The following is a 72,089-nucleotide window of genomic DNA, read 5'->3' on the forward strand; positions in this document are numbered from 1 at the left end:
TGCCTGTTGGGAGACACTCCATCTCGCACCCACCTTATAGAACACGATATGCTAAACCGGTACGACAGCGTTTTTACCGCATGTCTCCGGACAAACGAGAGCATTTAGAGGCAGAGGTTAGGTATATGCTGGAGAATAACATCGCTGAGCCGTGTGCTTCTAGCTGGTCTTCTCCTTGTTTGCTGGTTACGAAACCAGATGGTACATTTAGACCATGTACTGATCTCCGCAAGGTGAATTTAGTGACCGAACCTGACTCGCTTCCACTCCCTCGCATGGAGGACTGTGTGGACCAAGTCGGTTCTGCTAAGTTTGTCAGTAAATTTGACCTGCTAAAGGGTTACTGGCAGGTCCCGTTAACGGTAAGCGCTAGGGAGATCGCCTCATCCATCACGTCCAGTGGGTTGTACTCATACACCGTAATGCCATGTGGGTTACGAGATGCCCCGGCCGCGTTTCAGCGCCTGATGAACCGGGTGGTGTCAGGTCTTGCTGGCTGTGCTGTGTATCTGGATGATGTTGTGGTATACAGTGACACTTGGGAGGAACATCTCCAACACATTAATGCGCTGTTTGAACGTCTTGCCTGGGCGTGTCTGACCGTTAACTTGGCGAAGTGTGAGGTTGCTAAGGCAACGGGCACCTACCTGGGTAAAGTAGTTGGCCAAGGACAGGTTAAGCCAGGTTAAACTATTGGATCATTGAAAAGGAGGCACTGGCACTCATCTGGGCGTTACACATGTTGAGGTGTATGTTGGGCCCCTGGTGGTCTATACAGATCATAGCCCCCTAACCTTTCTGCACTCGCTGCAGAATCCAAATCAACGCCTTATGCGCTGGTGTCTCTTCCTCCAGCCGTCTCATCTGGACATCAGGCATGTCAAGCTGTGGATAGTACAGTGGCTGATGCTCCTCGGTTAACTAGTGTTTTCTCCCTGCAGGAGTGTCTTTCTGTTTGCCCTCTCTTAAAATGCTTCTTAGGTACCAACGTTGCTGAGGGGTTGAGCAAGAGGCTACAGATGTGCTTGCAGGTTGTACGAACATTTCAAAGTTAACTTTGGTTGTGTCTGTGATTTTGTGCCTCAGGTTGGAGGATCCTAGTGGGTCCTCCATTTTAAGGGAGGGGGTGTGACGACCCCTCCCCCCTTCTGCCTGGCTGTGCTCCCTGCCTTGCTGTCCTCTGGCAGGTGCTGGGAGTGTCGTCCTGTTTGTGCCCGCCCATCTAGAGGCGGAGCCACAAGAAGGTATAAAGGTTTCCCAGCTGCAAGGATCACGCTCTGATTCGGATCCTGGCATGCTGCAGCAACCTCAGCCTCCAGCCTGTGCTCGGTTTGATGCACCCTCCAACATGCTACAACCCTTCCACACACCCACACACTGCTCACGCTGCTGACCGTCTGACTCTTCCATACACTATTCCTCAGAGGTGTTCTTCTATAACCTGGTAAATAAACAGATATTTGGCATTGCACTCTGTGTGGCCCCCGATGTGTTCCAGCCTCAGGTCAGGTTGTAACACTACACACAAGTATTTCACTGAAGTTACACAACAGCCAATTGCATTTCTTTAATTTAAATGAGCTGAATAACTATGAATTATTATTATACTGTTTGTGTTATCTTGCTTATGGACAGCTCTAGTTTGTGTTTTGTTATTATGTATAGAAAGCCATCGTAGACACAGGAACAAATAAAATACTCTTTCTTTGCCATCAAAAGTATAAATTAGGCTTCCCAATAAGACGACTCAGATCTGAAGCTACGCAGGAATCTGCTGCCAACGTGCAATAAAAGAGACAACATTAATAGAATCAAACCCCATTCTTGCTCCTGTAGAAAATAGCGGTATAATGTTACTGGTGTTCCCTACTGTATTTCTAAAACGAAGGCTCCCCCTTGTGGCATACAAACAGTAGTTCTCTTGTGTTTACATTTTACATCCTCTGAACATGTCAACCCATTAACACCGACCCTCGATCAGCTTCTCGTCGTCAGGGCAGTACGAGCTGGTTACAAGCCGTGGTCGGCAGTCATCGTAGATCTGCAGATCTTCATGTGAGAGAAGGCAGACTCACACAAATAGGTGGACCCAAACAGTGCTGTCAAGTTCAAGGCACATCTTCTGAGGTTGGGATGCTTTTGTTCCAGAACTGTCCACTGGTGTTGTGCTGGATTTGATCTCATATCATGTGTGTATATAGTATCTCATTCTCAACAGCAGAGCTATCCAGGTCGAACAGTGAATTTACTTTGGAGACGATCTCATCCACACTTCCACCAAATGGAAAACACAGATAAGGCAATGATGAACAGCCAGTAAAACGCCTCTCACATTCTGTCAAGATGCTCTGAACTTGCTCTTCATCCCGTGTACCGTCAAGCTGCTTGACGTCTTTGCTCTGACGTTGGAGTTCTGCCTGCATGTGAGGAGAGTTGCGCCGGTCACAGCGCTGCAGCCGCAGCAGTGTTAGCTTGCTTTTAAATGTATTCACTGAACTGATCATCTGTATCCTTACCCTGCAGCTCTGAATTAAGCTCATTGAGCAGGCCAGTGATTTCTGTAAGGAACGATGCGAAATCGACCGACGGGTTCCAGAGAAATGGAAAATGCACCCAAATGACCCAGAGGTGGAGTTGTTTGTGCTAAATCTCTCTAAAAAGGTCAAAGGTCACTTGTTTTGCATCGATCTTGATACAGGGTGCTTAGTATATGGTGTACTTTGGATTCCTAAAGCGTGTAGTCTACCATCCCATCGTCCAAGGGTGGTTTCACTCTCAGTAATGTTTTTCTTTTGGACGGACACAATAATTTACATTTTTCCACCATGTTCAATCTGAAGTTACTTTAAAATAAAAACATCTATATTGATTCTGACTCTTCTGCATCCAACTCACAGGTTAGTCAATACTTTGAGAAACAAGATTATTAATGTTCCCCTTTTAGAAGATATGGTCCTTTGTTCTGGGAATGTCCTTTTGGAGCCTGAAACACAGGCTCGGGGCTGTAATTGTAGTCGTGTACCGAAAACACTATTTAATTTGTTCTCATTTCTACGGAATGAAGCAACGTAAAGAAATACTAGTTTTTAAGAACACATCAAGGGCCACAAAGCCCCAGGACATAGCTTCAAAAGCCCTGGGCTATTTGAGAAGTTGGATGCCTGTGTGTCTGCAGTGGCATTAATCAAAGCTTCCACAGACTGACAGATGCTGCATTACAGCTGTGCAGACGCTGTAAATCAGCTCTCTGGAGCTGATGCTACTCTCACTCCTCCTACAGAGTGCAATATGTATTTTATAGCACGTGTGTACTCGAGGACGCGCACATCCAGCTCAGTGAAGCGAGATGGAACACAAGACAGAGCGAAGAGGAGGATATTGCCCTCTTATAAATCCTCATTTCAAAGAACGAGAGCATATCAAAATGCCACATCACCCGTCTGTGTGTGGTGTGTGTGTGTGTGGTGTGTGTGTGTGGTGTGTGTGTGTGTGTGTGTGTGTGTTGTGTGTGTGTGTGTGTGTGTGTGTGTGTGTGTGTGTGTGTGTGTGTGTGTGTGTGTGTGTGTGTGTGTGTGTGTGTGTCTGACCTAGCCTCTAATCTTTTATTTCCTTACTTTTTTGTTCAACTCAAGTATTCATAAGTGAAATGTGAAGCTGTTGAGTGAAAGCACATAACAGGTTTAATTCACTTCGACAGAAATCATTTGAACAAGGTTCTTTGCATAACTAGTTGTGGTACTGTTCAGGCGGTCTGTATTTATGGTCAGACATATTTGTCCCGTCTTAAAGACACAAAGACAGGCCTTGGAAGCACCTCATGTGAGAAAGTGTTCACATCTCACATCTACAGCGTTTATTTTTCAATGTACTGACCATGTGAATTTAAGTCCAATAAAGAATATCTTATCCTGACCTAATTTAGGAAACATATCAATGGATAAGAAAGGGTCTGCTCCACCTATGTTAAGAAAGTCATTGCACAATGTAACAGATATAAAATTGACACCATGGAGGCTTAAAGCTATATGGAGAGCAGTTATGGGGTCGAAGAACCAAGCGAGATCCAACGCCTAAGTCAAGAGCATGTTGGCAGTGGAAGGGAAATGGCACCTGTCAAAGTAACTTGGTCCGTTTGGGGAGAGTATCTGTGTCCTTAACGCTGTGAGCAAGGTTCCAACCTGCGCGGGGAGACCCCGTTGGATTTCAAGTCCAACGCCTTAACCACCCAACAATGGGGCAATGAGACTGCTCGGGTGGGGCAACATAAGGGGGGAAAGGAGGGGCAAGAAATAAACAAGGAGACGTTATAGTACTCTAAGGCCAATAACATTTCATTTCATTAACTTTTAGCATAGGAAAACAAAAACACAAGTAAACGTATGCTTTCCCATATTATTTATTATTATTTCTGGAATGCCATGAAAACGATAAAGATCTTATACAACACTTATGAACACAAGATTATGAAAAGTTATTATATACATAGATAAAAGGGGTCAATTATATACAGTAATAAGCGTTATATTGCCTATATACATATTCAATACACTGTTATACAATTAGCCTTATAAAATAATATGAGTTATATATTCTATAGAATAATCAGTTATATATATAGATAATCCAATCATTTAGAGTTATTCAAATAACTTATATACTTAACTCTATAGAAAACAATACATGCTGCATTCTTTATAATATTAAGTATTGTTAAAGCACACAGAACAAACGTATTTACAGATGCAAAAGGGAAAGCAAATATCCAGTGGTACCGAAATGCTTATGTCTTCCAAAACCTACAAACCACCAAACTTCTTAAAAACTGAAACATTCACAATCAAAATGATTGCAGCTTGTCTAGAGAGCCTTTCCATTCTGCTATGGTCTGTCCAGATGCTAGACAGTACCATTTACCGTAAGCTGGGTATGGCCAGTGTTCTTTCTTTTAGACTGACCACAGCTTTTGCACTGGTAGTGGTAGTCCTCTTTTATTGGTGGCTCCCCTCTTGCCGCAAGCACCTGGTCCTCTATTGCTGACTTTTCATGCCGCCATTTCCTGCCACGAGGCAGGAGTTAGTGCTGGAGGCTTGGGGTACTGCCACGAGGCAGGAGTTAGTGCTGGAGGCTTGGGGTACTGCCACGAGGCAGGAGTTAGTGCTGGAGGCTTGGGGTACTGCCACGAGGCAGGAGTTAGTGCTGGAGGCATGGGGTACTGCCACGAGGCAGGAGTTAGTGTGACCCTCCAGGTGGGCTCTTCAGGTGGGCTCTTCAGGTGGGCTCTGCAGGTGGGCTCTGCAGGTGGGCTCTGCAGGTGGGCTCTTCAGGTGGGCTCTTCAGGTGGGCTCTCCAGGTGGGCTCTGCAGGTGGGCTCTGCAGGTGGGCTCTCCAGGTGGGCTCTTCAGGTGGGCTCTCCAGGTGGGCTCTGCAGGTGGGCTCTCCAGGTGGGCTCTGCAGGTGGGCTCTGCAGGTGGGCTCTGCAGGTGGGCTCTGCAGGTGGGCTCTGCAGGTGGGCTCTTCAGGTGGCTCTCCAGGTGGGCTCTGCAGGTGGGCTCTGCAGGTGGGCTCTTCAGGTGGCTCTCCAGGTGGGCTCTGCAGGTGGGCTCTGCAGGTGGGCTCTCCAGGTGGGCTCTTCAGGTGGGCTCTCCAGGTGGGCTCTCCAGGTGGGCTCTCCAGGTGGGCTCTGCAGGTGGGCCATGAGAGACAAACAGTTGAGTAAAAATATCCTTGAAATTGATATTTCCATAAAAATGCATGCAACACAAAAACTCAGATGTAGCCTATACGATAAAAACATAATTCAAAGCATGTATGTTCTTCTAGAATTCATATGCAATAAAACAGTAATCAGATGACCTGAGATGATGTGTGAGGTGATGCACCGCGGGGCGCTGACTGAGGATCTGCACTGCATCACTACTTGTGATGTCAAGGCACTCCTCCTCCGCCTCTTCAACCTGGCGGTCTGGAACAATGGTGCCACGTTCCCTGTCCTGTTGTGGACCCAGCAGATGTCAGACTGAGCCAGCAAATACTCCACAGCTATTCGCTCACCTGCCATAACATAAGTGATGAAAAAGAAATGTTTACATTTGGAGAAAAAGACAAGTTGCTACTAGCAAGAACAAGAACAGAAAGGCCTAGTTGCAGTGAACATGGGGCGTCCTGAAGTGGCTTCCCAGTGGGTTTCCCGGGGGGATGAATTCCGGTAGTAGCGCACAAACAAGAACTCGCTGGCTGAGGGCATTTCAATCAGTCTTCAGTCGGACATCGTAGATCCTGGTTTGTGAAGCACCGCTCACATGTACAGCTGCATGTTCCCTTCAAGCATGTGCGTGTGCGTCGCATTAGATCTCCAGCCTTAGAAAAACATTTTAAATATAATTAGCATTTATGAAACGATGATACACTTTCCCCCATGTGTGCAATGCATCATACACTTGAGACTGTGTTTCAAGCAGAATTTTGTATATATATTATTTGTACCCGGGATGAAGGTGTTCTGATGGAAGCTCTCCACAGAACCTCTGCCACATCGTAGGACATCCAGAACCGTACTGCCCTTGTGTAGACCTGATCCCACTTGTGTGTACAGTTCCACACCAGGGGGATCCTGAATGCATGGCAAATGTTTTTGTTGGACCTCCCACACACGTGCCATGCTCTCAGGATTGATAAGCCGCACACCTGATGTGTCAGTGAGCTCCCACGTGAGGGCACGGCTTTCCTCTATCCCACGAGTTCTCCTCCTGCCGTGTTTGGCCTGTTCGCTGGAGCTGATGTTGGCCAGACCTTGCGCTTCTGAAGGAGCCTGACCAGCATGTGTTTTCTTGAGCTCTGAAGTCTTTGCTTCTTTCAGATGGCTGTCCCACTCAAAAAGCAGCTCGACATTTTGGAACAGAAAGTGCCATACAGGGGATGGTGTTCTGTAGTCAGACCAGTTGTGAATCGCCTCATGAAGTGGAACATATCCAAACTTGAACCTGTGCAATGTTATTAAAATACAAATGTAAACGTGACTGATGAGGGAAGACCAGGTAAGTAAATGAATGAGCAGAATGTCAGCTGTAAAAGCGGGAGAGCATCTGGTGGAAAGGCAATTGATGGTTTAGAACAGGGGTACTCAAATACAAATCTTAAAGGTCCACAAAGAAAATGTTCAATAAGACAAAGGTCCGTTTAATACGGTCATTCAAGCTTTCAAACAATTGCAACAAGATTCTTAACATGAGGTTGCAAAAACAAGTGTTGAATTGAATCAAACCAGCTCAAGAATCAAAGCCGAAATAAGTCCAGAACTATTGGCTTAATGAGAGAAGTGGCCCCTTTGGTCTGTTGCCAAGACTCTGAACGTTGGCCCAAAAGGCGTGATGGCCAGGCGGACACACTGGTGTTCATTGGTGAGTCGGCTGCGGTACTTGTTCTTCACCATGTTCGTAAGACGGCACTTCACATTCTGTGCCATCTTACGCAGGAGAGGGAAATTAGCTGCAGTGACCATCTTTGTCCAGAAGGTGGCAGTGTCACAGTCGGCCTCTTTCAGTGCAAGGTTTTCCTGGAGGTCAATCAACTCACTTTGAAAGAAGCAGCGCTGGCCCATGGGAACATGTGTTGTGCTTCTGCAGAGAACTCTCGGACATGGTTTTCAATGCACAGGAGGACTTGTTTTCCTAATCTGAAGTCAATCAGCTTCTCCAGGAATTCAACATGATTCTGAGGACGATTTCCTCCTTTGGTCTGTTCCAAAGTCTGGGGAAGTGGAGCAGTTCCTCCTGGAAAGCACGCACTGCTGACATCAGCTCACACACTGTGTTGTTGTTGCCCTGTAGCTTGAGATGCAGGTCATTGAGATGTTATATCAGCCAACAATGCAACAGCTTCCATCTTCTCCTCCTTTTGCATGAATTCCATGAAGTGTTTTGTTTCGCACTCTTTTGCTCCGACAGAAACACTTGCAGCTCTTTCCTAATGGCTCCAGGACCTGCCTTTGCTCAGCCGTCTGATGTTGTGCGGGAGCAAATCCTCTGTCAGGAATGTGCGATGCTGCTCTCAAAGGACAGACTGGTGGAGTATGCAGTGGTGTGAGGTCAGGGATCTTTCAGGCGCTGAACCAGTCCTCTCTCCCCATCATGGCTGGAGCTCCATCAGTAGCAATGGACACCACTTTCTTTAGATCTATGCCTCTTTCATTCAGCATTCCCTTTAGTGCTTTACGTGTGTGTCCACTGAGGTTCGTCAGGCCCAACACATCGTCAGTAAACTCCTCCTTTGCCTCTTCATAAACACATCAGCAACTGAGCAGTGGACTCATACACAGCGCATGTTGTATTCCATCACGAAGTTGATGAATCAAATCACCAGCCAGTCTGTATGTTCTTCTGGTTGCTGTGGAATCTGAGAGGGGATTTGCTTGATTTGACCTGTTTGTTTGCCTTCAAACAAGGTCTCCATCACTTCAGTCAAGCATTCTTTAATTATTCCTGCATCAGAATGGCTTCTTGTGTTCAGCCAACACCCATGCCACTCTGAGTGAGGACTCGGTTGCCTTTTCTCGTTGTGATGTAACAAGGGTCCTGCTTGCAGCTTGACATGAGGATTTCATCCCATTTCCTTTTGTGGTTCTTACCGCTGAATTCTGAGGGAAGGTCGCTTCAAATTGCCACTCTTCACAAGAGCTACCGTTTCTTGGCACATTGGTTTGGTGCTCACTGGAGGGAGGATGAACGCATATTTTTCAGTCCATTCATCTTTGAATTGCCGGTTTTCACTGTCGACTTTTCTTTTACTGGTCATCTTTGAACATGCCATTTTTTAGCTACAATAGGTTACAGCTGAAACTACTAGCGACAATAGGCTACAGCTGAAACTACTTGCTACTATAGGCTACAGCTGAAACTACTAGCTACAATAGGCTACAGCTGAAACTACTTGCTACTATAGGCTACAGCTGAAACTACTAGCTACTATAGGCTACAGCTGAAACTACTAGCGACAATAGGCTACAGCTGAAACTACTAGCTACAATAGGCTACAGCTGAAACTACTAGCTACAATAGGCTACAGCTGAAACTACTAGCTACTATAGGCTACAGCTGAAACTACTAGCTACAATAGGCTACAGCTGAAACAACTAGCTCTACTAGCTACTATAGGCTACAGCTGAAACTACTAGCTACTATAGGCTACAGCTGAAACTACTAGCTACAATAGGCTACAGCTGAAACTACTAGCTAATATAGGCTACAGCTGAAACTACTAGCTCCAATAGGCTACAGCTAAAACTACTAGCTACTATAGGCTACAGCTGAAACTACTAGCTCCAATAGGCTACAGCTGAAACTACTAGCTCCAATAGGCTACAGCTGAAACTACTAGCTACAATAGGCTACAGCTGAAACTACTAGCTCCAATAGGCTACAGCTGAAACTACTAGCTACTATAGGCTACAGCTGAAACTACTAGCTACTATAGGCTACAGCTGAAACTACTAGCGACAATAGGCTACAGCTGAAACTACTAGCTACAATAGGATACAGCTGAAACTACTAGCTCCAATAGGCTACAGCTGAAACTACTAGCTACAATAGGCTACAGCTGGAACTACTAGCTACAATAGGCTACAGCTGAAACTACTAGCTACAATAGGCTACAGCTGAAACTACTAGCTCCAATAGGCTACAGCTGAAACTACTAGCTACAATAGGCTACAGCTGAAACTACTAGCTCCTATAGGCTACAGCTGAAACTACTAGCTCCTATAGGCTACAGCTGAAACTACTAGCTACTATAGGCTACAGCTGAAACTACTAGCGACATGCGCTGTCAACTCTCGCTCTGACTCAGGTTGAGAGAGACGAGACAAGCATTTTCCCCACCAGCATTCCGCGAAGACCCGCCCTCCCGTGCCTCTGATTCGCAGACGGGATGCTGAATGTGATTGGACCAAAGCGTTGACAGACACACAGTGGAACAGTCAGACATGCAGAGTGCTGTTTGCAGTGGACATAGTGGAGAATTTTGCGTTGTGGCGATGTCTCGCAGATAACACAGATGAACAGTATAATTTGCTCAGAGTCCAGAGACAGTGGTGGTCCGGACTTTGAGGATGCCTGGTTTAGAAGTGGGAATGTCATCATGGAAAGACCCTTCTTATTTGTGCCTCCTCGTCTCATCCAGGACACACACACCTTAATATATGTGTGTGTCCTAGGGCTGTGCAATTAATCGTATTTTAATCGCGATTATGGCTTCCGACGATTATGAAAACAGCATAATTGACAAAATACGATTATTTTGATGGGTGTGCTTTCGCCCCTTCCTAAAAGCCCACTCGGCCACGTGGGAGTGACATGTGTTGTGAGTGTTCAGCACGAGTGAAGATGTCAGAACAAGAGCAGCAACTCGTTAAAAAGAAGGGTAAAACTATTTCCACTATTTGCAAGTACTTTGCCATTACATTTCACATCGCTAAAGATATGTGCCCAGTTAGCACTGTTAGCAACCAGGGCTTTAAGCAACTTGTCTACGCGATGCCGTCTCGGTATTATTTCAGCAGGTCTGCGCTGCCTGCACTATATGACAAATGCCGTGGGGAAGTTGAGAGAGATGTGGCTTCAGCTGACTACTTTGCGACCACAACAGACCTATGGTCTAGCCCAGGGGTGCCCAACCAGTCGATCGCGAGATGTGTCTAAAAATAGAACACTATCATTAATGTCCTGTAACGTAATCTTCCTGTGCCAGAATAATGCACTTGAACGCATCACAGCTTTGTGATTGGCCGGCGTCACCCCATGTGTCGGGGCGTGGCTGAGGGTCTTCAGTCCAGGTGGCTTGTCACCTGCCTGCGCTCATCTCTGAAACCAGACCATGTCAACAGGCTGGTGCTTCTTGCAACAAATCTTTAAGAGACGACATGAGCAGCCCTACCAGCATTTGCCATGGTGGCCTAAACATTTTTATTTGGTCTTAAATCGTAGTTCAACATTTATTTCCTGTTACTTCTGGACCATGACGGTTGGCCAGCCTTCAACGTTTGACTGAGTGGAATATGTTTTACAAAAATGTTGGCTATATGTTAAGGAGTTTTCAGTAGGTTGTGACAGTGCACTGCATCATATTTGATTTAATTTATTTATCATATTAATAATATATGTTTAGTATGGTTTTGGAAGTGCGCTCCAACATATTTGTTGATCTTGTTTATTGGTAAAATATTATTTGTTTTAAAGTTCAATAAATGGTCAATGAATAATCGTGATATCAATTATTGACCCAAATAATCGTGATTATGATTTTTGCCATAATCGCACAGCCCTAGTGTGTCCTGTGTAAAATAACAATATATACAAATGTTGGTAATATGTAATTGTCACCTTATGCCACGTTGCAGTTGGAATACAAAGTAAACATATGATGCTGCTTCAAACATAATCAAGTCTAACTCATAACAATCAATTAAAACAGAACATTAACAAATCTTTTTCTGCACCTTCTTTGTGGAGTCCAGATTTAAGATCCTGCCATATGTGGATGTGATTATACCCTTCATCTCCTCCAGGATCTCATTGGCACGGACCGTCTCAAACCACTGTGCTAGAGGTCGGGGCTGAAGCGCGGTGGACTCCTAGAGACTGCATCAGATGAGTCATTGTGCTCACAGTCAGCCAACTACTCTACTGTGTGCCTTGCCCACTCCTCGCTGTAGGTAGCTGGAGCTGTTCCCTACAGTCCGAGGTTTAAGCATGGGCACAGGCTTCCTGTCCAGAGCCAGCTGTGCGGTGATAACTGCAGGAAACCTGTTCCTGTGAGCAGGACCTAACTGAACCAATACATCCGCACTCCAAGGACACACAGGGATCATGCACTTACTGCACCGAGGATAGTCACCGCGACTTCCCGTACCTTGGTGTATATCTGTTGTGTCTCGGCAGATTTGTTAATATTATTTCTCTGTTTAGTTTAAGTCTGTGTATGCTACCCTTTTTGTTGTCAGCCATTTCCGGTTTTACTTTATCATTTCCTTTGTCATGTTCAGGTAGTTCGACCCCCAACTTGTCACGATTCTCAGGGACCTGATTACCTGCCCCGCCCTTATCGTTTGCACCTGTAGAGTCCCTTGTTTCTGTGTGTTCCCTGTGCCTAATCATTTTTAATAAATGTAATTAATTCAAATTGCGGAAGAATAATTCATAAATAAATATGTTCAATAATAAATTAAACACATCTAAAATGTTGCTTGATAAAGAATAGGGGAACCAGGACAAAGCAGGGACGTGCACAGACATTTGGAGGGGCTATAGCTCTAAACTGGAGAAAGGCCTCCCCCCCCGGAAAAAAGACCTTTTGAACATTTTAACTTGTTTTTAATGTAAAAGAAACCAAATGATTATTGAACAGTAATTCACATCTCATAACAAAATAAGCTAAGGCGACTACTTGCATTCGGTGACTTGATTTTAAAAATGAAAACCAGGGAAATTCTTTGTTTTGCGTCCATATCCCATTAAAATATCCAACGTTAGTAACTATTAAAGACAACATGGGGACAATCCTGTTCTAATGTAGTTTGACCTTTGTAACTATTGTGCAGACATACTGATCAAATAGGGCAGGGGTGGCCGAGCCGCATGCGGCTCTTCAATTCATATCGAATTTTATATGTGTGAGTGTGGGGGAGAGACACTGACTCCTGACAGTTAAACCTGATATTTAGTAGGTCTGTTAAGTATTGAATGCTGATAATTCTGACGTAATTTGGCCGGTCAAAGTTGTTTGGGCTCGGATAAAATCGCTCCGTTACTTTCGTCCCGGCTCTCCCTACGTGTGTGGTGTCAGGTGTCAGGTGTCAGGATGCGAAGGCGTCAGGCGAAGCGGAGGGGTCTAGATCTGCATGAAGGGTGTTATTTTCCCATTATCCCGCTTATTACATGGCCACATTCTCAACAAAGTAACGATATGACTCCCAATATTAATTGAAATGCTTTTATAGATTTAGAAAATGTTTTTATTGATTAAAAAAAATAGTACGCTATTATTTATTTAAAATGACATGCATCCGCTAAGAGAAATAGTCCGTTGTTACTGTTTGAACGTAGCAACGGCAGGAACTGCTTGACAGCGGTCTGTGTGTTCTGAATTGACCAATCAGAATCGAGTGTTAAACACTATCTGACCATGAATTGAGTTTGATCCTAAAATGGCAGGGAAGAAATGCACAGCTAAGCGAAAATATGAAGACGAACATAGGACGTTTTTAGTACAGTGGGAGAGTTCATATTTTTTTATCGAACGCAATTGCAAGCCATTTTGCCTTATATGCCAGACAGCATTAACCCATTTCAAGGCTTCAAATCTTCAGCGCCATTTCACATCACTCCATGCTAACATCGACCATGACTTCCCAAAAGGTACGGAACTTCGCAAGCAGAAGATAAACACCTTGAAAAGTCAGGCAGAAAAGCAGACACAGTTTTTCAAAAAAATAACGAAGCACTCGCATCTTATCAAGTTGCTTGGAACATAGCACGAGCTAAAAAGCCGTACAATGAAGGGGAGTTTGTTCAAAAATGCCTGAGTGACATGGTTGAAATCTTGTCTCCAGAAAAACAAAAAACTGAAACAAGCGGTATCAGACGTCCAACTGTCCCGCCACACTGTTGAACGCAGAATATCGGACATTAACACCGCCATTGAAGCGCAGTTACACTCTGATCTTCAAACATGTGAGTTTTTCAGTGTGAAATTGTTCATGGAACAGAAAGACAAGGATTATCCGGAGCTCTCAGACCCCAAGTGGATTATGGATCTGGCCTTTTTGGTCGACATGCTGTGTCGTCTTGACAGACTGAGCCTGGATCTGCAGGGAAAGTTAAAAATGCTGCCTGACTTAGTGCAAAGTGTATTTGCGTTTGTTAACAAACTGAAACTGTTTAAGACACATTAGCGCATTTCCCCTCTCTGCTAAAAGCAAGCGCACAAGCCACCGGAAAAAGCAAACAGCCCGTTATGCAATATTGTCTGAAACACGTGAAATCTAAGCATCGATCTGTTCTGACTGACACACATGTGAGAGAATTGCTTCGAGTGGCCACCACGGAATACAAGCCAGATTTGAGGAGGATTGTTCAAAGCAAGGAATGTCAGAAGTCTCACTAATTTAAAGTAAGATAAAAAACCTTTTCAATTTTGTTTACTGAGAGTTTGTGTGTGACTGCACACAATGTTCATTGTTATGTTAACTGGCCTCTGAATACTGGTAGGAGAGGTTTAATTCAATTTCTGTCAATATTATGGTGTGTGCCATTTACAATAAATCTGCCTGAGCAGAGCTGTGTGTGTGTAGTTTTATATTTTCATTTTATCTATGAGAGAGAGAAGGGAGGAAGAAAGTGAAGGAGCACAGAGAAAGGCTGAGAACAAGAGAGAATGAGGGAGGGGGGGTGCACGTGCATCTGTGACTGTGTGTTTGATGTGGCTCTTTGCAGTAACATAGTCAACATGTTGGCTCTTAACCTCTGACTGGTTGGCCACCCCTGAAATAGACTCACTAATTAATGAAACAAGTTCAATACGCATTATTCTTATCATTCTTTATGAGCGCAGTAACGAAAGGTATCCAATGACTTATTTATGTAGTATTCCATAACTTAATAACAGAGATGGTCAAACTGAAGTGGTAAAAAAGTCAATCTGCATTAATGCACGCATGAGCTGACGTCCAGGGAACCGCCGCAGCCGGTTGTCCAGCAGCGGAAAGCCTCATCTCCAACCAACACATGGGGCAGAAGGCCGAGCCGCTCTGCCCCTGGGTGACGTGTCAGGTGGTGCTGCAGACTGCCATCTCTGAGGCTCTCTCCAAAAGCTCCGTTGAAGCACGCGGTGCCGCCGCGTGGACGTACAGTAAATCACAAAGCCATGCATTTAAAGATTGAAGCCATTGTTCAAACTGTCATGGATAAGAAGCACAGGGGCCGGTGTGATTCAGCTCAGCAGTGATTGATGGGGTTCATAAGGCGTGTGAGCGGCACATGGGAATGTAAAGATAAATCAATAATGCTAATCAGATGTAAACAATGTGGCTGCATCGATACACAACCACAGACCTGCTGTTAGACAACATATCCTGACCTTTACTATTAAAGTTCCACATAACAAGGGTTAGCATCTAAGACACACCGTTCCCCAGGTTACATCCCCAGTTTCTATCCCACCTGTCGAAACAACTGTACTGTCCAGTGGAGTGACCTTGGTTCTTATTGAAGTAGCTTTTATATTGACACGAGTAGTTAGCTGCGGAAAACGGAAAGGGTGTCCGTCAAACATACCACCGTTTGGAAAAGACAGACGGGAGAAACCACATTACACTTTTATCTGCAAACATAAGAACAGGCGGAACAAACTTGTTACGAATGACCGCTCGGTCCATTAAGGGTCGCCGTTATACCAGTCAGCCAGACGAAGGTAAGGACCATGTTTTCTAACACTTCCCAATAGTCCCAACTTCTCCTGGTCACTGAAGTCAAAACTTTTCTCAGTGCACAACCTAACCGGAAAAGACTAGCACTTACACAAAGTATACTTCTAATATATCGATGTATGTTTGTAAAGGATGCAAGTGAATTGCTTCTTGGTTAATAGAACTTTGAAAGGATATATCGCAAACATAACCTCGATGTTGTGAAGCACAGGTTCAACTTGCAGTGTGTTTCTTTAAGGGGTGCAACACTTTATGGACCCTGCAGTATTTAGCATCGACTTTGAAGCACGCATCAGGCTATCCTCCCCCCCCCTCTTTGTTCCTTCTGTCCTTCCCCTGAAGCTCAGAGGTACGCTTTAGAAACAAATATCCCGGGGGCGAAAGGCTTTTCTCCAAAGAGAACCTCCGACTGCAGCGGCTCTAAGTTCAGCGTCTTTTCTCAGTTTGGATCGTATCACTTTCCACCATCCCTCTCTACCTCAATCCTTCCATCCTCTCTCTCTCCCCTCAAGTGTTGAAGTGATGCCTTTGAAAACACACATCCCAGAGCCCCACTTAGTTCTCCCCTTCTGAAGGAACCCCCTTCAGTAACGGCGTCAGATCGTCTGCTGTCTGGGGAGCCGAGAGAGAGTGATGAAAAGACGGAGTTGATTGTGAGAGCAAGAAAGCGAGAGAGAGGAAGGCAGGGAGACGTAGAACTAGAGAGAAACTTTCTGAGGCTTCTAAACCATCTGTTTTTATGAATGTGCTTACTTTCTTCCCCTCGAGGAGTTGCGCACACTAGACAGCCGTGTGTGTATCCTCTGTCTCTTCATTTGGGGGGGTGAGGAGCTCGGCGCTCGTGGGGCGGGGGAGCGGTGTGTGGACCTGTCAGCTGTTAGAAGGTTCACATGGGTACTTAAATGGCGCGGTGATAGAACGAGCAAAAGGTGAAGAAGAGGCAACAGCCGGTGTTGTCTTAGTATGGCGCCTCCTTCCTCTCCCGTGCTGTGAAGAAGGGGGGCCCCGCCTCAGTCTTCAATGTCCGACATCGCGTCGAACAGAGGATTTCAACATTATACATTCATTGCTTACATCCACACACCTATTCTCCTTCATAACTTTTTATTTAATACTTTATAACGGCTTCAATAGCCACTTTAATAATACTGGACGGAAGCCCCGGAAGTCGTCATGAAGGATTTTCAGAATAAAAGCTTGGCATTAAGATTGTGCGAAAACTTACAATTTTTTCAGAATAAAACAGCTTTAAGCTGACGGTGCGTCCAAACCGAGTCATGCAACATTGATTTTAATTTCTAACAGCGCAACTTACATGATGCCGAATTTCACAAACACATTTAAATAATTGGTTTGAACGGCATAATAATAAGGACCATCGTCCGTTCTGTGATTCTCCAGAGCACACATGTTATGATATTAGGGTCATGCAGAGTGAGATGAGATCTGTCCCTTTAAGAGTGTGTGGTGTGTGTGTGTGTGTGTGTGTGTGTGTGTGTGTGTGTGTGGTGTGTGTGTGAGGTGTGTGGTGTGTGTGTGTTTCTGGAAGTGAAACGAGGAGCAGAGAAACAGAGGTCTGTATTTTGTGAAACAGAAGAACAGCTAAATAAATGCAACGGCCTCCAAGAAGAGCTCGCCTCTCTGCAGCCATTGAAGCTAAAGTGGGTATTGAACCTGAAGCTTGTTGCTTCTGCCCTCCTCGACTACGGCCTGGGAGCCGACAGGAAGGTTCAACACACAGACGGCCAGTCCGCCCCTTTGGAGCATGTTATTTCGATGAGCAGATCGCCACCGGGCTGTCAAAGACACAGCCACGCACAAACTGCAGCATGTGTCCAGCTCCTTGTGGGTGCTGCAGTTAGTGAGGTGCTTTCCTCCGTGGAGAGACGATCAGCACCACGGAGGAAAGCGGCAGAAAGTCACCTGGAGATAAAGAGAGCGAGGCTGCGCTGCGTGCACGGCTTCCTTCTGCAGGTAACGGGGAGACGCGCTCTGGGGGCGGTCTCGTTCAGGATCCGAAAATACAATTTAAATATTTTGCACACTTATTCCACTTGTTCCTAGCCTGCCACTGGTTACGGTGCCGCGTGCCACGGGTCGGCAACCCCTGATATAGATAGATGCATCTTCCGATTTTACAGATTAATATTGGGGATATTAATAATAATATAACAGAAGATGACATAATATACATATGTGAGCTGCTCCATCGAAATCAGTCGCATTGACCCGAAGACACATCTTGAGCTGTATCCACTGCTGGAAAGAGGAGAGTCCTAGCTTTCTGATGATATCAGGATTGTTGTTGTTCTCCTAATATTAAGCGAAATATGTCACATTATATAATGACTGTTACGAGTCATCACTTTGAGAGAAAGGCCTTCAAAGTGTCCTCTCTCTGGAATCCATCCATCTGATTGGTTATCAGCAAATGATCAAAATACTACGGAGGGAAATGTGACGGAGCGGATCACATGAGTGACTGACTCCGCCACTGACAGCCGACACACACCAAACATTTCCTGCTCTCTTCCTAAAAAGAAACCAGGCAATGTATTATTTATTGTGTATTTGTTAAATGATTATGTGAAGAGGTGGTTAACCTGTTTATGTTTGGGTCGGATTGTTATATTGAAATGTGGTTTGGAGTGTAATTGTTGTCACCTGTTGACGGTAAGCCGTGTGGGAGGGGCTACGGGGTAATAAGGGACGGGGTTGGCCCTGGAAGGGGGACTCGGGGAATGTTGCAGAGAAGGCAACAGCTGAACACGTTTACTCTCCGGGAATGATGGACGTCTGATTTGGACGTTTATTTTTGTTTAAGTTGTGCTGGTTCGTTATTTTATGTTTTGCTGATCTAAATAAAGTTTTGGAGCTTACCCAACCGACTAGGCCAGTGTTTTCGGGCGGACAATTAGAACCCCGTCACAGGAAGATATTTTCTTTTGGTTTACTGGTCTGGGGGAAGCTCGCAAGTGTGTGTGTGTATTGTGTTTGTTTCCCGGGGAACCCTGCTGTGACGTCACGTTACTCCGTCTCCGCTTTGTAATCATGCCGAAGCTTCAAAGCTGTATTTATCTTCTGAATTTACAGAAACAAGTTTAATATTCTGAAAGCCAAGACTTTGTTTAATTGAAATCAGATGAAAACAAAATGTAACGGACCCTGCCGTGTTATCTATGATTACTATACTCTTACGTTCATAATGTCAGCGGAGGGAGGGGGGGCGGCGTGAGGAACAGCAGAGTGAGAGCTGTCTTCTTCCCTTTACGAGCTTCAAACATTTTATTTATCGTGTGATTTTAGAAATAAAGACTGTTTGTTTAAAATCAAACAAAACACCCGAACGCCGAAAAAATAGTTTTTTACGCAAATCCACGTTATTTTTGAAATGAGCCGTCGAGACTTCCGACTGACTTCGATAGAGCGGGGCACATATTGTTAAATATATTTCCTAAATGTCTATATGTATGATATGCAACCTGGGGCTGGACAATTTATCAACATCATGATATGAGACTAGATATCAGCTGAGATCTTGAATGCCCTCCATGCATCCTTCCCTCGTTCTAAAGGCAGCATCACAATAGAGTGATGTCCATTTCTGAATTACTTGACTGACTTACCTTCGGGTGATATGTCGTTACCAATAGCAACCGTTGCATGACCGATCAGTGTGCTGCTATCTCAGGGGCAAACGGATGTAACGGGCCTTCGCTCTAATGGCTTTCCAAGTTTATTTCCCCTTAAATGGCTTCAAGTCAAGTAAGCCATGTAATCGCCTCCCTGTCATGCTCGTGTTTTTGGATCTGACAATTCAGACGCTTCAGTTGCGTCTTGGCATGTTTACACTGAGAGATACAAACCTGAGGCGGTGTTCTTCAGAGCCAGATTGAGATGCTTTTAATACTTTATAATATACATATTGGTCTCAGCTGCCATGACATGTTTGATATGATTTAAACCCGCCAGGAATATTTTAATTAGTGTAGATGTGTGCAACACATGGCTCCGCAATCTGTTGAAGCTGTTACGGCTGTAAACACTGAATAAGTTAAAATGTAAAAGAACATCTAATGCAACTTGATGTTCTTCCTTTCCCCTGGAAGATACTGCCAGTGTGCGTTTGAATGACATCGGGAAAAGGAAGGAACAGTGGCATTGTAGCTTAGACGGGTAAAGCGCCTGTCTCGTAAACAGGAGATCCTGGGTGCAGTGCCCGGTACAGTATATCAGGTATTCTTTCCATGATACCTTCAACTTGTATTGATTTCACATTATACCTCCAATTAATATTTACATATACGTTCGTCTTTCACATTTTCAACCAAAGCAATATGTCTATACTGGAGGAAAATCTACAATTGGTACTGTAGTTTTTTTTAGCCCTGAGCCCCGGGTTAGCTGGAAAGAGTCCACGAAGCTTATTCAAAAGTTAGTGTTTAATTAAACAAGGATACAATGCAATTGCAAAATGGCGGCTCTCCCCATGGTTGCTGCTTCGTTAGCGTGGGTCAGCTGGGAAAGGAGATACATTTCCAGCTGGCTTCTCATTTTATCTCCTATTGGCTTAGCATCGACAAGGGCGGGTCCAAGGCACATCCTGTCGTTTTACAATATTCTAATATCTGTCGGTCATTTAAACATTCCCCAATAACAGTATTGCAGCGTCAATACATGAGGGTTAAAGACGGTGTGTTTAGTGTGCAACACCACGGGTCATTTCTCCTTAAATTCACGTACACAAAACACAATATAGCTACATGCTAATGCTAACCGGAAAACTCAGGAAAACCGGAAGTCGAGTGTGAACATTCGGTTTCCAGAATAAAGCAGCCTTAAATTAGAACAGTGTATTCATTTTAAATTACGCCATATACTATTGATTTTATTCCTTGCAGTACCAACTGCAGTCCAACTTTACAGATCAAATTCAGAAAAGTATTTAAGTTACGACCATACTTGAAAGAGCGCGCTGAAGACACTGCGGCCCCCACACACGTCTTCTGAAGTGACCTCACCCAGCACGTCTTTCCCACCTACACATTTGGATAGCAACGTCTAGAAGTAAAGCCAGTGACAGCTCTCGCACAATCTCACATGTGAGTCCTAAAAATTAAATAAATAAATGTTGTTCACTTATCAAACTTCCAATGATAACCCGGTGTGGGCGACAGAGTTCCCGTTAGCCGGTAAAATATGCGGCAAATCTAAATCTCTCCGGTCAACACGTCCGGTACAAATATGTTGCCCTTAGCGCAATATAAAGTGTATTCAAATAAACAATAAATAGATTTTTTTTTTGTTTTTTAAATTAAATTATCTTTTGTGTTAATAGGCAAGCGCATTGTAGGCCACGGCATAATGTGGAACGAACCCGTTACATTTGTTTCATTCAGTAAGATAAAGTGGGCGCACAACAACAGGATGAGAAAAATCGGACATGGCAAAACACGCTAAGCTTAAAAATTATTTCTTTAAACCAAGCAGGTCTAATGATAATATGCGCGTTTCAGTTACGCCCATACTTGCCAAACCTCCCGATTTTCGCGGGAGACTCCCGATTTCATTGCCCTCTCCCGGTCATATTTCTCCCGATTTCTGACAAAATCAGATTTACTCAGGACTGTTTCCACTCGGACTTTAATACAGCTACACCATTGTTTGGTTTCCATGGTAGCCGTTGCAAGCTTCAAAGTTGTATTTATCGTCTGAATTTACTGTACTGGCACTTGTGACCTTGTATGAAATTCACAAGTGGACCTTTAATAAAAAGTTTGAGTACCCCTGCTATACGCCTTACATTCATACTTTCAGTGAGGGGGAGCTGCACTGCAGAAGAGCAGAGTGGAGTGAGAGCTGTCTTCGTCCCTTTACAAGCTTCAAAAATGTATTATCGTGTAATTTTGGAAATAAAAGTTTCATATTCTGAAAGCCAAGACTTTGTTTACTTTTTCAAAATAGTCAATGATCTCGTTTCCCACCTTTTTTAGAATGTCAGAGCTCGGGTCTACGGGAGTGCAAAGTCCACAGTCACTGTCGACAGTTACGCCTTCTGATTCGACAGTCATTTCCATCCGATTGGAAGTCCACGGTCGTACTGTCCAATGGAGTTAGAGGCGGGACTCTGACTGTAGACTTTTGGCAGTCTACAGTCACTGTACTCGCATGTGATTGGAAGTCTACAGTGGATAAAGTGTTTTGAGTGGGCGGGTTCCCCACGTGATATGATATTCTATAACACATAGGTGTGAGCAAGCTCTCTGATTGGTCAATAGGCGTGTTTGATTCCACGATCAAACAACGGTCAAATAGAACGTGCCTTTTCACAACAACTCAGTATCCCTCCGCGTCTGAGAAAAACGGTATATACGTTGGGCCTAAAACTGGAACAAGAAAGCAAATGCCCGAATCAGAAAAGGCTTTCTACCACCATCCACGGAAGTTGGTGAAGCCTGGGGGGATGTGTGGTATAGCATGGAGCCCTTGGGGGTGAACAGCCTGGGGTCCATGATGACCCGCATTAGTGAAGAGGCTGGCACTGCTACACGTTACACAAACCATTGCGTCAGAAGCACCTGCAGACAGCGGCTGGCGGAGGCAGGGTTGGAGGCCAGAGAAATCATGTCCGTTAGCGGGCATAACACCGAGTCATCGCTTCGCAGCTACTGGGCTCCATCTCTAGACAACAGAAAGATGTGGAGCAACGCGCTTTTTGCCGCCATGAAACGGCCACTAGAGGAAAGCTCTTCCGATAACCTACCCGTGAACACCACGGCACCACCTGCTAACAAGTCTGGCATGGAGTTCATGGAGAGCTGTTTCAAGAATTTCACTTTTAATGGCAGCATGAACATCCACCTTCATTCTGAAGCCAAAATGTTAAATATGTAAATAAATAAATAGCCTAATTCAAGAATTGTTGTCAATAAATTTAATAATAATTATTTACTATAATTATATCAATAACTGTAAGCGGGAAGCAGGAGTGTTCGATTGATCGGCTAGCGTTACCAAGGGAACTAATTTATTGGAACTACTTTCTGACGGAGATTAACTCAAGCAGAAAGCGTAGTTTTGGGAGCAAATTAGCCCACATTATAGTTGGTCCAGTACAGGCGTACGGACCTCGGCGCAAGCGCCTCGGTCCTGCCGCGCAGTACTGTTGTACCAATAATGACGTTCAAGAACGGCCTCTCGTGTATGATTGCTTAATTCAAATCCCGAGTTACGAGAAAGTTTAACCAGCGATCGATCTCAAAATTGTATATATATATATATTTAGTGTCTAGACACTGAGTTTTCACGTCCCACCCACTTTGCTCGTTTGCTGCATCGCTGCTAGCGAAGACTTGGGTTGACGGGTACGTTTCATACTTTTCTTTTTCTGTAAAGTATACTTTCCACGACACATACTTTGGCAAAAATGTCTGTTATCTTGTGTTTTTCATTACTGTATATATACTTGGCAATGACCCGACGGGCCACGGCCATCAACGACCCGACGGGCCACGGCCATCAACGACCCCACGGGCCACGGCCATCAACGACCCCACGGGCCACGGCCATCAACGACCCCACGGGCCACGGCCATCAACGACCCCACGGGCCACGGCCATCAACGACCCCACGGGCCACGGCCATCAACGACCCCACGGGCCACGGCCATCAACGACCCCACGGGCCACGGCCATCAACGACCCCACGGGCCACGGCCATCAATGACCGACGGGCCACGGCCATCAATGACCCCACGGGCATCAATGACCCCACGGGCCACGGCCATCAATGACCCCACGGGCCACGGCCATCAATGACCCGACGGGCATCAATGACCCCACGGGCCACGGCCATCAATGACCCCACGGGCATCAATGACCCCACGGGCCACGGCCATCAATGACCCCACGGGCCACGGCCATCAATGACCCGACGGCCACGGCCATGCTACTGCTAACGGCCGCTAGTTTGGGGACAGCGTCCTTCAGTGAAATATCTATCACATTTGATCTGCTATAACGTTACCCGCTACAGTTCGAGGCTCACTTTGTCATGATCTAATCTCGGGTTAACCAGCTCATTACTGCTTGTGTTTACCGTTACATTACTCTAACAATTGATAGTACAGTCCGTGTCACGTTATCGCTTTGATCGTTTTAATGATATTAACTTGACATTATTCATGTCCACACATTGATACCTATACTTTACATAATAATAATAATAGAAAGTATAAAATGTATTATTTGTGTGTTTTATACTGCACGTTTATAGCCTATATTATTTGCTGTTTCTTTTATTCAAATGTGATTGTGTCAATACTTTATTCCACCGTTTTAATGCCTGAACACAGTGCTAACATAAGAATGTCCCAATTTGGGATCGTAATAAAGTATCTATCTATCTGGTATAACCGATGTTAGGGTATCAATTACCTCATAAAAACATGTTTTGGTATACGAATTCTGTATGTTGGTTTTGTCTATGCTGTCAGGCATTACAGTGAGAACCAGAGATGGCGACACCACTTCTCCGCATCCTCAATCCCCAAGCTCCAGGGGATCGACAGCAGGCTGTTGTGGTGCCATCGAAAGAGGCCCGTTGCTATAGGGATAAGGGAAAGGCTTTTCCCACACCTCCGGTGGAGCTGCTCAGTGAGGCCACTGCCATGGCCAAAGCAGAGAAGCTCCTTCGAGCCAAAGGGACCCATAAGCCCTCACACCAGCAGTGCCTGGGAATGCTGGTCTTGCCATTTGGCAAGTATTTGAACGCACCGTTTCACTGGCTAGTGGAAAATGACGTGGGCTACATAAAGTTGTAAGTATATTATATTTAATGCAATTGTTTGCTAAGTATTTGAATACCATTTTGTTGTCACGATTATAATGAATATGTATTGTGTTAAACCATGGCTATTATACAAGTTTAGTACTCATCTTTACACAGTTCCTTTTCTCCTCATCACAATTGCAGTGCTATTATGATGATGACACTAACTGGATGTTTATTATTGCAGTCTGCTTGATAAGCACAAAGCTGAAGTGGAAGACCCACACCGGAAGGGAGATGTGGGGAACCGGTGGGTAAAAGACTCCTCACACATATGCAGAGAGCTTCCCACAAGTCTCCTGTCTCCTCGAGGCCAATGTGGACAGGTGCATCTATGGCCAACAGGGATTTGAGAGCAGCACCTTTCTGGAGGTGTGGGAAGTTATGCCCCATCCCAAAGGACAGCCCTGAGAAATTCAGTGATGTCCAGAGGGAAAGGATACAGAAGGCATATCGTTCTGTAAGAGGTGGTTGAACACCCCAGTGACCACATTACCAGCGTGCAGTTAAAGAGGTTCCGGAAATACATAATGGACAAGCAGGGTTTCCCACACATAGACTATACTTGGGCGGGCCGTCCAGGTATATTAACGGCCGCCCAAGTATATTTCGCGACCCATTTAGGTTTTTTTTTTTATATATCATTTATTTATTTTTGTATTCGTCCGTGACCACGACGCCATCTGCGATCGATTAACTTGTGGACAATGATCCCTCGCTCCCTTGCACTGATCTCGCCTCCTTCTGGCCTGTTAAGTGGCCTGCCTCACACAGGGGGACTGGCTGTCCACATGATGTGGCCTGCCGACGTGGCCACTGTCATACAGATCATAAATCAAAGCCCTTGATTGGTCTGTGTGTCATTCAAGCTCGGGATAACCTCAGCTCAGGTGAGGTAACTTAGTCTAACTTCTCAGTGGGTCTCAAACGGTGTGGTCACCATTTATGTAAACACATATTTCCATTTGAGAGGGTAGTGATTGGTCTAATGCAGTGGTCACCTCACACCCCAAGTATTTCAGATCTGTGGGAAACACTGGCAGTTAATGGACCAGCACCAGAGGCGTTCCCATACACGTTGGAGCTGTTCTTCATGAAATCCCAGAAGGATGAAGTGCTCTGACAAACAGTGCCATCTTTGCGCAAAATGATTATACAGGAATGAAGTCAATAAATAAACATGTGGTTAAAACTTTTTTTTTTTTTTTTCTCTCTCCGCGACCTACAAGGTCAGATCAAGAGGCGACGGGTGATGAAATCTGACCGTGTGTGGTTTTATCCCCCGGAACCTCCTGGCTTTGTCGGGGGTGGTCTTCCTACTCCACAACTGTTCTTTCGGAGCCGGGTCTTTGTGTGGCGCCCTGTCGGCGCGTGGAGGTACTCGCTGAAGTGTCCGCGGGGAGAAAACTGTGTCGGCAGTGGCAGAAATGTGCACCTCTCCAAGTCTGGCTGCCACTCCAAGGTCTAAATTCTCTGACATTACTATACAGTTGAAAATGTGTTTATATGTATGAAATGGGCACTGAAAGTTTTATGCTGGCCTTCATTTTGATTTCCATGTGTATTTTTTGCTACGTCTCATCTGCGATGTGTCGGCTGGTACACAGAGGTCCTCTCCTGTGGACCCTGTACCAAGGCAGCCAGGAGCAAAGAGGGTGTGTCAGTGGGCCGGTGGCTTGCGTGGGATAACGCCATCCTATCCCAGCTCAGCGAGGCTCACCAAGCCATCTTTCCTGCCGTCCTTACCGCCATGTGTGTATTTCACATCTATACCAACTATACATTAACATGCTATAATGTGTGCATTTCACTCAAATCAACCTTACAATATCAATTGTGACTCTACGTACAGGCGTGGCGTAGACAGGAATGTCGTGCGCCTTCTGAGGGACAGGACCGAAGGGAACACTATGGAGAAGGTGTGGCTGTGGGGCAGGTACAGGAGAACCATGTTGAGGAGTACCTCCATCGCAGGGACCTGTACACCACCTCCTAATGAGTATAGCTGCACCCGGAGGGATCGTCTCTGAGGCAGACATTCCAGGCTCCCACATTGTGCTTCCTTTAAAATAATAATAATTCAATTATTTTAAATGCATTTCAGGTGGTGAAGAAGCTGTCTGGGCAGGGACGTGGCTCGGCCGAGTGGTTTACCAGCATCGGCAACGAGTACTCCCAGATTGTTTCTTCTGTGCTGACTTGTGAGGAGTCCGCACAGAAGCTGCTACCCATGTGCCGTGGAGTCAAGGACAGGTTCCGGCTGGCCAATCAACCGGTCCCCAAGATCCTGTACATTGACCGTGGGTGTTGTCGTGCTAAGGGCCCTACCGCCGTGGAGACAATGTTCCAGGAGCGGTTCGACGGTGGTATGGTTGTGCGTCTGGACATCTTTCACTGGATCCACCGGTTTGACGCAGCCATCCGAACAGAAGAAGGGTAAAACTATTTCCACTATTTGCAAGTACTTTGCCATTACATTTCACATCGCTAAAGATATGTGCCCAGTTAGCACTGTTAGCAACCAGGGCTTTAAGCAACTTGTCTACGCGATGCCGTCTCGGTATTATTTCAGCAGGTCTGCGCTGCCTGCACTATATGACAAATGCCGTGGGGAAGTTGAGAGAGATGTGCTTCAGCTGACTACTTTGCGACCACAACAGACCTATGGTCTAGCCCAGGGGTGCCCAACCAGTCGATCGCGAGATGTGTCTAAAAATAGAACACTATCATTAATGTCCTGTAACGTAATCTTCCTGTGCCAGAATAATGCACTTGAACGCATCACAGCTTTGTGATTGGCCGGCGTCACCCCATGTGTCGGGGCGTGGCTGAGGGTCTTCAGTCCAGGTGGCTTGTCACCTGCCTGCGCTCATCTCTGAAACCAGACCATGTCAACAGGCTGGTGCTTCTTGCAACAAATCTTTAAGAGACGACATGAGCAGCCCTACCAGCATTTGCCATGGTGGCCTAAACATTTTATTTGGTCTTAAATCGTAGTTCAACATTTATTTCCTGTTACTTCTGGACCATGACGGTTGGCCAGCCTTCAACGTTTGACTGAGTGGAATATGTTTTTACAAAAATGTTGGCTATATGTTAAGGAGTTTTCAGTAGGTTGTGACAGTGCACTGCATCATATTTGATTTAATTTATTTATCATATTAATATAATGTTTAGTATGGTTTTGGAAGTGCGCTCCAACATATTTGTTGATCTTGTTTATTGGTAAAATATTATTTGTTTTAAAGTTCAATAAATGGTCAATGAATAATCGTGATATCAATTATTGACCCAAATAATCGTGATTATGATTTTTGCCATAATCGCACAGCCCTAGTGTGTCCTGTGTAAAATAACAATATATACAAATGTTGGTAATATGTAATTGTCACCTTATGCCACGTTGCAGTTGGAATACAAAGTAAACATATGATGCTGCTTCAAACATAATCAAGTCTAACTCATAACAATCAATTAAAACAGAACATTAACAAATCTTTTCTGCACCTTCTTTGTGGAGTCCAGATTTAAGATCCTGCCATATGTGGATGTGATTATACCCTTCATCTCCTCCAGGATCTCATTGGCACGGACCGTCTCAAACCACTGTGCTAGAGGTCGGGGCTGAAGCGCGGTGGACTCCTAGAGACTGCATCAGATGAGTCATTGTGCTCACAGTCAGCCAACTACTCTACTTGTGCCTTGCCCACTCCTCGCTGTAGGTAGCTGGAGCTGTTCCCTACAGTCCGAGGTTTAAGCATGGGCACAGGCTTCCTGTCCAGAGCCAGCTGTGCGGTGATAACTGCAGGAAACCTGTTCCTGTGAGCAGGACCTAACTGAACCAATACATCCGCACTCCAAGGTCACACAGGGATCATGCACTTACTGCACGAGGATAGTCACCGCGACTTCCCGTACCTTGGTGTATATCTGTTGTGTCTCGGCAGATTTGTTAATATTATTTCTCTGTTTAGTTTAAGTCTGTGTATGCTACCCTTTTTGTTGTCAGCCATTTCCGGTTTTACTTTATCATTTCCTTTGTCATGTTCAGGTAGTTCGACCCCCAACTTGTCACGATTCTCAGGGACCTGATTACCTGCCCCGCCCTTATCGTTTGCACCTGTAGAGTCCCTTGTTTCTGTGTGTTCCCTGTGCCTAATCATTTTTAATAAATGTAATTAATTCAAATTGCGGAAGAATAATTCATAAATAAATATGTTCAATAATAAATTAAACACATCTAAAATGTTGCTTGATAAAGAATAGGGGAACCAGGACAAAGCAGGGACGTGCACAGACATTTGGAGGGGCTATAGCTCTAAACTGGAGAAAGGCCTCCCCCCCGGAAAAAAGACCTTTTGAACATTTTAACTTGTTTTTAATGTAAAAGAAACCAAATGATTATTGAACAGTAATTCACATCTCATAACAAAATAAGCTAAGGCGACTACTTGCATTCGGTGACTTGATTTTAAAAATGAAAACCAGGGAAATTCTTTGTTTTGCGTCCATATCCCATTAAAATATCCAACGTTAGTAACTATTAAAGACAACATGGGGACAATCCTGTTCTAATGTAGTTTGACCTTTGTAACTATTGTGCAGACATACTGATCAAATAGGGCAGGGGTGGCCGAGCCGCATGCGGCTCTTCAATTCATATCGAATTTTATATGTGTGAGTGTGGGGGAGAGACACTGACTCCTGACAGTTAAACCTGATATTTAGTAGGTCTGTTAAGTATTGAATGCTGATAATTCTGACGTAATTTGGCCGGTCAAAGTTGTTTGGGCTCGGATAAAATCGCTCCGTTACTTTCGTCCCGGCTCCCTACGTGTGTGGTGTCAGGTGTCAGGTGTCAGGATGCGAAGGCGTCAGGCGAAGCGGAGGGGTCTAGATCTGCATGAAGGGTGTTATTTTCCCATTATCCCGCTTATTACATGGCCACATTCTCAACAAAGTAACGATATGACTCCCAATATTAATTGAAATGCTTTTATAGATTTAGAAAATGTTTTTATTGATTAAAAAAAATAGTACGCTATTATTTATTTAAAATGACATGCATCCGCTAAGAGAAATAGTCCGTTGTTACTGTTTGAACGTAGCAACGGCAGGAACTGCTTGACAGCGGTCTGTGTGTTCTGAATTGACCAATCAGAATCGAGTGTTAAACACTATCTGACCATGAATTGAGTTTGATCCTAAAATGGCAGGGAAGAAATGCACAGCTAAGCGAAAATATGAAGACGAACATAGGACGTTTTTAGTACAGTGGGAGAGTTTATTTTTTTATCGAACGCAATTGCAAGCCATTTTGCCTTATATGCCAGACAGCATTAACCCATTTCAAGGCTTCAAATCTTCAGCGCCATTTCACATCACCATGCTAACATCGACCATGACTTCCCAAAAGGTACGGAACTTCGCAAGCAGAAGATAAACACCTTGAAAAGTCAGGCAGAAAAGCAGACACAGTTTTTCAAAAAAATAACGAAGCACTCGCATCTTATCAAGTTGCTTGGAACATAGCACGAGCTAAAAAGCCGTACAATGAAGGGGAGTTTGTTCAAAAATGCCTGAGTGACATGGTTGAAATCTTGTCTCCAGAAAAACAAAAACTGAAACAAGCGGTATCAGACGTCCAACTGTCCCCACACTGTTGAACGCAGAATATCGGACATTAACACCGCCATTGAAGCGCAGTTACACTCTGATCTTCAAACATGTGAGTTTTTCAGTGTGAAATTGTTCATGGAACAGAAAGACAAGGATTATCCGGAGCTCTCAGACCCCAAGTGGATTATGGATCTGGCCTTTTTGGTCGACATGCTGTGTCGTCTTGACAGACTGAGCCTGGATCTGCAGGGAAAGTTAAAAATGCTGCCTGACTTAGTGCAAAGTGTATTTGCGTTTGTTAACAAACTGAAACTGTTTAAGACACATTAGCGCATTTCCCCTCTCTGCTAAAAGCAAGCGCACAAGCCACCGGAAAAAGCAAACAGCCCGTTATGCAATATTGTCTGAAACACGTGAAATCTAAGCATCGATCTGTTCTGACTGACACACATGTGAGAGAATTGCTTCGAGTGGCCACCACGGAATACAAGCCAGATTTGAGGAGGATTGTTCAAAGCAAGGAATGTCAGAAGTCCTCACTAATTTAAAGTAAGATAAAAACCTTTTCAATTTTGTTTACTGAGAGTTTGTGTGTGACTGCACACAATGTTCATTGTTATGTAACTGGCCTCTGAATACTGGTAGGAGAGGTTTAATTCAATTTCTGTCATATTATGGGTGGTGCCATTTACAATAAATCTTGCCTGAGCAGAGCTGTGTGTGTGTAGTTTTATATTTTCATTTTATCTATGAGAGAGAGAAGGGAGGAAGAAAGTGAAGGAGCACAGAGAAAGGCTGAGAACAAGAGAGAATGAGGGAGGGGGGTGCACGTGCATCTGTGACTGATGTGTTTGATGTGGCTCTTTGCAGTAACATAGTCAACATGTTGGCTCTTAACCTCTGACTGGTTGGCCACCCCTGAAATAGACTCACTAATTAATGAAACAAGTTTCAATACGCATTATTCTTATCATTCTTTATGAGCGCAGTAAGTAACGAAAGGTATCCAATGACTTATTTATGTAGTATTCCATAACTTAATAACAGAGATGGTCAAACTGAAGTGGTAAAAAAGTCAATCTGCATTAATGCACGCATGAGCTGACGTCCAGGGAACCGCCGCAGCCGGTTGTCCAGCAGCGGAAAGCCTCATCTCCAACCAACACATGGGGCAGAAGGCCGAGCCGCTCTGCCCCTGGGTGACGTGTCAGGTGTGCTGCAGACTGCCATCTCTGAGGCTCTCTCCAAAAGCTCCGTTGAAGCACGCGGTGCCGCCGCGTGGACGTACAGTAAATCACAAAGCCATGCATTTAAAGATTGAAGCCATTGTTCAAACTGTCATGGATAAGAAGCACAGGGGCCGGTGGTGATTCAGCTCAGCAGTGATTGATGGGGTTCATAAGGCGTGTGAGCGGCACATGGGAATGTAAAGATAAATCAATAATGCTAATCAGATGTAAACAATGTGGCTGCATCGATACACAACCACAGACCTGCTGTTAGACAACATATCCTGACCTTTACTATTAAAGTTCCACATAACAAGGGTTAGCATCTAAGACACACCGTTCCCCAGGTTACATCCCCAGTTTCTATCCCACCGTGTCGAAACAACTGTACTGTCCAGTGGAGTGACCTTGGTTTCTTATTGAAGTAGCTTTTGATATTGACACGAGTATTTAGCTGCGGAAAACGGAAAGGGTGTCCGTCAAACATACCACCGTTTGGAAAAGACAGACGGGAGAAACCACATTACACTTTTATCTGTAAACATAAGAACAGGCGGAACAAACTTGTTACGAATGACCGCTCGGTCCATTAAGGGTCGCCCGTTATACCAGTCAGCCAGACGAAGGTAAGGGACCATGTTTTCTAACACTTCCCAATAGTCCCAACTTCTCCTGGTCACTGAAGTCAAAACTTTTCTCAGTGCACAACCTAACCGGAAAAGACTAGCACTTACACAAGTATACTTCTAATATATCGATGTATGTTTGTAAAGGATGCAAGTGAATTGCTTCTTGGTTAATAGAACTTTGAAAGGATATATCGCAAACATAACTCGATGTTGTGGAAGCACAGGTTCAACTTGCAGTGTGTTTCTTTAAGGGGTGCAACACTTTATGGACCCTGCAGTATTTAGCATCGACTTTGAAGCACGCATCAGGCTATCCTCCCCCCCTCTTTGTTCCTTCTGTCCTTCCCCTGAAGCTCAGAGGTACGCTTTAGAAACAAATATCCCGGGGGCGAAAGGCTTTTCTCCAAAGAGAACCTCCGACTGCAGCGGCTCTAAGTTCAGCGTCTTTTCTCAGTTTGGATCGTATCACTTTCCACCATCCCTCTCTACCTCAATCCTTCCATCCTCTCTCTCTCCCCTCAAGTGTTGAAGTGATGCCTTTGAAAACACACATCCCAGAGCCCCACTTAGTTCTCCCCTTCTGAAGGAACCCCCTTCAGTAACGGCGTCAGATCGTCTGCTGTCTGGGGAGCCGAGAGAGAGTGATGAAAAGACGGAGTTGATTGTGAGAGCAAGAAAGCGAGAGAGAGGAAGGCAGGAGACGTAGAACTAGAGAGAAACTTTCTGAGGCTTAAACCATCTGTTTTTATGAATGTGCTTACTTTCTTCCCCTCGAGGAGTTGCGCACACTAGACAGCCGTGTGTGTATCCTCTGTCTCTTCATTTGGGGGGGTGAGGAGCTCGGCGCTCGTGGGGCGGGGGAGCGTGTGTGGACCTGTCAGCTGTTAGAAGGTTCACATGGGTACTTAAATGGCGCGGTGATAGAACGAGCAAAAGGTGAAGAAGAGGCAACAGCCGGTTTGTCTAGTATGGCGCCTCCTTCCTCTCCCGTGCTGTGAAGAAGGGGGGCCCCGCCTCAGTCTTCAATGTCCGACATCGCGTCGAACAGAGGATTTCAACATTATACATTCATTGCTTACATCACACACCTATCCTCTATCTCTTCATAACTTTTTATTTAATACTTTATAACGGCTTCAATAGCCACTTTAATAATACTGGACGGAAGCCCCGGAAGTCGTCATGAAGGATTTTCAGAATAAAAGCTTGGCATTAAGATTGTGCGAAAACTTACAATTTTTTCAGAATAAAACAGCTTTAAGCTGACGGTGCGTCCAAACCGAGTCATGCAACATTGATTTAATTTCTAACAGCGCAATTACATGGTGCCGAATTTCACAAACACATTTAATAATTGGTTTGAACGGCATAATAATAAGGACCATCGTCCGTTCTGTGATTCTCCAGAGCACACATGTTATGATATTAGGGGTCATGCAGAGTGAGATGAGATCTGTCCCTTTAAGAGTGTGTGTGTGTGTGTGTGTGTGTGTGTGTGTGTGTGTGTGTGTGTGTGTGTGTGTGGTGTGTGTGTGTGTGTTTCTGGAAGTGAAACGAGGAAGCAGAGAAACAGAGGTCTGTATTTTGTGAAACAGAAGAACAGCTAAATAAATGCAACGGCCTCCAAGAAGAGCTCGCCTCTCTGCAGCCATTGAAGCTAAAGTGGGTATTGAACCTGAAGCTGTTGCTTCTGCCCTCCTCGACTACGGCCTGGGAGCCGACAGGAAGGTTCAACACACAGACGGCCAGTCCGCCCCTTTGGAGCATGTTATTTCGATGAGCAGATCGCCACCGGGCTGTCAAAGACACAGCCACGCACAAACTGCAGCATGTGTCCAGCTCCTTGTGGGTGCTGCAGTTAGTGAGGTGCTTTCCTCCGTGGAGAGACGATAGCACCACGGAGGAAAGCGGCAGAAAGTCACCTGGAGATAAAGAGAGCGCGGCTCGCTGCGTGCACGGCTTCCTTCTGCAGGGTAACGGGGAGACGCGCTCTGGGGGCGGTCTCGTTCAGGATCCGAAAATACAATTTAAATATTTTGCACACTTATTCCACTGTTCCTAGCCTGCCACTGGTTACGGTGCCGCGGCCACGGGTCGGCAACCCTGATATAGATAGATGCATCTTCCGATTTTACAGATTAATATTGGGGATATTAATAATAATATAACAGAAGATGACATAATATACATATGTGAGCTGCTCCATCGAAATCAGTCCGCATTAACCGAAGACACATCTGAGCTGTATCCACTGCTGGAAAGAGGAGAGTCCTAGCTTTCTGATGATATCAGGATTGTTGTTGTTCTCCTAATATTAAGCGAAATATGTCACATTATATAATGACTGTTACGAGTCATCACTTTGAGAGAAAGGCCTTCAAAGTGTCCTCTCTCTGGAATCCATCCATCTGATTGGTTATCAGCAAATGATCAAAATACTACGGAGGGAAATGTGACGGAGCGGATCACATGAGTGACTGACTCCGCCACTGACAGCCGACACACACCAAACATTTCCTGCTCTCTTCCTAAAAAGAAACCAGGCAATGTATTATTTATTGTGTATTTGTTAAATGATTATGTGAAGAGGTGGTTAACCTGTTTATGTTTGGGTCGGATTGTTATATTGAAATGTGGTTTGGAGTGTAATTGTTGTCACCTGTTGACGGTAAGCCGTGTGGGAGGGGCTACGGGGTAATAAGGGACGGGGTTGGCCCTGGAAGGGGGACTCGGGGAATGTTGCAGAGAAGGCAACAGCTGAACACGTTTACTCTCCGGGAATGATGGACGTCTGATTTGGACGTTTATTTTGTTTAAGTTGTGCTGGTTCGTTATTTTATGTTTGCTGATCTAAATAAAGTTTTGGAGCTTACCCAAACCGACTAGGCCAGTGTTTTCGGGCGGACAATTAGAACCCCGTCACAGGAAGATATTTTCTTTTGGTTTACTGGTCTGGGGAAGCTCGCAAGTGTGTGTGTGTATTGTGTTTGTTTCCCGGGGAAACCCTGCTGTGACGTCACGTTACTCCGTTCTCCGCTTGTAATCATGCCGAAGCTTCAAAGCTGTATTTATCTTCTGAATTTACAGAAACAAGTTTAATATTCTGAAAGCCAAGACTTTGTTTAATTGAAATCAGATGAAAACAAAATGTAACGGACCCTGCCGTGTTATCTATGATTACTATACTCTTACGTTCATAATGTCAGCGGAGGGAGGGGGGGGCGGCGTGAGGAACAGCAGAGTGAGAGCTGTCTTCTTCCCTTTACGAGCTTCAAACATTTATTTATCGTGTGATTTTAGAAATAAAAGACTGTTTGTTTAAAATCAAACAAAACACCCGAACGCCGAAAAAATAGTTTTTTACGCAAATCCACGTTTATTTTGAAATGAGCCGTCGAGACTTCCGACTGACTTCGATAGAGCGGGGCACATATTGTTAAATATATTTCCTAAATGTCTATATGTATGATATGCAACCTGGGGCTGGACAATTTATCAACATCATGATATGAGACTAGATATCAGCTGAGATCTTGAATGCCCTCCATGCATCCTTCCCTCGTTCTAAAGGCAGCATCACAATAGAGTGATGTCCATTTCTGAATTACTTGACTGACTTACCTTCGGGTGATATGTCGTTACCAATAGCAACCGTTGCATGACCGATCAGTGTGCTGCTATCTCAGGGGCAAACGGATGTAACGGGCCTTCGCTCTAATGGCTTTCCAAGTTTATTTCCCCTTAAATGGCTTCAAGTCAAGTAAGCCATGTAATCGCCTCCCTGTCATGCTCGTGTTTTTGGATCTGACAATTCAGACGCTTCAGTTGCGTCTTGGCATGTTTACACTGAGAGATACACAAACCTGAGGCGGTGTTCTTCAGAGCCAGATTGAGATGCTTTTAATACTTTATAATATACATATTGGTCTCAGCTGCCATGACATGTTTGATATGATTTAAACCCGCCAGGAATTATTTTAATTAGTGTAGATGTGTGCAACACATGGCTCCGCAATCTGTTGAAGCTGTTACGGCTGTAAACACTGAATAAGTTAAAATGTAAAAGAACATCTAATGCAACTTGATGTTCTTCCTTTCCCCTGGAAGATACTGCCAGTGTGCGTTTGAATGACATCGGGAAAAGGAAGGAACAGTGGCATTGTAGCTTAGACGGGTAAAGCGCCTGTCTCGTAAACAGGAGATCCTGGGTGCAGTGCCCGGTACAGTATATCAGGTATTCTTTCCATGATACCTTCAACTTGTATTGATTTCACATTATACCTCCAATTAATATATTTACATATACGTTCGTCTTTCACATTTTCAACCAAAGCAATATGTCTATACTGGAGGAAAATCTACAATTGGTACTGTAGTTTTTTTTAGCCCTGAGCCCCGGGTTAGCTGGAAAGAGTCCACGAAGCTTATTCAAAAGTTAGTGTTTAATTAAACAAGGATACAATGCAATTGCAAAATGGCGGCTCTCCCCATGGTTGCTGCTTCGTTAGCGTGGGTCAGCTGGGAAAGGAGATACATTTCCAGCTGGCTTCTCATTTTATCTCCTATTGGCTTAGCATCGACAAGGGCGGGTCCAAGGCACATCCTGTCGTTTTACAATATTCTAATATCTGTCGGTCATTTAAACATTCCCCAATAACAGTATTGCAGCGTCAATACATGAGGGTTAAAGACGGTGTGTTTAGTGTGCAACACCACGGGTCATTTCTCCTTAAATTCACGTACACAAAACACAATATTAGCTACATGCTAATGCTAACCGGAAAACTCAGGAAAACCGGAAGTCGAGTGTGAACATTCGGTTTCCAGAATAAAGCAGCCTTAAATTAGAACAGTGTATTCATTTTAAATTACGCCATATACATATTGATTTTATTCCTTGCAGTACCAACTGCAGTCCAACTTTACAGATCAAATTCAGAAAAGTATTTAAGTTACGACCATACTTGAAAGAGCGCGCTGAAGACACTGCGGCCCCCACACACGTCTTCTGAAGTGACCTCACCCAGCACGTCTTTCCCACCTACACATTTGGATAGCAACGTCTAGAAGTAAAGCCAGTGACAGCTCTCGCACAATCTCACATGTGAGTCCTAAAAATTAAATAAATAAATGTTGTTCACTTATCAAACTTCCAATGATAACCCGGTGTGGGCGACAGAGTTCCCGTTAGCCGGTAAAATATGCGGCAAATCTAAATCTCTCCGGTCAACACGTCCGGTACAAATATGTTGCCCTTAGCGCAATATAAAGTGTATTCAAATAAACAATAAATAGATTTTTGTTTTTGTTTGTTTAAATTAAATTATCTTTTGTGTTAATAGGCAAGCGCATTGTAGGCCACGGCATAATGTGGAACGAACCCGTTACATTTGTTTCATTCAGTAAGATAAAGTGGGCGCACAATAACAACAGGATGAGAAAAATCGGACATGGCAAAACACGCTAAGCTTAAAAATTATTTCTTTAAACCAAGCAGGTCTAATGATAATATGCGCGTTTCAGTTACGCCCATACTTGCCAAACCTCCCGATTTTCGCGGGAGACTCCCGATTTCATTGCCCTCTCCCGGTCATATTTCTCCCGATTTCTGACAAAATCAGATTTACTCAGGACTGTTTCCACTCGGACTTTAATACAGCTACACCATTGTTTGGTTTCCATGGTAGCCGTTGCAAGCTTCAAAGTTGTATTTATCGTCTGAATTTACTGTACTGGCACTTGTGACCTTGTATGAAATTCACAAGTGGACCTTTAATAAAAAAGTTTGAGTACCCCTGCTATACGCCTTACATTCATACTTTCAGTGAGGGGGAGCTGCACTGCAGAAGAGCAGAGTGGAGTGAGAGCTGTCTTCGTCCCTTTACAAGCTTCAAAAATGTATTTATCGTGTAATTTTGGAAATAAAAGTTTCATATTCTGAAAGCCAAGACTTTGTTTACTTTTTCAAAATAGTCAATGATCTCGTTTCCCACCTTTTTTAGAATGTCAGAGCTCGGGTCTACGGGAGTGCAAAGTCCACAGTCACTGTCGACAGTTACGCCTTCTGATTCGACAGTCATTTCCATCCGATTGGAAGTCCACGGTCGTACTGTCCAATGGAGTTAGGAGGCGGGACTCTGACTGTAGACTTTTGGCAGTCTACAGTCACTGTACTCGCATGTGATTGGAAGTCTACAGTGGATAAAGTGTTTTGAGTGGGCGGGTTCCCCACGTGATATGATATTCTATAACACATAGGTGTGAGCAAGCTCTCTGATTGGTCAATAGGCGTGTTTGATTCCACGATCAAACAACGGTCAAATAGAACGTGCCTTTTCACAACAACTCAGTATCCCTCCGCGTCTGAGAAAAACGGTATAACGTTGGGCCTAAAACTGGAACAAGAAAGCAAATGCCCGAATCAGAAAAGGCTTTCTACCACCATCCACGGAAGTTGGTGAAGCCTGGGGATGCGGTGTGGTATAGCATGGAGCCCTTGGGGGTGAACAGCCTGGGGTCCATGATGACCCGCATTAGTGAAGAGGCTGGCACTGCTACACGTTACACAAACCATTGCGTCAGAAGCACCTGCAGACAGCGGCTGGCGGAGGCAGGGTTGGAGGCCAGAGAAATCATGTCCGTTAGCGGGCATAACACCGAGTCATCGCTTCGCAGCTACTGGGCTCCATCTCTAGACAACAGAAAGATGTGGAGCAACGCGCTTTTTGCCGCCATGAAACGGCCACTAGAGGAAAGCTCTTCCGATAACCTACCCGTGAACACCACGGCACCACCTGCTAACAAGTCTGGCATGGAGTTCATGGAGAGCTGTTTCAAGAATTTCACTTTTAATGGCAGCATGAACATCCACCTTCATTCTGAAGCCAAAATGTTAAATATGTAAATAAATAGCCTAATTCAAGAATTGTTGTCAATAAATTGGTTAATAATATCAATAACTGTAAGCGGGGAAGCAGGAGTGTTCGATTGATCGGCTAGCGTTACCAAGGGAACTAATTTATTGGAACTACTTTCTGACGGAGATTAACTCAAGCAGAAAGCGTAGTTTTGGGAGCAAATTAGCCCACATTATAGTTGGTCCAGTACAGGCGTACGGACCTCGGCGCAAGCGCCTCGGTCCTGCCGCAGTACTGTTGTACCAATAATGACGTTCAAGAACGGCCTCTCGTGTATGATTGCTTAATTCAAATCCCGAGTTACGAGAAAGTTTAACCAGCGATCGATCTCAAAATGTTATATATATATATATTTAGTGTCTAGACACTGAGTTACACTGAGTTTTCACGTCCCCACCACTTTGCTCGTTTGCTGCATCGCTGCTAGCGAAGACTTGGGTTGACGGGTACGTTTCATACTTTTCTTTTTCTGTAAAGTATACTTTCCACGACACATACTTTGGCAAAAATGTCTGTTATCTTGTGTTTTTCATTACTGTATATATACTTGGCAATGACCCGACGGGCCACGGCCATCAATGACCCCACGGGCCACGGCCATCAATGACCCCACGGGCCACGGCCATCAATGACCCCACGGGCCACGGCCATGCTACTGCTAACGGCCGCTAGTTTGGGGACAGCGTCCTTCAGTGAAATATCTATCACATTTGATATGCTATAACGTTACCCGCTACAGTTGAAGGCTCACTTTCTGTCATGATCTAATCTCGGGTTAACCAGCTCATTACTGCTTGTGTTTACCGTTACTCTAACAACTGATAGTACAGTCCGTGTCACGTTATCGCTTTGATCGTTTTAATGATATTAACTTGACATTATTCATGTCCACACATTGATACCTATACTTTACATAATAATAATAATAGAAAGTATAAACATGTATTATTTGTGTGTTTTATACTGCACGTTTATAGCCTATATTATTTGCTGTTTCTTTTATTCAAATGTAATTGTGTCAATACTTTATTCCACCGTTTTAATGAACACAGTGCTAACATAAGAATGTCCCAATTTGGGATCGTAATAAAGTATCTATCTATCTGGTATAACCGATGTTAGGGTATCAATTACCTCATAAAAACATGTTTTGGTACACAAGTTCTGTATGTTGTTTTTGTCTATGCTGTCAGGCGTTACAGTGAGAACCAGAGATGGCGACACCACTTCTCCGCATCCTCAATCCCCAAGCTCCAGACAGCAGGCTGTTGTGGTGCCATCGAAAGAGGCCCGTTGCTATAGGGATAAGGGAAAGGCTTTTCCCACACCTCCGGTGGAGCTGCTCAGTGAGGCCACTGCCATGGCCAAAGCAGAGAAGCTCCTTTGAGCCAAAGGGACCCATAAGCCCTCACGCCAGCAGTGCCTGGGAATGCTGGTCTTGCCATTTGGCCAGCATGTCAACACACCCTTTCACTGGCTAGTGGAAAATGACGTGGGCTACTTAAAGTTGTAAGTATATTATATTGAATGCAAATGTTTGCTAAGTATTTGAATACCATTTTGTTGTCACGATTATAATGAATATGTATTGTGTTAAACCATGGCTATTATACAAGTTTAGTACTCATCTTTACACAGTTCCTTTTCTCCTCATCACAATTGCAGTGCTATTATGATGATGACACTAACTGGATGTTTATTATTGCAGTCTGCTTGATAAGCACAAAGCTGAAGTGGAAGACCCACACCGGAAGGGAGATGTGGGGAACCGGTGGGTAAAAGACCTCCTCACACATTATGCAGAGAGCTTCCCACAAGTCTCCTGTCTCCTCGAGGCCAATGTGGACAGGTGCATCTATGGCCAACAGGGATTTGAGAGCAGCACCTTTCTGGAGGTGTGGGAAGTGTATGCCCAGTACCAAAGGACAGCCCTGAGAAATGCAGTGATGTCCAGAGGGAAAGGATACAGAAGGCATATCGTTCTGTAACGAGGTGGTTGAACACCCCAGTGACCACATTACCAGCGTGCAGTTAAAGAGGTTCCGGAAATACATAATAGACAAGCAGGGTTTCCCACACATAGACTATACTTGGGCGGGCCGTCCAGGTATATTAACGGCCGCCCAAGTATATTTCGCGACCCATTTAGGTTTTTTTTTTTATATATCATTTATTTATTTTTGTATTCGTCCGTGACCACGACGCCATCTGCGATCGATTAACTTGTGGACAATGATCCCTCGCTCCCTTGCACTGATCTCGCCTCCTTCTGGCCTGTTAAGTGGCCTGCCTCACACAGGGGGACTGGCTGTCCACATGATGTGGCCTGCCGACGTGGCCACTGTCATACAGATCATAAATCAAAGCCCTTGATTGGTCTGTGTGTCATTCAAGCTCGGGATAACCTCAGCTCAGGTGAGGTAACTTAGTCTAACTTCTCAGTGGGTCTCAAACGGTGTGGTCACCATTTATGTAAACACATATTTCCATTTGAGAGGGTAGTGATTGGTCTAATGCAGTGGTCACCTCACACCCCAAGTATATTTCAGATCTGTGGGAAACACTGGCAGTTAATGGACCAGCACCAGAGGCGTTCCCATACACGTTGGAGCTGTTCTTCATGAAATCCCAGAAGGATGAAGTGCTCTGACAAACAGTGCCATCTTTGCGCAAAATGGAACAGGAATGAAGTCAATAAATAAACATGTGGTTAAAACTTTTTTTTTTTTTTTTCTCTCTCCGCGACCTACAAGGACATCAAAGGTCAGATCAAGAGGCGATGGGTGATGAAATCTGACCGTGTGTGGTTTTATCCCCCGGAACCTCCTGGCTTTGTCGGGGGTGGTCTTCCTACTCCACAACTGTTCTTTCGGAGCCGGGTCTTTCTGTGGCGCCCTGTCGGCGCGTGGAGGTACTCGCTGAAGTGTCCGCGGGGAGAAAACTGTGTCGGCAGTGGCAGAAATGTGCACCTCTCCAAGTCTGGCTGCCACTCCAAGGTCTAAATTCTCTGACATTACTATACAGTTGAAAATGTGTTTATATGTATGAAATGGGCACTGAAAGTTTTATGCTGGCCTTCATTTTGATTTCCATGTGTATTTTTTGCTACGTCTCATCTGCGATGTGTCCGGCTGGTACACAGAGGTCCTCTCCTGTGGACCCTGTACCAAGGCAGCCAGGAGCAAAGAGGGTGTGTCAGTGGGCCGGTGGCTTGCGTGGGATAACGCCATCCTATCCCAGCTCAGCGAGGCTCACCAAGCCATCTTTCCTGCCGTCCTTACCGCCATGTGTGCATTTCACATTCTATACATTAACATATAATGTGTGCATTTCACTCAAATCAACCTTACAATATCAATTGTGACTCTACGTACAGGCGTGGCGTAGACAGGAATGTCGTGCGCCTTCTGAGGGACAGGACCGAAGGGAACACTATGGAGAAGGTGTGGCGGCAGGTACAGGAGAACCATGTTGAGGAGTACCTCCATCGCAGGGACCTGTACACCACCCTCCTAATGAGCATAGCTGCACCCGGAGGGATCGTCTCTGAGGCAGACATTCCAGGCTCCCACATTGTGCTTCCTTTAAATAATAATAATAATAATTCAATTATTTTAAATGCATTTCAGGTGGTGAAGAAGCTGTTTGGGCAGGGACGTGGCTCGGCCGAGTGGTTTACCAGCATCGGCAACGAGTACTCCCAGATTGTTTCTTCTGTGCTGACTTGTGAGGAGTCCGCACAGAAGCTGCTACCCATGTGCCGTGGAGTCAAGGACAGGTTCCGGCTGGCCAATCAACCGGTCCCCAAGATCCTGTACATTGACCGTGGGTGTTGTCATGCTAAGGGCCCTACCGCCGTGGAGACAATGTTCCAGGAGCGGTTCGACGGTGGTATGGTTGTGCGTCTGGACATCTTTCACTGGATCCACCGGTTTGACGCAGCCATCCGAACAGACGCGCACAGCAAGTACGCCGTGTTCAAGTCCGCTCTGGCCGGGGCAGTGTTGGCCTACAACCGCACCGATCTGGAGCTGCTGATCGAGGCCGTCAGAGCCAAGGACCAGGATGTCGGCCACCTGGCCATCGAGGAGCTGAAGGGCCCGGCTGGGCAGGACCAGAGTGGAGTGACCCTCTTTAAAACACCTGGTATATACAAGATCTCGTACAAAAACATTATTGCAGCTTCAATACAGAGAGAATAACAAACTATATGTATATGTGCCTTTCCAGCAGCCATTGATGAGATGTGGGTAGGGCAGCAGAGACGCCTGGAGTGCATCCAGGATCCACCAGGCATGATTATGTATAGGGTGGCCCGCACCACAACTATCAACGGTGTGGACCTGCCCTACTACAAAAGTCTGCGTGGAAGCAACAGCCTGGAGGGATTCCACAAGTCTCTGCCTCACATGATCCCAGGTACACATGAAGTACACAATATACACGTCTAATAATAAAAAGCACAATTTCAAAAAGCGTATGAACAGGAAAGCAGTTGGAATTAAAAGCAACTGAATCTTCTTGAAATAGAAATAGGAGAACATTAATCATTTCAAAATTGTGCTACGTGTTATTCCAGGTTGAAGATAAGCATTGCCCAAGCTCAGTAATAACCAAAATGTCAAAGCTTTTTTAAACAATTTAGACGTGTGTAGATGTCACACGTTCTCTTTTCTTTTTTGTTGCGTCTAATGATGGATTTGGTGTAAACAATAAAACACTAACATTTACACAACAATAAAAGCTTTCCGTGACTCTGTGCTCCTCTTCTCAGGTCCCCGTTGTGCGGCACGGCCGTATCAGGTTTACCTGATCAGTGGCATCGCACGATGGAACTGCGACAGGAGCTCCGATGCCGTGTTTGGTGGCAAGGGACGGCATCACAGGACCTACTCGGCGCCTCTCATCCACCGCCTCAACGCCCGCTGTCAGCAGCTGTTCGGAGAGACTGTGGAGGTGGATTCCCACGAGCTGCTGGGGTTGGAGGACCTCTTCAGCCAGAGCACTGGTGAATCTGGGCCCTTTTCACTGGAGGACATCATCCACGATGGCCCCGGTCCAGATGAGGAGGTGGTTCAGCCCGGGCAGCCCACTCCAGATCCCGAGGCAGACGAGGCGTACCAGAGCGACGGGGAGTCACATTGTGAGGGAGACCATGTGCTGGATGCCATCCTGCCCCACATCACACTCGTCACAGACGAAACCTCCAGTGTCAACCCGCTGCTGTTGTAAGTTACTTGGTGTCTTCTAGAATGAATTTAAAATGCACTGATTGATGGGCGATGTACCCATTTCAAGTTACCACATGTTCTATGTCATTTCTTTAACAGGAGGATGCCTGCAGTCAAAACCCTCTTCCCGGCTACCCACAGTTGGAGAGGTTCTGCTCACTGCTGGTGGACATTGGGCTCGTCGAGGACAAGCTGTCCCTTGTCACCGAGCAGAGGAACGCGATCCTGGCTGCCTGGACCAAAGTGGAGGACCACGACAAACGGCAGCAGCAGTTCAACGAGTTGTACAGGACGCATTGGGGCAACACCCTGTACTGCCGCACTAAGCGCCACAACCTGGTTGATGCTGCTGTCATACAGCGTGTGAAGATGGGCATACGCTATGCACCGGCACAGCAAGACATTAGCGCGCAGAACAATAGGCTGATGTACACGCTGGTCAAACTGCTGTGGCTGAGGTCGCCGCAGGGTTCGCGCACCAGCCCCGAGAAGACCACCGTCTTAAAGGCGTACGAGAGGATCCAGCACCGGGTTTTGGTGGACGACCCGATCCTCTGCAAAGCTGGCTTTCCTCTGCCGAAGATCAACGTCAAGACGGTGCGGGACTTCATCCGGGCTCAAGAGCGCCTCCTCAACCTGCGTGCGACAGATCAGCCGGCGATGCTGTCCAAGACCACTTCGGTTTCCTCTGCCGACTTGCCTCCAGCCCCACACCAGCCAGCAGTCCTCCCTCCACCAGACTACCCCCTGATGCAGTATGTGCCGACACCCAGTACGGCAGGGACAACATTGTTGAAGGGAAGGAGGGACATGATCCTGCCTCCGTCACACCCTCAGACATCACGGCCACGGTCGGTCCCCAGACCTTTGCCCTCCCCCTCTCCATCCGCAGCAACCTGGGCGATTGCTGGCCCCTCCACAAGGCCCATCGTGCCGGCTGGACGTCCCATACTGCCTGCCACCAGTACCATCTCCAGACCACCCGTGCCCTCCCTTTTCCCTGGCCCCATCCTGCCGCCTGCCAGTCAGCCAACCCCAGCCGTTGCTGGCACCTCCTCAATGCCTGCCACACAGGCTGGTCTGGGTGCGTCCGTCCCCCCGACAATGACAATGCCTACCGAGTGCAGTCCTGCATCCTGGGCGAGGTCCACGCTATACAAGCGCAAGGCGACAGACGAGCCCTCGGGAGTAGGAGCCAAAGTGTCCCGGGTTCAAAAGCTGCCGTCGTGCTGTGGCCAACCCACCCAGGGGCATAACAAGTACAGGCGCAAGGTCTTCTGCCCGGTGAAGATGATGTCGTCTTCAAAGGGGCTGGAGAACACAGTCTACAACAGTTACAACCATTTTACAGCTGTTGTTGACGCTTTGGAGAGGGCAGGGGCCCTAACGAGGGCGAGGGCACCCACACCGGGGGCGGGCCGTCGTAAGGGGGCCGCACTAGGTGTTGCGGAGAACCCAGCAGGAAAGAGGGCAACCCGGCCGCAGGCAGACGCACAACGGCGGCGGGCATGAAGTCCTCGGCAGGCGTCGAGGTATCCCCGGAAGAGAGGAGCAGTCCCCCCGGGAGGAAGGAGCACAACCCGGCCGCAGGCAGACGTTCCGCGGCGGCGGGCATGAAGTCCTCAGCAGGTGCTGAGGCATCACCGGGAAGCAGGAGAGGCCAGACAGGGTCCCGGAGCGCGCCACCCATGGGCCGATGGAGCATGGGCGACGTCCGGAACTGGCGAGGCGAGACGGGGTCCAGGAGTGCACCACCCAGGCGTCGATGATACCGTGAGTGGCGTCTGGAACCGCCGTCGAGGTGGTGAAAAAAAAAAAATGAGAGTGTCCACATGAGGTCAACCGGCTGGTCGAACCTCCTCCCCGGCACCGGAAAAAAAATTGTTAACAGTCAGATGTCAACACGTCGTTAGTTGCTAGCCGTTAGCTGCCGCTGCTAGTTGTTGTTAGCTGTTAGCCGTCGGTAGCTGCTAGCCGTTAGCTGTAGTGGTTAGCTGTTAGCTGGTGTCGACGGCCGCTAGCCGGAAGCCGTTAGCTGGCTGCCATGGGTAGCTGCTAGCCGTCGTTAGCCCCTCGTGGTTAGCCGCTAGTTGTCGTCAGCCCGCGCAGCCAGGACGTGCAGCCGCACGCCCCGAAGAAACAAGCCCACGAGGTAGCAATCGGTTTGCTGGTCGACCCAGCAGGTCGTGCATCGTCCCCCTGCTGGTTGGAAAGCCGATGCAGGAACGGCGAGCAACGTCCCCAGCTCTTCTGCGGGGCGCGCACCGAGCCTCAGTCCGCGTGCCGGTGGCAGCCACGGACGATTCCAAAAATCCCCGGCATTTCGAGAAAGAAACATGAGTTCCTTTTGCCGTGTTCGGGTCCGTCCCGGAAACTTCTCGAGACTTGTCGGGGTCACCAGTGTAGTGCCGAGAGATATGGAGTCAGAGGCGGTGCAAGGAAGGTGCAAGAATAGTTATTTATTTACAAGCTGCAAAGGACATGTTGTCGGGTCGCAGCCCGGGTCGACAAGAGAGAGAGCCAAGAGGGCACACCTATTTATAGGTAACCCATAACATGTCCGTGTGGGAACAATAACCGCAACTGTAGTTCCAAGTATGAATTATGTCCCAGTGGTTAAATAGGTGGTTACCACAGTATCGACCATTTACTTTAATTGACCGGTCTTCTTAGAACAATCCAAACTAGAGATGAAAAGGGTCTGGAGGACTGGCCACACAGAACGAAAGGATGGAGGGAGCCCGCGCCAGCCGCACCATGGGCCGTAGGACCCAGAGCTCCCGCTAACTGAAAGTCAGGCGTATGCCCTAAGGAAATAAAGAAAGCGTGAAAACTGGACGACCAGGTTCTCCAGGCTAAAAAGAATCCACAAGACACAGTGTGGCTCAAGCCCAGCCACAGAAGAGTGCTTTCCAGCGTCAGAAAGGGCGAGACATCCTTCTCCTCCAGCTTCTCTTTTATTCCCGTGATTGAGTGGAATTGGGAACACCTGGGCAGAGGCGGAGCCGGGGCAGATTAGGTGCACCTGCTCAATAGGGAGAGGGAAGAAGACGGGGAGGGGAGCACGTAACACAAGGTGTGTGTGGTAGGGTTTAGTAATTGCTTTATATGGAATGGTTAATTTTTGGAAACTGCTATTTGTGTCCATGCTAAGATAAAACATGATGGTCCAGTTGTTGGTATAAGAGTTGATGTCCTGGAGGTGGAGGTCATGAGGTCATGGAGGACTTGGTGAATGCAGTTTGGATTATAATGAAAGCGTGTGTAGTGCCCCCTGCTGTTGTTCAGTTCTTCTGATTAACCTGAGGCTGGCGACATTAGTTCTTCCTCGGTTTACATTTGCTTATTTAATGTCTTTTAAATTCACATACAGCATGTTTTACGGCAAAGCTGACGGTGTGACACCACATAGAGAATGACTAATCCTGCCTCGACCATTTCCTTTAACCAAAAAGATTGTTGTATAGAAAAAAGTATGTTTTACCCGGGCTAACTTAAAGTAACTCTGAGGAAACTCCACTAAACTATGAAATATCGAATTGCTGCCGGGAGCAAATCCATGAACAGTGTCCATTCCACCAGCTCAGCTGTGCAGGCATCGATTTGGCTGGAGGACATAAATATCCACTTGCTTCTCCAGCTGTCAGGTTCTTCCGTTTCTCTTTGTCCGGCCTTAGAGGTCCTGCCCTGAAGACTGATATCATTTCTTTGACAGAAAGGGAATCACGCCTCTATAAACCCACTATGGACGTTCGTTTTGGGATACCCTGCCCCATGCATTTTGGGAGAATATCCCTTTGCCGCATTCTGGAAAAGCCGTCACTTGTGTCACAAATGCGCTTTGTGACACAAGTGACGGTAAGCATTTCAGATTGTTGCCGCGCATTCGTACCAGTTATGTGCACCTACTACAGCAAAAGTATTCTCCGTCGGGACTTCCTGCAACAACACCACGCCGTTATCTTGATTCTGATTGGCCAGAAGACATTATCAAAGATGTTCTATTGAGAAGACGATCACTACGTGACAAAAGTTTTCAAAACCGTTTCTGGTCTTCGGTATTTCCAGACAAGTGACTGCTGAAATCAGTCTGACTAACTGCTGTCTGTGCACTTTACTCCACGAGTTGGCGGACTTTATGTTGCTTACTTTAACATCATGTCTCATGGTGGGGCTGAGCCATTTCTTGGTATGGGTGCAGCCTACCCCAGCCATACCCTGGCGCTGCCACTGGGGGCACGTATGGGGCGGGCCATTCTGCACATGCGTTAAATATTTTAATGCAATTAATTCAAAAAATGAATTACCGCCGTTAACGCGATAATTTTGACAGCACTAAAATAAATACATTTGAGTTTTGCAGAAATACCTCCGCAATGGAGCGGGTTTAAGTTTCAATTGCATGATATAGCCCAGCGCAACACCTTCAACACTTGTTTGTACCATTTTCAGGCGATTTGTAATGTAATGTGATTTTTATATGTGTGGAGTTAGGAGGTCCACGAGTGTGTTTTTATTGGTTAAGTGGTCCTTGGTATGAAACAGTTTGAGAAACACTGCCGTAAAGAGACCCGGACAAGTATAAAGCGTGTTTTCCTACCACTGTTCCACATCAGCTCTAATCATTCAAAAAGCATTCCTGGGATCTTGATATAAAATCGGGAAAAACATCCCACTGAAAATGTAACTAGATAGGTCGCGATCTTCATAGGAAGCATGTAAAAACACTAGAAGCCAGCTAATAGGTGACATACCTAACTAAACATATGGAGCAAGCGTTGGAAGGAGCCCTATAACATGAGACATTAAAAATGCAATTCTGTCTCCATGTTCAGACACACGTGTGACTGTCAACAAATAATTCACAGCCCTTAAATAATACAATCAATGATACCATGTATCTGTTTCGATTTCAGGGTCCTGGTATTGTCTGGGTTTTCCACTCAAAATGAACAGACATTTGAAATGTTTTTCAACTGGGCTTTTCCTGTGAGTCGGGAAAGTCTGTTGGCTTTCCATCGAGGCAAGACGAAGAACAGCAATCACAACGAAGCCATACAGAGAGTGTGAGGTCCAATGGCAGCCACAACACTTGAGAGAGGGCAGCAGAACGCATGAGTGAGACGTATGTGTGTATGAGGCAGGCAGATGGCACAGTGAAACACCTCTTTGCTTTGCATTCTGACCTTGAAGAGTGTGTGTGTGTGTGTGTGTGTGTGTGTGTGTGTGTGTGTGTGTGTGTGTGTGTGTGTGTGTGTGTGTGTGTGTGTGTGTGTGTGTGTGTGTGTGTGTGTGTGAAATTAAATGTGATGTGTTTTCAAGGCGGATGGAAATAGAACGCTTCATCTCACTCTACGGCGTCTTATTGGGTGAAATTGGTTTGTAGTGTGAAAGATAATGGCTTTCCCATATTGCACACACATCAACATATGTGCAGACTCAATCCCAGGTATCCATACATGCATGTGTGGGTGGCAGAGAGGAATGCAAATATGTCACACTGGCCTGAGAAGCCCACATCCACAGACACTCGTCAGCCAAGTGTAATATCCCCTCTCAGCTTGTATCTGCACGGGTTTTTTATGGAGTTTGGGGTTTAAAGAAACCAAAACATTATTCTACCAAGTAAGCATGGGTGTCTTTCTGTACATACACCTATATACAAGACACCTGCCCACTGTAACTGGATGCCACGGTCATTCTTTTAAAGGCACTTGGATCCGATCCAGCAATTGAAACTACAGGGCGTATATTCTGCTGGAGCACCCTCAGAGATGAAAGTATGAAATCCTTTAGAGATATATCTGGTAGTTTAATGCACATGTCCTAATCTCTGGTACCAAAGACTATATCTATGGTCTCTTTGCTCTCGACAGTCCAGTACTGCCGTGTTTCTTAGATGTTCAGTTTGGATTAGTGTGCATTCAAAATGTGGGATACTCGGAACACAGTTCCATGCTATGCTACACACTTAACGATAGACTGCATGTTGCATATCGCCGGAGGCAAGGACGGCATGACCTGGGATTTCACTAACAAGCAGTCTTGTAATTGGTTTACTGCATAATTAAGGCTGCGGCCCCACGAGGACGAAACGGGTTGCATCCGCATAGTTTCTCTTGTGTATAGCCCTTTCGTTTTCACGAGGCCGTTACGAAGCGATAGAAACGGACCCCGCGAACGATAACGGGTCCCAAGGTGGATAGATCTGCACACGGAGCGCTCTGGGGGGTCAAAGGGCTCCGTGTAATCGCCTCGATACGATCATTTCCTGATAACGATGAAATAGCCCCGCCTCCCTCTCCCCACGTCTCCTCCTGCTGCTGCTGCTGGGCCGTTTATTATTCTTATATTAGTATACAGAGAACAGAGTCGTTATCAAGTTATTTTAAAGCTCAATAAATAACAAAGAAGACCTGACCGGCACTTTTCTAATTTTGTACGGAAGAGTTAAACGTTAACGGACATGTTGACCAGCGGAAAACAATGTTAACGGAAACTCTGCCGCACGGTCTCCTCGTCCCTTGGAAGAGGCGGAGAGGTGGGTGTTCGTCATCTGCTGGTGGACTACGCCGTCCACCGCGGAGAATAAACAGAAGGGCAACCATGGCAACCATGCTCCGGGGTCTTCTTCGCTGCTGTTGGTGTATTGTGTGGCGGCAGCAGCGCCACCTACAGGCCTGGCATATGTACCACAGCGTTTCCAGCGGTTGGAGCTAAACAGAGCCGTCTCGTGTGGACGGACACTTTCCGGACGGAAGCCTTTTTTGCGTTTGCGTCCTCGTGGGGCCGGCCCCTACGAGACCTAAGCTGCTGTTCCAATCGTGTCTTAGATTTAGAACATTACCTAACCAGGAAAAAGGCCAGCTTCAGTGCATGTATTGTATTTAGAAGATGTGTTTCTTTCTAGTGGGCGACACAATGTTTTCCTTTGAGCTTGAACGTCATTACATTCTATTTATCTCAAAGTGGTCCTAGATTGGGGCGACTGTGGCTGCGAGGGCGTGCGGTCGTCTTTCAACCAGAAGGTTGTGGGTTCGATCCTGCCCATGCAGTCAACATGTCGATGTATCCTTGGGCAAGACCCTGAGTTGCTCCCGATGGCCGACGGTGTGTGAATGTCAGGTCCTAGAGTAAGGTACACTGCTCTGTGTGAATGGGTGAACGACATGTCGTCTGTAAAGCGCTTTGAGGGGTCGTACAGACTGGATAAAGCGCTAAATAAGTACAGTCCATTTTCCATTTAGATTGAGGGAAATAAAATGGTCTGAATATCAATGGTCTTGGTTTGTCTGTGTTTTCAGGCCTCGAGTTTTGGTCATCCCCATTTTGTTTGCCACTATCTTATTTTTGGAACCAGAAATGTCCGGAGAGTGCAGTGGAGTACAACTACATGTAAAAGTGTTACCATAATTCCATGAACTGAACATATCATTATGAAAGGGTTAACATGATAATATGTACCTTAGCGTCTATTTAACTCTTCATGACCTTAATGAACATTCAAGAAGACCTGAAACGAGCAAACAGACTATATTCTTTCAAGAACAAGTCTGTTAAACATCTCAGCTGAAACTTAGGAAGTGCAAGTGCATAGCCTCTTAACAGTAGAAGTCATGGGAGCTAGAACAAGTTGCTGTTTTTTATTCAAAAGATTCTGCAAGATTGACTCGACTTGCAGAATTAAGATCTGAAAGGATGTACAGAGTCACTCCGAGTGTGAAGGAGTTGAAATGTCAGTTGAATAGAATAAAATAAATGCATTTGAAATGTCAAGAGCGACTGCATGCGGTTCAATTGCTGCTCAAGGCGAACACACAAATTAAAGTGTGCTTTGTAGAAAGGAGGCGAGGGGGAGAACACCTTCAGACATTTGTTAGGTATGAACTTCAACTGAACCCTATATTACATAGCTGATAAGCAAACTTCAACATGCCTGATTATATATCGCTCAACCTTGAATCTTGAACTGTGAATACACATACAAAAAAAACATTACGTTCGTATAATCATTTTGATGTAATGGGAAAAAGAGGTGCCGGTTGTATCCAAGTTTATATCTGTGCCGTCTAAAGGCTTTTCTGTATATTGCAGACATTAAGCTTTGTGGCCAACAAACATGAATGATATTAAACACGTTTTGTTCAGGATAATCTCCACATGTAAACCACGTGGTAATTCTTGAAGTGTAAATGAAATCAGCAGAAATACGTACGCATGTATATACCGACGTATTTTATGGCGAAGAACAAAACATGAACATCTGTTCAGCTTGTGTCTTGATATCAAAAGGTTTGCTCACTGCCCTGTAACGCAAGAACTTCCATAATTCACTTTATAGTTAAATTATAGTAAACATTACAATATAAATGGGCAGGGGCAAATAATATTCACTACTTCTACAGTAGTGCTTGAATCGCAGTTTTAACCCTGGCCATGCACTGCCTATATACCTGTTCTCAACTTCAGCCTTTGCGTTTAATGACTCAGGCACTCGTTCTTTCCCACATCAGTGAAGCATTAAATCCCTCGAGACGGAAACGAGAACGATGGCATTTGCACAGCTCTCGGAAAGGCTCCCGGGAAATAACATGTTCCACTCTGCTTAAGGTTGATTGTTGTTGTGGCTGGGAGTCGGTTCCAGAGAAACCAGTGGTTCATGTGTGGGGTTTTCAGTGTTGATCTTTTGTAATGAAATACTTAATTGTAGGTGCTTGCTTTGGATCTGTGTGAGAAGGGAACGTCGTCACTACGGACTGGCGGCTTCAGGCCGGGTGATAGGGCACAGTATATGTTGTCTGTGGCTGATGACGGTGCACCTGGTGTCCTGTGGTGTCTCCTCCCCCCTCACCTGTGTCTGGTTGTGCTGATTAGAGTGGGGTATTTAGGCTCTGTTGCCCTGTCTGTGGGGAGGCTGGGTGTGTGTGTGAGGTCCTCTGCAGGATGTGGACAAGGTGAACAGCAGGATTGATTGAGGCTGTGAACTTTGTGCCCATGTTTTTAATAAATGCCCACGGCGGGTTATATTTGTGGCCGTTCTGCCTCCTTGCGTGGTCTGGGCCGCTCAACGCTCAGCTTCACAGTCTGTTAAGAAATCCATAATTCAGCCAGATTGGCTTTGGTGAAGATGTTTGCTCCGTGCTCTGTTTGAACCCGTTTATCTTCTTGGCACAAAGTGTGGGGAGTTTTTACTTTGTGGTAGCTCAAGGGAAAGTAGGGTTCTGCAACCCCCACCCCACACATTGTCAAAATGTTTCACAAGCACATGAATAGCCAACCCAGTCTCACGGCATTTCGTGTTCAGCAACACGATTTTTAATCTATTGATTCGTGTTCACCATCACGATTTGCCCCTTTTTCTCGTGTTGCACATCACGATTTTAAAAGCAATGTATTGCTACTGGTAACGTGTTTCGTGCCTGCAGGCTGCAGCACGTCTTTTTCTCCGGTCGGGTCGTGGAAGACCGGAAGCTGTGTGGTTCATAAAAACGTGTTCTTGCTCAATATCAAGCCACAGTTATTGCTTTTATTTTAAATCGTATAATTTCGGACTTTTGTTGCTGTGAGGAAAATAAATGGCTCAGAGCCTCAGGATACTGAAATCTGTATTTTTAAATATTTTTTCCTTCTAATTTGTTATTCTTTTCAAAATAACACACTGTTATTTACTCACCAATAACACACAATTATCCTTGCTTTTATTTATTGGTTTAATTCCATAATCTCGGGCTTTTTTGGCGTCCGTCAGGAACTCAATTTCAAAATAAAAATAACCGGAAACAGACGTAGGCATTTCGAGCGATTACCCAAGATCCTCAGCTATGGTTTTAAGCTCGCTGATTGGATGTGTTAGCCGCAATGCATGCTGGGATTTGGTGTTTATATGATATGAAATCCGGGAAACATTTTAAAAGTATAAAATAATAATTTTGTAATTCCTTTCTTTTGTGACATGTGGAAAACAGTCAACGTCTGCATGTTTTAAACTCTGTTTAGGCTGAGCTTCTAATCTTTAGTCACTCTAAGGTGACCGTATAATAAAACACGGGACCTCTGCATCTGCCTGCATGCTGCCCTTCCCATCTCTGCCTGATTATCTATTCATTTCCACCCCCTCTCATTCGGTCTGCAATTATCTTATCCCGGTCTCTCTTCACACTTCACATTGCCTGGAATGTTCCGCGGCTCGGGAATTGAACCGGTTTACTGCGTTATATGTTTGTGTTGCGAGGCAGCTGTCCTGCCTCAACATCATTTTGACTCCAATCTTAGAAATGTCCCATAAATAGGTTGATTCCTTGGGTATGAAAGCTACGCTGCTTCTCAATAAGGATAGGCCTACTATTCTTAGTGCACAGTAATGTCAGTCGCTGTGAACACTTGGGCAGTTGCATGTGTCAGTCCAGACCCCTGGAAGCAACGATGGCCATCGCTAGCAACAATTGATTGTTCCCAAATCATCAGAGCCTGCTGAACTAACCAAGACAATTAACATTGCGTACTTTTTGACACCAGTATAGCGGCCACAGCTCTTCGCCGGAGGAGACCCGTCACCTGAAATCACACACACACACACACACACACACACACACACACACACACACACACACACACACACACACACACACACACACCATCAGTCACCATGTGCATTTAGATGTAGATACTCTTATTTTACAGTGAATATGGAGATTTTTGCTTTAACCTTAATCTCTTCTATTTTATACTATATATTTTTTCCCAAAAAAAATCCGGGTGATAGCTCATATGAGACTTCAAAGCTCTTTTATTTTGAAATGTCCTGATTCTTCCTGAGTGCTTAGATGGGGTGTCCTGCTATCACCCTGGAGTGAGACGAGTCTTTGATACTGGACAGTTTTTGTTTTATTCTGATCTAAAAACAGAGGGATGATAGCTCATACAATAGAGATTTCAACGGTCTTTTATTTTACTCCTTAAAGAGCCTGTGACACGAGTTTCCCCGTCATCCAAACCCATCACTTTGAGTAAATATTGTCCCCTTCAAACCGTTACTGAACTGATGTTGGATATTTGTACTTTGATAACCATTAATCCTTCAATGTTGACCACTTTCTGGATCTTCTCTGGATTCTTCAAGTCCCGCCAAATGATGGGTGAGTCATTGCGGGCACAGCGCTCCAGCTGCACCGTCCAGGATCCCAGCTTCTGCATGTAAACCTTTATATATATATATATATATATATATACAGTCAGATTTAAACGCACGACGGCGCACACAGCAGCAAGCTCAGACAGCGAGGACAGGTTAATGTTGAACGTGTCTGAGAGCTCATATGAGGCTGAAGGATCGGTTTATGTTGTATCTGTTAGAAGTTTAGGAATGAGGTGCGTCAATATGGGCGATCATATGGTCATGTAGCCAGTGGTGGAATGGGACTACAAATCATCCCGGGACTCTCGACCGGCCCACTTTTTTGCCCGATAAACACTCCTGTTTGTCATCTTGTAAGCAGTGTTGCCAACTCCATAGTAAGGAAAGTAGCTATTGGCTGTCCGAAAAGTCGCCAGAAGTCGCTAAATGACGTCATCGCCTAATTTGGATATCATGTAATGGCGGCTGTCGGAGAGGGCATGGTAGAGGGGAGTACCAGGCCCATTCCCAAACACAATACGAAATACAGAGTGCCCTGTAACAGAGCACTCCGGGCTCCCCGCTCCACTGCCGTGCGATACAGGTATCGGACCGGCCAGTCAGAAACAGGGGGCACCGTACATGAATAAACAACGGTGTATATATGGACTTATTGGGGTGGAGAGTCACTGCTTATCTTCCACCGGACTGCACTCCTTTAATTTCCCAGGGAAGGTTTCACACAAACTATTCTTTCCCAAACAATCAGACATTGTACACATATATATTAGTATCGAACATTGTACACAGATATATTAGTATCGAACATTGTACACAGATATATTAGTATCGAACATTGTACACAGATATATTAGTATCAAACATTGTACACAGATATATTAGTATCGAACATTGTACACAGATATATTAGTATCGAACATTGTACACAGATATATTAGTATCGAACATTGTACACAGATATATTAGTATCGAACATTGTACACAGATATATTAGTATCAAACATTGTACACAGATATATTAGTATCAAACATTGTACACAGATATATTAGTATCAAACATTGTACACAGATATATTATCAAACATTGTACACAGATATATTGGTATCAAACATTGTACACAGATATATTAGTATCAAACATTGTACACAGATATATTGGTATCAAACATTGTACACAGATATATTGGTATCAAACATTGTACACATATATATTAGTATCAAACATTGTACACAGATATATTAGTATCAAACATTGTACACAGATATATTAGTATCAAACATTGTACACAGATATATTGGTATCAAACATTGTACACAGATATATTGGTATCAAACATTGTACACAGATATATTGGTATCAAACATTGTACACAGATATATTGGTATCAAACATTGTACACAGATATATTAGTATCAAACATTGTACACAGATATATTAGTATCATATTGGCCCCAAAAAGAACCTTGAAAAGGATGTGTGTGTGTGTGTGTGTAGGTTTATATATATATATATATATATATATATATAAGATTACTTTAAAACAGTCCCAAATAATGTTCACTTCAATACAGTTCAAGATAATACCCGTTTACTTTAATACAGTTTAGAACAATATCTGTTTGCTTTAGTTTACTCCGGGGACAGGAGACCCCCCCCCCCCCCTTGATGAGAGACTGTAAGAAGTGATCGGGAAATCCCCCCGGTGTGTAGTCATGACGACTGGATCTGAATTATGTTTTTCGTATTTGGTGGTTTGTGTCCCAGCTGTCGATCAGCAACTCTATATCCATAATCCACCAGTTAAAGGAAATACAACCAATGTGTTATATCAGCTGTTCAGTTGACCACATGGTGTTCTTAGCTTCCATACTCCTGTGTTTTACGAGCGACGTATCAAGTCTTGGCAAACGGCATAAAACACGATTAAACGTGAGAGTATATAAAACCATGCTCGTATCTACAACCTATAGAAATGCAACACGGCGTCAGTTCAGATGTAACTCTGTCCTCCTGCTCACCGCATCATTTGAGAAACATTTCATAACATTAGCACATCGAGGTGGTTTTAAATAACATATCCGTATTTATTTATTTCTCCAGGTTATGTTTGTGAGCGCTGAGGAGTCTCAACAAAAAAAAATGGGGTTTATTTACTACTCTCAGACCTCCATTGCTTTAAGTTTATTATAACAAACATTCACAAACATATTTTAAATGAAATGATGCTACTTGCTGCTAAAAGGAGCTACACCAATAGAACAGCTGTATCTTTAGACTACTCTGCTGCGACACACCAACACCTGGGGGGTGTACTACGAAGCAGGATGTTCGCTTGGCGGCTAAATTCAGGGGAAACTCCGGCTTTCCGAAGCTGGTTCTCTTTTTAGCAGGCCAGATCTCCATGGTAACTTATGCTAAGCGGCTAACCTGGTCGGGACCAGGTTAGGTTGCAGGCTAAGAGATAAGCCTATGAAAGCTCCGCCTATCGACCAATGAAATCTCTGTAAAATGGCGTCACCATTTGTAGATGACACTGTGGAGCTTGGAGCTCGGATTGTGAGAGGCGCTCTCAGACGGGAGAGGATTTTTAGGGAAAGAATAAACCCTTTGGCTTTCCCTGAAGAGTATTTGTATGAAAGATACAGGTTCTCATCAGAAGGGCTGACTTATCTGTGTCAGCTCCTCGAGCCAGTTGCTAATGCCACACATCGGAGTTGTGCCCTTACAGTACCGCAGACTGTATGTATCGCGTTGCGCTACTTTGCAACTGGCAGTTTTTTGTATGCCGCGGGGGATGCAGAGAATCTCAGCCGTGCTATACATACGGTCGCACGTGCTCTGACAGGGCTCGTAGAGTCCTTTGTTGTGTTTCCTGGCACATGTCCCACGCAGACGATCAAAGAGAAATCTTACAGCATGGCAGGTATATGATTATATCTTTACAGTGAATGTTGTTCCGATGACGTACACCGTTGTATAATAAATGCAGCCTACTATTCCATAGGGTTTCCCAGGTGCTTGGCTGTATCGACTGCACACACGTACCGATCTCTGCGTCCCTGGGAGGAAATGAAGGCGACTATGTCAATCGCAAATCCATCCACAGCCTCAACATTCAGGTACATCTTGGACTATCTTTCTCTACAACATGGGCTCATTGCAAATGAACTCTGATGCTACACTGACTATGATGCTCTTTTTGTGGAAGTCGGCTTTTTAACCTTTGCAGGCCACATGTGACCACAGGGGTTTCATCACCAGCCTTGTGGCAAAGTGGCCTGGGTCAGTTCATGACTCGAGGAAAAGAGCATGCTGCATCATTACGGCCTGTGTGGTTGCCACAATGAGGAAGGAGAGGGCCCCTCCTGCAGACCCCCAACCTCCTGATGTGGCAGACCCCATCACCCTGGACTACCCTACTGGCAGGGCTGTCAGAGATGCCATCTCATTGACATTTGCACAATAAAAAAAAAAAGAACACACAGAGAGAGAGGCCTTGGGTGATTTATGTTAGAGTTTTTATTTATTTCTCATCCGTTCCTGAAGGAAAAAGAGAAAACGTATTTTCTGGTTAACTTTTTCTGTAAAAAAGGAATTTCTCTTTTAGGTATCCTAAAACATAAAGGTCACCTGATGCACCGTTCATTTGACTTGAAAATAAATGATCGAATGTTACACAATTACCTGTCTTTCTCTGTCCAATGTCTGCACCTCCAACTTCGTCTTTTTTATTAGCAGGGCATTCAGTTCGACAGTTTGCACTAGGGTCCTTTTGTAAAGCGCCCTCACAGAGTCTGCTTCAGCCTGAAACACATATATGTTGCTTTAACATTCAAGCATGGCTCACTGCAAGAAAGCTGACCATTTTATAACGTGCCTATACTTTTACATTTAGTTTAATTAATTACCTGTCGTGTGGAGGCCCTGGATGTGGAGGCCCTGGATGTGGAGGCCCTGGATGTGGAGGCCCTGGATGTGGAGGCCCTGGAGGTCCCAGGCTGCGGGGGAGGAAGAGGTCCTTCTTCCTGCAAATTGAGCAAACCAAATATATTTTCAATAGAGGTAGTTATTTGTCCCATGAGCAGACCACCACCACGTGCAAGTAATCAGAAAGAATCAATTAAAGCAACGTGTCCACCCCCTCTCTATCTGTGTTAGGGCAAATTGAAAACTTCATATCATTGGTAATAAAATACTAAAGTGTACCGGCAGAGCGCTCTCCGAGTACACAGACAGCGTCTCATCGTCATCCAGGCCCTCCTGAAAAACAAGACATGTAAATGGTCGATGTTAGCCATATGCAGTGACCATATAGGGCGACATACCACAGGTTACGTTACCTCCGTATGAGGTAGTTGCTCATGTTGGGGGTGGGGCAGCAACACCTGCACGTTCTCCGCATCATCTGCAGAACAATACAATAGGCCAACATGTTACGTACTCCCACACAAATAGATATATAACATTGTGTTTTATAGATCCCTGACTCTTACCCATGACACGACCCCAGGGTCTGAAGAGACCCCCCCTTCCACCCCTACCATCAAGGGCCGACCCACGTGGCTGCTGAGGGCCAGCTCCTCGGCAGGGGTGAACTCAGTTGGAGGAGGGCCCCCTCCTGTCTTCCTCTGCTCTGTTTTTTTCTTGTTGGCTGCAAGAAGTGTGAACAAATGTGACCGCTTTCCTTTACAGTTATGAAACACACACCAATTGAAGCAAAACGTGTAGTTCTATTTTTAATATCTCAAAAGAGGGAAACTTACCAGATTGAATGATGTTCTTATATTTCACTTTAACTTGTTCCCATGTCCTTCTCGACCCGCCGGGGTTACAGCTGAAAAACGAAAACAAAATGTCATGTAGCCTACAGCTTGAATTAAAAGGATTACAACAATATTAGTCTTAAAGTCCACTTGTGACCCTCGGTGGATGATATTATAATGAAAAAAAGGCTGCCACTCAATGATCAATTTGGTATTTTAATGACTATGTATCCAATAAACTAGATTAATTAATTAATGTGGAAGGGCCGGATTTATTTTTGTACATGACTGCCGTGCATCCATTACACTTTTTAAAGCTGTGCAGCTCTGCACGCTGTTGCATATATATATATATATGCATGCGCCTACGTATTTTACTTACGCATTCACGGAGTCTGCAATCTCCTGCCAACTTTGCTTGCGCCGTTTGGCAGCCACAAGTGTGCTACTTTTAGCCTGAATTATTGGTTTCAAATCCTGGTAGCGGCTCATAATGATGGTCTGCTCCTCCGCAGTGAAGTACATCGCTCTAGATTTCTCCATGTCTGTGATTGGTCGAATGCTCCAGATCCCACCCCTTTTATGTGAACGCGCACCTAACTAGATAGGACACGGCTGGCTGAGCGATCCACTTGATAACCCGTGTCCCGGTTAGCGAGAGCGCGTATGTTTTGGATTAGGCCACCCGGCTAACTCAAACATATCAGGTTAGGTTGAACCGGCTTCGCAGTACAGGCCCCTGCAGTTCCTCGTATGTTCTGTTTGTTATTGTGCTTTCACTGGGCTCCTTTCAAAACTAGATCCGTCAGGTGGTCTGGGAGAAGACAAAGTGGCCCACACAGGATGAGGATGAAGACGGGGAAGTCTCTGTGGAGGGTTCCCGTAGGCTCACAGCGCACATTTATTGAGATGGGTAAAACAACGTCTTCAAGCTTTGTTTACTGAAAGTTTGTAATTATTATAACGAAAGCTGCGCTTCCTCTGTTTTTATGTTTAACCGTGGATTTCAGCTACAGTAACAATCCAAGGCGTAATTAAGTAACATTATTGTTATTTAACTATTAACTGAAAGCAATTATAATAAAATGAATGTATTCTCTGTTTTATAAAGCATCTCGCCTTATCCTTGGGCAGTTCTGGATAGGATGGAACGTGCTTCCGAGACACGGCCTGGATGTGACCGTGTGGAGAGCAGCTTCCCCAGCTCTTCCACATGCTTCCCCCAGCTGAAACCTCCAGGACATCACACAGAGTACTGTGCGTTTGAAAGGGACATTCTTGCTGCTATCCGGAGCACTGAAACTGGGTTCGGACCGGTCTGAAGAGACGGACACACCTTCGTACTTGTGTAAGATTTGTTGTCTTTTGTGTGGCCGGCCAAAAATGTATGTTTTCAGAGAGGAAAAGAAACTCAGTTGATGCCTATACTCCGGCCAGTTTGTGTAACACTGAAAATATATAAAGATAAACATGCTTTCCTTGTTATTGCACATAACGAAGAAAGCGTGTTTATCTTTATATATTTTGAAAGTTTTAAATTGATATTGGTTACAAAATGTTCATTAACTGTAACAAATATATATATGTGTTGATTCACAAGCATATGGTTCAGTGCAAAATGACTACTGAACGTCATTACCATTTAATTTGTATTGTATTAAAATCGAAATATGCTGAATCTTGATACCAGCGTCTTCATGTAACTCGGTCACATATTGTCACCTAATCGTCCTAGTGGAAACTTTAAAAGACTACATTTCCCACAGCCTTTTGATACACACACATTCACTGTAGCATTTCAGTCAATACGCCCACAGTGTGTACACAGACATTCCACACATTGGACCGAGGGCCATCAGGGGCTGGAAGTCTTTCCACTTCCTGCTCAGTCAGCGAACGCTGCAGCTGAACTTCAGGAACCACAACGTGAGGCTGGCGATGAGCACATGGTCCAGTCCACTCCAAACTCAAAGTCAACCTGCAAGAGCTAAAGTTAGAGTCAACCAAAATCAGAGTTTTAATATATTTGTCAGTTAATTCATTTGATATAACCTAAAGTGTTGTATCGTCTCCTGGAATTCCTGATGAATGTCTCATGGACAGCTATGACATCAATCAGATCATCAGAGAGAGCAGAAAGCATCGTTATCTTCCTGAACCGCTTGTTCTGGTTGATCGCAGCGTTTTAGGAACAGCTCATAGAAGTGTTTAAAGTGCCGACGATATGCAGAATCAAATAATCCATCACATTCAGTTTCCTCGACAACCGGCACTATTTGTTACAACGTGCTACTATATGCACTTTGGAATGGACCGGCCTTGTATTATTTGTTTTAAGCAGTTTGTGTAATGACAGAAAAAGTGGGTATTAGTGTTACCATGGTCCCATGTAGGAAAGTAAAGTCAAACTATTGAATACAATCAAACCTGTATAGGTTCCTGCTGGGCCTCACGCTCACGGCGAGTCCACAGTTGCAGTGGGGACCGGTTTCCCTCAGTGCTTAGTCGGTGGCGTTCCAGCCTTGCTGGAAGAACTGCAGGTGCTTCTGAATGTGGGGCGCAAAGCTCCAGAGCATCGAGATGCACTTCAGTCAGGATGGAGAAGGCCTTCTCTCTCTGGGTTGAAAAACATTGTGTAGAAGAGATCCAGCACTCCCACATAAACGTCTCTCCAGAGCCTTTCTATCCTTTTGAGGAAAAAGGAAGGAAAATATTTAGTCTGCTAAGAGAACAAAAAAAAACAACATACAAAATATCACCTTTCACCTACCATAAATGGTAAGTGCATTTAGAATTACATGAATTAGAAGCTAAGTATTAACATGTTTGCTGATTTCAATAGGAACATGTTCCTGATTACGTGGCAAGTGCACAATAATGCCTCTGGAAAGAAGCTGGAAGTTGGATTTAGCAAAGTTCATCAAACTTGGGTGAGGTTTTCCTACCGTAAGCTTTGTTGAAACTGGATCAGGGTATCAGATGAACATATGGATGTATACAAAAAGACGGACTAATGCCACATTAACTGTTGTGGTTCAATATGAATGTAAGGTTCTCTTGACTGGAAAATACGTTCACAATCCAAGTTCCACAGTAATTTGCCCAGTCATGCAACGTGCTGGGACTTCCACTGAATAGATGTTTGAAACATATTGTTATCCTTCTTGTCAAATTATACAGTTGGTGTCATAATTATAGTGTTTGTATTATAGAAATATAACTTTTTTATTTCTATGGTTTTATCTCAGAGGAAGACCAACAAAAATAAAATGAATAACAGCTAAAGACATATAGTTGACATTGCAATCCTTACTTTGATAAAAGTTTGACTTGAAGTTTAAGGTACCTTTGATTACGGACACTCCTGCCAGCCATGTGTGAAGTTCTCTCCTCGGTTTGCCACCATGTTCTCCACCTTATCTGACCTCACACGTGATGGCACACCGTGGACATTGGCGGCTTCCAAAAAGCTTCGGAAAACTGTTGCTGCCCGATTGTTGGTGGCAGCACTCAAGTCCACGATGAGACGACTAAAGCCGTCAATACCACCATGCACAACAAAACGCCACCTAAAGGGAGATGTATAGGCACACATTAAGGTCAATCCACTAATGTGGGTACAGACTTTACACATTTAAAAGGCCTTATCCTACTAAAAGTTATAATTACAAAACATAAATCATCTTCATTTTGATAGTAAGAGGAATTTGGTGCAATTAATCATTTGATACATTTCATTTATATTTTATTTATATTTCGTCTTGCAGTGTTTTAACTGTGGATAAACCATGGATGTATAAGATAAGGGCTAAACAGTAGCTCCTGCATTCGAATCAGCGCGGTTAGTTAGTAGTAGAGCCCTCTGCCAGAAAGGATCGACCAATCCTGCTTCAGACTGAGGTTAGGACCGCCCACCTCATTAGCATACGGACACATGCATACATAAATGTATGTCGCGTAAATGTAGAAATAAATTAAATATAATAACGTGTGTTCTGTTTTATTTTCGACTTTTATTTATACATTGATGTATTTATTTATTCTTTTATTCATTTATTTGTTATTTAGAACATGGCAAGTTTAACATTTAAATTGTCTTTCAAATTGTTTCAACGTCTTCTTCCTGCCCCTTCCCCCGCCGGCTGAAGGGAATGTGCAGGGGCTGAGAGTCTGTGGGTCTCGAAGTCAAGTCTCTGCTGAAGGATCCCAGTGAGGAGGAACTCCGCGGTGACGACTGGAAGAGATGCAGAGCGCCGGGCCGCACAGAGACAGGTCCTGTTACGCTTGGGTGAAGCAGGTAGGACTCAAACGCAGAATTTAACGAAAAGCGAGCTTTATTAAATAATATAAAGCTGTGGCAAAAAAGGCAGTATCCAAAAACCAACGAGCAGCACAAGAAACACAGACCGTGGAATAACGTGGAGGGAAACAGACAGAAAGCAGACGGGCAGGAAACGGGGGTGAAGACTTTACACAAGGAAACCCAAAGACAAGAGAAACACCAACACAGACAAAACTACACACGTGACAGGTCCTCCTCGCAGGAAATCACGAAAGTCTGCGGCTGAGAGAGGCGGTCAAATAGTTACCGATATACTGAATGACGAGATAAAGAGACTGTCCCAAAATAATGTGCATGTACCTTCGGCGAAGAGGGCATCTTAGGTAGAGGGTGGCTCCACTGCAGAAGAGGATGTCCTTCATCTGGACTGGCTCTGGTTTCACGGACGCCGTAACGTGGATGTGATAACCCTAAGAGGAAGAGAAGAGATTCAATAAACATGTGGCAACAAATCAATACAAGGCTTTTAGGAATGGACCTTTGTATTACATGTGTACCTGCCTGCATTTAGCTAGCTATGTCAGTGTGGTATGTGGTGTCCAGCGAGATCTGTTCAGCTTGGATCCTAACCGTGCCGGCTAGGGAGTGCAACAGAAATGGAAACATTACTGCCTCCCTACTTGAAGTGCCCATTAAACATCAACAGTACATTAAGAATACAAACTACTTTCCACAAGACAACGATTAATGGTGAACAATCTCCACTGTGCCAATGGAAAGATCCCCCTTGATGAGAGACTGAGAAGAGATCGGGAATCCCTCCGGAGTGTAGTCATGACGACTGGATCTGAATCATGTTTTCGTATTTCGTGGTTTGTGTCCCCAGCTGTCGATCAGCTGTGCGTCTCAACCCCCCCCCCCCCCCCCCCCCCCCCCCGCAGCTACTCTATATCGTACTTTTTTCAATCAGCTATGTACACTTCCCATTCGCACTTAATTTTGGGAGCTACATTATAATGGGACATTGTAATGTAATGTTAACCTTTACATACTTTGTTCACAAAACTGAGGCTGGCCATTTTCCTCCGCCACCACAGCAGCTGTCGGGGGATGGGCTCCAGAAATCCATTGAACACCGCCTCTCTGTCATGGAAGATATTCCCCTCGTGGGCCTCATGTCACAGGTTGCACAGAGGAACTCCATGTCCAGTGGAACACAGTCCAGGCACCTATAGCCGCTTCTTCTGAATGGCTATTCTCTCAGCTGAGAGGTTTGCATTAAAAAGCATTGGCCTAGCCGTTTTCATTCTCACATCTGTGAGAAGCTGCCTTTGTGCCCGGGCAGAACCCGTCCGTCTGTTGCCTCCGGAACCTGGACTGCAGTCCCTTAACTCTTGGAGATGGGTTTCTAAAAAATAAAACGGCTGTTAAGCCGCCACCCTAACACTGGTACGATGGATATTAAGGTAGTATACTGAAACACTTTTGAGTTGGACAAATATATGCGGACTAATAATAGCAACATGCTATGAATCATCACATGCATCCAAAGCAATATTAGCAAGTGATGCTTATACCAACTATGCATTCACTTGTCATGAAACAGTCAATACTTTATTATGATGAACTAGATGAGTATAAAACTGTAGTGCCAGTCAACAGCTGTTATAATCAATATACTCACCAAGACCACCACACTCTTGATGTTCTGGCTGAAGGCCTTGCTCATGCCCAGGATCGTCTCTCCTGGCTCGGGAAGCTGACAGTCGTTGTTGCGTAACCCTTCAATCAATCTAAAATTACACCAATCAATTGTAATATGAACATGCTCTGTGAGGACGGCAGGTAATGAAACTAAGAACATATTACCACAGCATCACAACGACCATTTACATTTGGCTTACTTTTATCCAAATGGAGGTACACATTTAAACAGGCTCTTAACATATCTTGATTTCATGTTTTAAACATCGCAACAGATTTGTCCAGAGGTATCTTTAAATTACTTAATTTCATACTGTGTACACCAAAATAACTTTGTCATGAATTATCTTTATTCTTAGAGATCATGATGTAGTGAAGAACTAACCTGATGCGGGCGTTGTGTTTCCCGTTGTCTCTCACGTATGCATGTGACCGCTGGATTAGAAAGAGGCCTCTTCTTTTCCGGAGGGATGGCAGGGGTTTCCGTTGCCATGGCAGCCTATATGTTTTAGAGGTTGAGATCAACAACATAAGACGGCAGCACTTATATTTGAGACATTATTTAACGGTTGCATAAAAAGGACTAACTGTCCCTTTACATTACAGACTTGGTATTTGCTCATCATGAAAAGCCTCACCCTGGCCTCAAGGAGATGAGCCTCGCTAATCAATGATGCCGTGTGCACCGTGGCCTCGTTGAGATCCTCAAAGACCCTCACTTCAGGGACATGGCATACAAACAATACACAACATGGAGAGTGAGAGAAAGACAGGAGAGTGATTAACAGAGAAAGAGAGAGACAGTGAGAGAAAGAGTGGCTCTTAAAAGTGCCGGTGGTTTTATGTGTGTGTGTGTGTGTGTTGGTGATATTAAGTGTTGTAATGAAGCTGTAAAACAGAAAAACATGATTAGGATTATTTAGAGTAACAGTAACATCTGTGTAATACTCTATGCAATAATAATTAGTCTGTGCATTACGTGCATATTGTTACAGTATGCACTTGTTTTTCTTACATGTATACGGAAGTTGGCGTTCTCACTCTGGTTTGCATGAAGACCAGCAGGAGGTCACGGCTCTCTGTTGAACAGGCCTTGCGAGTGGCCCTCTCCTCAGTGCCACCAAGGATTACAACATTGTGTGCCCGACAGGCACATGTATTGTAAGTCGGCAACATATTTACAATAGCACATGTTTCAATGCTGATTGCTGAAATGTTACATTCATCATGTGTAGTTCAGGACCACGGAATGCAGCTTCCTTGCATCGACAGTTCTCTGTGCCGAGTTTCCTTTGCCTCTTTTTAATGTTGTGACCTGTCTGGTTTAAATGAGTGTGTTGCTGCTTTGATGAAGCCTACTTTAAGTTTCAAATTCATTTCTGAAATATTTAATCATGAGTAATATGGTTGCCTTTGTCACATTTTATTTGGCATTAGTAAATAATTATTGTACTGGTCCTTTGGTTCCTTGGGCACCAAACGTTTGGGAACCACTGCCCCTGTTGCCGACCCCTGGCACGCGTGGATGGTGCCGTGCACGCAACGCAGCCCGCTCTCTTTAACTCCAGGCGACTTGCTGCCGCTTTCCTCCGTGGTGCTGATCGTCTCCCCGCGGAGGAAAGCACTTCACTAACTGCAGTACCCACAAGGAACTGTACACATGCCGCAGTTTTTGCGTGCCGATCGATATCTGCCGATCGATTGGTGCTCTCTAAAAATGCCGATCGCGAAAGCCGATCGCATGACGTAAAATACATGACACGTTTCTCTGTGCGTGGCTTCACCGGTCTGGCAGTATTTAAAGGTGTCCGAAAAGGACAATAAGATAGCGGTATGCAACGTGTGTGAAGCAGAAATCCTGCAGCTCCGCCCGCCGTGACGGACCGGTGAGCGGAGCGACACACACACACACACACACACACACACACTAAGAGTTAGACCTAAGACACCTATCTACCTCTGGAACAAAATAAACTAGTTATAAATGTATTTATTCTTCACTGTCGGGTCACTCATTACTGGATCAGCGAGCTGAGATACTGACGGGCTGTCAGGAGAGAGAGCGCTTCCGCTCATCTCTCCCGTGTTGTTCTCCAAAGTGAATGTAAACTTGAATAATGAACATCATCTGAATGTAATAATTATGTTGTTGTTGTTGTTTGTGGAAGCGCCAGTGAATGAGCATTAACTGAGTTTAAACATCCCTTTAAATGGAAGATCCCCATAGGCCCCGCCCACTCGATCGGAGCATCGCTAACGCTGACAGGTCCACACGCGGCGCCCTCCCCCGTTGATAATTCATCGTTGGCACGCTGATAAAAAAATGTTTTGTTGTGAATGGCACTTCATATCAAACAGGTTGCCGACCCCTGCCTCATTATAAAGCTCAAGTCCAACTTTCTTCCACACACATTGGACGGCCCTGTTGGTCTGAGGTTGGCCGGTTCACCATGTGGTCAACGACTATTACATCCATCCATTTTATTTTCTACAGCACGTTTAAAAAGTGAACAAAGTGCTGTACATCAACAGCTGTATAAAAACATAGCATGTAAAACACAATGAAACCAGACTGAAAAAGAAAGGTACACATAAATTACCTCGAGGGCCGTACTAAATGGTCGTATGGAGGTTCCCCTCCCCGTTATAGAGGATGCTGTTCCAGTCCCACTCTCACCAGGTGAGCAGTCCGAGCTGCGGTCCATGGAGGACGGCCTCCCCAGCGTGCTGGCAGGGGAACTGGAGGAGGATGCACACCAGACGAGGGAGGGCCTTGAGTTGCTGGTGGATGATTTGGGCCCAATCCCAAACCACCCCCACCCCTCCGTTTGCGCGGAGGGTCCGCCATATTGAGGGCTGTTCCAAAGCATAATACATCAGGTGCTCTGACACTTGGTGTGTTCCCGCGCTGTCGCTCACTCATCAGCTGGAACTCCTGTATTTCTGAAATGAAAGAAAACAGCATTCACTGATCACATGTCAGACATGGTGACGGTGTCTTTCTTTAAAGGGTTAACTCCTTACTACCTGGTGCTTATGTCCTTTAAGGCAGCGGTCCCCAACCTTTTTTGCGCCACGGACCGTTTTAATGTCAGACAATATTTTCACGGACCGGCCTTTAAGGTGTGGCGGATAAATACACAAAATAAAATGATACAACCGGCATAAAAACGGTGGTATTTTCATAAATATAATATTAAACGTGAATCCACTGTGTACTAGTATGCAACTTTATTATCAGCGACCTCGGAACATCGCACCAACAACATAACATGAGTATCTGCCTCCTAACACTCTCTGGTCGCTATGGTAACGTTTAAACATGCCTTCAAAATAAGATACAACACAAAAACAAATATAAAGTGCATGAAAAATACAGCTCACCAGAACGCTAAATCAGTGGGAGCCCTGAGCTTGTTTCTCTGCAACGAGACGGTCCCATCTGGGGGTAATGGGAGACAATGACACCCGACGTGTGTTGCTTATGTCCAGTCTACTCCGTCATCTTGCTTTGGTTGCCGTCACTGCAGAAAATCCCGCTTCACACAAATAGGATGTCGGAAATGGCAACAGGGTTTTCAGTGCTGTTGTGGCGAGCTCAGGGTATTCTGCCGTGACTTTAATCCAGAACACCGGCAGAGTTGTCTCGAACATACTTTTAAGGCCGCCGTCATTTGCGATCTCCAGCAGTTGATCTTCTTCTTGCGTAGACGTGCTTGATTCACCTGGTTTGTTGACCAAGGGGTCGCGGATCCATTCCTTGGCAGTTCGTGGGTTTTTTGTGGTTGGGAAGTAGCGCTCGAACTCTTTTAAAAGCAAACACAGGTGATCATGCACCATCTGGGGGAATGAATTGCCCTCAGGAATTGCTTCTGTCCTTCTTGTTCATGCTTTTTTCTTTCAAAATACTCCGAAGGCTTGTCTTTTAATGCAGGGTGCTTGGTCTCCAAGTGGCAGCTTTGAAGGCTTCATTGCCTCATGAGAGAGCCGGTTGCCGCAGAGTGGGCTTGGTGCGCGGGCATCACCTGTCGCGATAAATCCATATTTTAAGTAGGACTCCTGGTATTGTCTGTTAAATGCAGCTTTTTTTTCTTGGAAGTCGTAGGATCTTCTTCTGTCTCCTCACTGGGGCTTTTTCCCTTCGCAAAGAAACTTTCCAAAGATGTTTGTTTTTTACTCATGTTGCTAGCTTGTGGGTTTCATTTTAGCTGCAACGGATTAGCGGCATAGACGGATGTAACAGAGGGAATCCGGTCAGTTTTCAAAATAAAACATTGTTCAAACTCAGATAATAAATAAAACGGAAATAATGAAGTTATTTATTTTTTCTCTGCGGCCCGGTACCAAATGACCCACGGACCGGTACCGGTCCGGGGTTTGGGGACCCCTGCTTTAAGGTACTTTTCTTCTGCCGTTTTCACCGGGACACGGTCCACCCCAGCAATGGCATGGATGATGGCCTTCACAGGAGAACAATCATCTTAATGCACATGCGCCACATGCACACCACTGAACTGCAATGTAAAGAATATACCATATAGAGACACACCGTGAGCTCTGAGGACGCTTTAGCTCAGCTCAGGAAGAAGCACATCCAGGACAAAGGAGACACGCTGCATGTAGTCCATCCCACGTAGACAAGGGGCCTCTGTTGTTGAGTACACTTCCTTCAGGTTCCTGCAGACTGGTCCAGCTGCTGGTCATCTTCAAAGAATACGCTCACCATCCTCAGGAAGGAGCGAAGCCGTCTGGGCGTCTGCATCTGATCCGTCAGCTGTTGTTGCAGAGACGGACACTTGGAGCTCGGCCTGGTTTCCTACCAGTGCCTGCACTCCTTGGCTGAAATGCACGACCCGAGAGACGGAGATACAGTATAAGTAATATACTCTTATTTGCCAAAAGGAATTACAAAATAAAAAACACTCTTTGCGAGGTGACACAAATAAAGAGTTTCAATAAGGCTCAACAAAAAACGCTCACAGCGTGAGGAACACAACGTACAGAAGGTTTTCAGGAACATGAGTCAAGAGAATCAAAAACTGATGAGCAGAGTTCTGACATGAAGACAAGACGAACTGACACTGAACACACATAGTAGCTCCTCTTAGCCGTCCCCCGGCAACTCCCGAGCAGCAGGGAGGCTGGGTGGCTGTTCAGAAGGGGCATAACGCGAAACCCGCAGGTCCCCACCAACCCGTTCACGTATCTAACAGATATTCCCCACTCAGCGAGACACCCGCTGAGAAGCCAACTCTGGTTATTGGTAGCTCTATTATGAGACACGTGAACTTAGAGACCGAAGCCTCCACAGTCACATGCATTCCGGGGGCCAGAGCGGGCGACGTTGAGGCGCATCTTAAACTGCTGGCTAAAGATAAACGTAAATACAGTAGGATTGTTATTCACGTCGGTGGTAATGATGTTCGTTTACGCCAATCAGAATGCACCAAACTTAATGTGGAGTCGGTGTGTAGTTATGCTAAAACAATGTCGGACACCGTAATCTTCTCTGGTCCCCTCCCCAATCTGATCAATGATGACATGTATAGCCGCATGTCATCATTTCAGCGCTGGTTGTCTTGGTGGTGCCCAGCAAACAATGTGGGCTTCGTAAATAATTGGACAGCCTTCTGGGGAAACCTGGTCTGATTAAGAGAGACGGCATTCATCCTACTTTGAAAGGTGCAGATCTCATTTCGGCAAACATTTCAGGGCTTTGTGGACGTAATCCATGACAAACTGGAGCTGAGACCAGGAGGCGGAGTCGCAGTCTTACACGCTTCTCTGCGCTCTCTCCTAGGCAGTCACCCATAGGAATCCCCAACCCAATAAAATAACCAATATTAACGGTGTGTGTGTCTGCGCAAGGACAATTTAAAGGTGACATGTCATGCTTTTCCGGTTAGTACCCGTCCCCTTGTGTTATGAAGGTTTTTCTGCATGTGAGCGGTCTGCAGAGTCAAAACCCTCAAAGTGCACCCTGTAGCGAGTAGAACTCTAACACAGAAAATACCTCCCCAAAACGCCTCGTTGGAGAAACGTCACTGTCCATTTGATTCTTCCGGGTACGCATGATGTCATCAGTACCCGGAACGATGACAGCGGAGCCGTTACGTTACGCCCCCGCTGATTGGTCCAAATTGACCAATCCACGGACACGCAGGCAGCTCTGCTGATTTCTCCTCCCTGGCTGCTGCTGATAGCAGACAGTTGGGATCGGGGCGAAATTCTCCCCATTCTCACAGCGTTCATCAACCTTTTTCTTTCTCAATATCA

The 72,089-nt window shown here is 45.2% G+C and overlaps 1 protein-coding gene across 1 annotated transcript; it reads left to right on the top strand.

The window, feature by feature from the left end:
• The first annotated feature begins 17,097 nt into the window (after positions 1–17,097).
• Positions 17,098–44,296, top strand: LOC117453530 (uncharacterized). Its single transcript, XM_034092358.2, has 9 exons — positions 17,098–17,449; positions 39,892–40,207; positions 40,407–40,469; positions 41,452–41,694; positions 41,841–41,985; positions 42,075–42,844; positions 42,929–43,117; positions 43,473–43,926; positions 44,029–44,296. Coding segments are annotated over exons 5-9 (1,683 nt in total). The 5' UTR covers positions 17,098–17,449; positions 39,892–40,207; positions 40,407–40,469; positions 41,452–41,694; positions 41,841–41,983.
• The last annotated feature ends 27,793 nt before the right edge of the window (positions 44,297–72,089 follow it).

The sequence above is a fragment of the Pseudochaenichthys georgianus genome, chromosome 10, assembly GCF_902827115.2.
Source record: "Pseudochaenichthys georgianus chromosome 10, fPseGeo1.2, whole genome shotgun sequence".
Classification (NCBI taxonomy): Eukaryota; Metazoa; Chordata; class Actinopteri; order Perciformes; family Channichthyidae; genus Pseudochaenichthys; species Pseudochaenichthys georgianus.

Coding starts and splice junctions, on each gene's coding strand:
- LOC117453530 (XM_034092358.2), top strand. Junction 43,118..43,472: donor TCTGCCTCACATGATCCCAG/GTACACATGAAG, acceptor TCCTCTTCTCAG/GTCCCCGTTGTGCGGCACGG. Junction 43,927..44,028: donor AGTGTCAACCCGCTGCTGTT/GTAAGTTACTTG, acceptor TTTCTTTAACAG/GAGGATGCCTGCAGTCAAAA.